The sequence below is a fragment of the Dendrobates tinctorius genome, unplaced genomic scaffold (assembly GCF_039654945.1).
Source record: "Dendrobates tinctorius isolate UK_male_01 unplaced genomic scaffold, ASM3965494v1 ptg000157l, whole genome shotgun sequence".
In the NCBI taxonomy this organism is placed as follows: domain Eukaryota; kingdom Metazoa; phylum Chordata; class Amphibia; order Anura; family Dendrobatidae; genus Dendrobates; species Dendrobates tinctorius.
This window is the reverse complement of record NW_027361824.1, coordinates 15,591,063-15,663,151: the sequence shown is the minus strand read 5'-3', so window position 1 is coordinate 15,663,151 and position 72,089 is coordinate 15,591,063.

Genomic DNA, 72,089 nt, shown 5'->3' with positions numbered 1-72,089 from the left:
TACAGACCTCAGACCTGACCCCATAATACAGACCACAGACCTGACCCCCTAATACAGACCTCAGACCAGACCCCCTAATACAGACCACAGACCAGACCCCCTAATACAGACCTCAGACCAGACCCCCTAATACAGACCACAGACCAGACCCCCTAATACAGACCTCAGACCAGACCCCCTAATACAGACCACAGACCTGACCCCCTAATAAAGACCACAGACCTGACCCCCTAATACAGACCACAGACCAGACCCCCTAATACAGACCTCAGACCAGACCCCCTAATACAGACCACAGACCAGACCCCCTAATACAGACCTCAGACCAGACCCCCTAATACAGACCACAGACCTGACCCCCTAATAAAGACCACAGACCTGACCCCCTAATACAGACCACAGACCAGACCCCCTAATACAGACCACAGGCCTGACCCCCTAATACAGACCTCAGACCAGACCCCCTAATACAGACCACAGACCAGACCCCCTAATACAGACCACAGACCTGACCCCCTAATACAGATCACGGACCAGACCCCCTAATACAGACCCGATATTCTGATGCTCCTCATGCTATTCACTCCTGGAATGCCTCCACTGTCACCACCCTGCTAGTAGCCCACGGGGTGGGAGAGTATTAAGTAATTATTTTATCACTCAGGATGGGTTCATGTAACCACACACAACAACAGAACGCAGGGGAACCCCATGATAATCAATACGTTTCCCCGTTTCCATTTGCACCATGTGCCTGATCTGTGCTGAGATTATTCTGTCAGCAGCCAATCAATCACGTATTAGTTTTCATTTACCAAAAAACAACCAATCAGAGCTCAGCTTTCATTTTACCAGGACAACCAATCCGTTCTCAGCTTTCATTTACTAGAGCAACCAATCAGAGCTCAGCTTTCATTTACTAGAGCAACCAATCAGAGCTCAGCTTTCATTTACTAGAGCAACCAATCAGAGCTCAGCTTTCATCTACCAGAGCAGTTTAAGAAATGAAACCTGCTGTGTGATTGGTTGCTATGCGCAGCTAAGGTTACTAACGCCATCAAGTCCTCACAAGAAACGTACAATATCTGAATATTAATGTCACCAGCAGAGCAGCAGCATTCACACTGTATATACTAGAGATGAGTGAATCGATTCATAGGACCCTGAGATCCCTGCCGGTATTCCTGGGGCCTCTTCTGATTTATTAGGCCCATTGCGTCGTCATGCGTGCTACATGCTGCAACAAAGGCTTCATAATGTGCCTACAAATCAGAGGGAATTGCTGGGAATGGCGGCCGGTAGGAGGAGGTTTGCAGGGCTCCTGTCCAATGGCCGCTGGACCAGGATCCTGCAAATCGATTCGGTCACCTCTACTGTATACGGACACTGTGCATATATATAAACAGAGAAAACTACGAGGCCCCACAACGTCATCACTGAATTCGAGTTTCTCCTTCAGTCTCCTTGGCCCTGGTGTATAATATCCGTCCCCATTTGCCCCCTGGTCTAACCTCAAACCGGACCAGAAAGCCAGGAATGTCCGCCGGCAGTTTGCGCATGCGCAGTAGTAAACTTCGGCGTAAAGAAAAAAAATCACGGACAGTGCTCTTTATTGCTGGACACTACGAACGGCAGAGAAAAGCACCTGGTTTTTATGGACAGTCAGTAAATTTACAGACAGTAGGCAGAGTGGGGTGGTCTAGTGCTGAAGAGCAGAGGGCAGAAAAGACACCACCGCTCTGCTGACCCCATAACTGCAGAGTCCAGACCTCCTCTGGTATCAGCACAAACACTGCGCCCCCGCCGGGAGCTTCAGAGCCGAGCAGCTGCATGCAGCCGTACATCACCAAGCACAATGCTGAGCGTCGGATGGAGTGGTGTAAAGTCGCCACCTCTGGACTCTGGAGGAGACGTGCGCTCTGTGCAGTGACGGACCACACTTCTCTATAAGGGTCAGACCCCGCAAATGTTCTTCTGGATGAAAGTGCAGAACATTTCCACAGATGCCTCCAAAATCTTGTAGGAATTCTTCCCAGAAGAGCAAAAGCTGTTGTCTCCATGGTGACAGACTACATGCTTACCTTTTGTAGTCTGATCCTAATATTTTTACTTAAATAGTCAAAAACATCATGAACACAGCCTAGTAGTACTAAAACAGAAAGGGTTAATGGGGTATCCCTATATCTCACTCCCATGGTGGTCCCCTGGCCTCCACTTGGACATCTGGTGTGGCGGGCAGCCCCCTTTTCTCTGCCGGTGAGCTGATTGACACACATGGGTGGCTCCCTAATACTCTACATGTGGGGTATACAAGGATTGGGTGGGGTGTTGTTTGTAGTTTCTGGGGTGAAGGTTAGCCATATTCCCAGTGAGATGAACGGTCGCCGCTCACTCATTAGTCACATGCCGCGGATGGCAGAATTTTCATTTAGATTTTAGGAAATTAAATAAATTGTGATCATAATTTTCCATCACAATTTCATCTCTTGTTTATTCCAGCGCAGATCAGACAGATTCAATTAGTAACGCTAATAACATCTTACATCCGGACGGCAGATGTAGCAGAGCTGAGGCTGTCGGTTAACTCTTTGGTGCAGCATAATGCTCCAGGAAATTCTGATATAGTGTCGTATTACTTGTAAAAAAGAGGCAAGGAGTATCCTACTGCAGCACAGAGTATTTCAGGAGAGGTGTACGTTGCTCTTGTGGAGGGAACAGTGTCTGCTCATGATGTAGCTGAGGAACGTAGCTTCATGCGACAAGGAAAGTGCCATGATATGACGAGAAGGGTGGAGGCAAGTGGAAGGTTATAGAATAAGAGTCATCTAGCAGCACAGAGTATTTCAGCAGCTGAGTATGTTAATATTCTGGGACTCCACAGAGCCAAAGCCAGTATTTTAGGAGAAGAGGGACAAATAGGAGGACAAAGAAGTTCAGATGTGAACATCGAAAAAGAAAGCTGGCATTCCAGCAGCACAGAGTAAGTAAGCAGAGGAGTGCTTGATATTTGGTCCGGAAACCTTTGTTTGCAATTACAGAGGTCGGACGTTTCCTGTAGTTCTTGACCAGGTTTGCACACACTGCAGCAGGGATTTTGGCCCCCTCCTCCATACCGATCTTCTCCAGATCTTTCAGATTTTGGGGCTGGCGCTGGGCAACAATGAATTTCAGCTCCCTCCAAAAATTTTCTATTGGGTTTATGACTGGCTAGGCCACTCCAGGACCTTGAAATGCTTCTCACGGAGCCACTCCTTAGTTGCCTTGGCTTTGTGTTTTGGGTCATTGTCATGCTGGAAGACCAAGCCACGACCCATCTTCAATGCTCTCAATGAGGGAAGGAGGTTGTTGGCTAAAATTTCACGATACATGACCCCATCCATCCTCCCTTCAGTACGGTGCACTCGTCCTCTCCCCTTTGCGGAAAGGCACCCCCAAAGTATGATGTTTGCTCCACCATGCTTCATGTTTGGGATGGTGTTCTTGGATTTGTACTCATCCTTCTTCTTCCTGCAAACACGGTGAGTGGAGTTGATACCAAAAAGTTATATTTTGATCTCATATGACCACATGACCTTCTCCCCTGTCTCCTCTGGATCATCCAGATGGTCGTTGGTGAACTTTAAACGAGCCTGGACATGTGCTGGCTTGAGCAGGGGGGACCTTGCGTGCCCCGCAGCATTTTAATCCATGACGACGTAGTGTGTTACTGACGGTAATGTTTGAGACTGTGGTCCCAGCTTCCATTAGTTCATTAACCAGATCCTCCCGTGTAGTTCTGAGTTGATTCCTGAACATTCTCAGAATTATCTTTACCCCACGAAGCGAGATCTTGCATGGAGCCCCAGACCAAGGAAGACTGACAGTCATCTTCTGTTTCTTCTATTTTCTAATAATTGTGCCAATAGTTATTGCCTTCTCACCAAGCTGCTTGCCTATTGTCCTGTAGGCCATTCCAGCCTTGTGTAGATCTACAATTTTGTCCCAGGTGTCCTTAGACTGCTCTTTGGTCTTGGCCATGGTGGAGAGGTTGGCGTGTGATTGAGTGTGTGGACAGGTGTCTTTTGTACAGGTAACAAGTTCAAACAGGTGCAGTTAATACAGGTAATGGGTGCAGAGTAGGAGGCTTCTTACAGAAAAACTAACAGGTCTGTGAGAGCCAGAATTCATTCTGGTTGGTCGGTGGTAAAACACATATTTCATGCAATAAAATGCAAATTAATTATGTAAAAATCATACACTGTGATTTTTGGGATTTAAAAAAAAAAGATTTTGTCTCTCACAGTTGAAGTGTACCTACGATAAAAATTGCACACCTCTCCATTCTTTGTAGGTGGGAAAACTTGCAAAATCGGCAGAGTATCAAATACTTATTTTCCCCACTGTAAATAATGGAAGGAGCAGGTTTCCACTGAAGCACAGAGTATTTCAGAAGATCAATGTGCCGATAAAGAAGGTCAGAGAGTGAAACTGATGTACTGGGAAAAGTAGGGACCTTGCAGCACAGAGTATTTCGGAAGAGGACTGTGCTGATTTTGTGGGAGCCCAGAGACAATAAAAAAGGGACCAAATTTCTAAAATAATAAATTCACAGCAGACTGGGCACATTTCAATAAACTTTATTAAAAGAAAGCTGAGCACAAACTTGTACGGGAAACGTTCCGCTCGGCTCCCTTGGTGGTTGCTGGCTAATCCTTAGCGTAAATCTCAGGTTTCTCACACAGAAACTTCAGACCACCAGAAAGGAAACGTGCACCGCACCAGGGCCGATCACGATGTAATTAATGCAGCGCAGTAAAGAGAAAACATACACAATCGGAAATTGGCTGTAAAATCAGATTGTGCTGCAAATCGAAAAACAGCTGGAAAGTTGTAAATGTGAAACACTGGGGGCCAGTATATGGCTCTACACCCGGCACCTCCACCGCTCACATCTACACAGAATATATGCACCTATAACTGCTGAGAGTAATCATAGAGACGGCTGAAATGGCCAGTCTGTAAATAACAGCATCTCCTGAGCATGGAGACATGTTACTGTATTATAGGAGTTATATTCTTGTACATAGGAGCAGTATTATAGTAGTTATATTCCTGTACATAGGGGCAGTATTATAGTAGTTATATTCCTGTATATAGGGGCAGTATTATAGTAGTTATATTCCTGTACATAGGGGCAGTATTATAGTAGATATATTCTTGTACATAGGGGGCAGTATTATAGTAGTTATATTCTTGTATACAGGAGCAGTATTATAGTAGTTATATTCTTGTATATAGGAGCAGTATTACAGTAGTTATATTCTTGTACATAGGGGCAGTATTATAGTAGTTATATTCTTGTACATAGGGGCAGTATTATAGTAGTTATATTCTTGTACATAGGGGCAGTATTATAGTAATTATATTCTTGTATATAGGAGCAGTATTATAGTAGTTATATTCTTGTATATAGGAGCAGTATTACAGTAGTTATATTCTTGTACATAGGGGCAGTATTATAGCAGTTATATTCTTGTACATAGGGGCAGTATTATAGTAGTTATATTCTTGTATATAGGGGCAGTATTATAGTAGTTATATTCTTGTATACAGGAGCAGTATTATAGTAGTTATATTCTTGTATATAGGAGCAGTATTACAGTAGTTATATTCTTGTACATAGGAGCAGTATTATAGTAGTTATATTCTTGTATATAGAAGCAGTATTATAGCAGTTATATTCTTGTACATAGGGGCAGTATTATAGTAATTATATTCTTGTATATAGGAGCAGTATTATAGTAGTTATATTCCTGTACATAGGGGCAGTATTATAGTAGATATATTCTTGTACATAGGGGGCAGTATTATAGTAGTTATATTCTTGTATACAGGAGCAGTATTATAGTAGTTATATTCTTGTATATAGGAGCAGTATTACAGTAGTTATATTCTTGTACATAGGGGCAGTATTATAGCAGTTATATTCTTGTACATAGGGGCAGTATTATAGTAGTTATATTCTTGTATATAGGGGCAGTATTATAGTAGTTATATTCTTGTATACAGGAGCAGTATTATAGTAGTTATATTCTTGTATATAGGAGCAGTATTACAGTAGTTATATTCTTGTACATAGGAGCAGTATTATAGTAGTTATATTCTTGTATATAGGAGCAGTATTATAGCAGTTATATTACTGTACATAGGAGCAGTATTATAGTAGTTATATTCTTGTATACAGGAGCAGTATTATAGTAGTTATATTCTTGTATATAGGAGCAGTATTATAGCAGTTATATTACTGTACATAGGAGCAGTATTATAGTAGTTATATTCTTGTACATAGGGGCAGTATTATAGTATTTATATTCTTGTACATAGGAGCAGTATTATAGTAGTTATATTCTTGTACATAGGGGGCAGTATTATAGAAGTTATATTCTTGTATATAGGAGCAGTATTATAGTAGTTATATTCTTGTACGTAGGAGCAGTATTATAGTAGTTATATTCTTGTTCATAGGAGCAGTATTATAGTAGTTATATTCTTGTACATAGGGGCAGTATTATAGTAGTTATATTCTTGTACATAGGGGCAGTATTATAGTAGTTATATTCTTGTATATAGGGGCAGTATTATAGTAGTTATATTCTTGTATATAGGGGCAGTATTATAGTAGTTATATTCTTGTACATAGGGGCAGTATTATAGTAGTTATATTCTTATATATAGGGGCAGTATTATAGTAGTTATATTCTTGTATATAGGGGCAGTATTATAGTAGTTATATTCTTGTACGTAGGAGCAGTATTATAGTAGTTATATTCTTGTACATAGGAGCAGTATTATAGTAGTTATATTCTTGTATATAGGAGCAGTATTATAGTAGTTATATTCTGGTATATAGGAGCAGTATTAAAGTAGTTATATTCTGGTACATAGGGGCAGTATTATAGTAGTTATATTCTTGTACATGGGGGCAGTATTATAGTAGTTATAGTCTTGTACATAGGGGGCAGTATTATAGTAGTTATATTCTTGTACATAGGGGGCAGTATTATAGTAGTTATATTCTTGTACATAGGGGCAGTATTATAGTAGTTATATTCTTGTACATAGGAGCAGTATTATAGTAGTTATATTCTTGTACATAGGGGCAGTATTATAGTAGTTATATTCTTGTACATAGGAGCAGTATTTTAGTAGTTATATTCTTGTACATAGGGAACAGTATTATAGTAGTTATATTCTTGTACATAGGGGGCAGTATTATAGTAGTTATATTCTTGTACATAGGGGCAGTATTATAGTAGTTATATTCTTGTACATAGGAGCAGTATTATAGTAGTTATATTCTTGTACATAGGGGCAGTATTATAGTAGTTATATTCTTGTATATAGGAGCAGTATTATAGTAGTTATATTCTTGTACATAGGGGCAGTATTATAGTAGTTATTTTCTTGTACATAGGGGCAGTATTATAGTAGTTATATTCTTGTACATAGGAGCAGTATTTTAGTAGTTATATTCTTGTACATAGGGGACAGTATTATAGTAGTTATATTCTTGTACATAGGAGCAGTATTATAGTAGTTATATTCTTGTATATAGGGGCAGTATTATAGTAGTTATATTCTTGTACATAGGGGCAGTATTATAGTAGTTATATTCTTGTACATAGGGACAGTATTATAGTAGTTATATTCTTGTACATAGGAGCAGTATTATAGTAGTTATATTCTTGTACATAGGGGCAGTATTATAGTAGTTATATTCTTGTACATAGGGGCAGTATTATAGTAGTTATATTCTTGTACATAGGGGCAGTATTATAGTAGTTATATTCTTGTACATAGGGGGCAGTATTATAGTAGTTATATTCTTGTACATAGGAGCAGTATTATAGTAGTTATATTCTTGTACATAGGGGCAGTATTATAGTAGTTATATTCTTGTGTTTTCAATAGTAGCGTAAGGGTCTATGGTGTTGATGGCCTCTGCACTTAAGTCCTTGTATTATTCAACCTTAAAATATTCACTGTGATGATTTTTGTCCGTAGATTGAAATCAGATGATTTCTTCTAAACTGTCTCATTGTCGTCTGTCTGTATCTCGATGCAGTAATCAGGGCGCTTCTTAAAATTTTTTGCTATTTAAAATAAATTGCCTTTTTTCCTCAGAGCACATTATGTTGATTTGAGGTTTATCCATAACTGCAGCCAGTGAACCTCACAAACTTTCCCAGGAGTATGATGACCTCATAGCACTTATACTTTTTTTTAGTGTTGTGTTGTTTCTTTTATTTTGCTATTGGAGCAATCATACTCTGAGGTTAAAATACTGAATAAAAGTCACAATAAAAGTAAGAACTAGGAATAACAACTTCCGCCTGTTTATCACATCCTATAAAAATCACCGGTCCGCGTCCAGAAGCCGTCCTTACACTCGACCTTCAGCTTTTTTTTCTTCTGGCCTTCTAAAAAATGATTTTTTTTTGCAATTTTGACTTTATAATTGGGGATTTTCTTTGCAATTATCCTAATTACAATGTGTTATTGAACAGCAATTTTCTGAACGGCGCATGTGATTGCTGTAATTTCCTATATTGCTCATATCATTCAGTAATTTCCTGATTTAATATGCGGCCGTTTCCTCGATGTCGATCTCTTCCTTTCTCTTTCTTTTACTACAATAAATAAAGTGTCATTAAACTTCATCAAATGGCAAAAATTGGCGAGATTAAACCTATTTGTGGAAAAAACGGAAAAACTTTTATAATGAATATTTCGAAATTTAAAAAAAAACACTTAGAAAAAATCCAAATTTAATAATTAAAATAAAAAAAGAAGAATAATTAAAGAAAAATTAATTAAATTTGCCCAAAATTTAAATTCCTTATATATACAGTTGTGGCCAAAAGTATTAACACCCCTGCAATTTTGTTAGATAATACTCAGTTTCTTCCTGAAAATGTTTGCAAACACAAATTCTTTGGTATTATTATCTTCATTTAATTTGTCTTAAATGAAAAAACACAAAAAGAATTGTCCTAAAGCCAAATTGGATATAATTCCACACCAAACGTAAAAAAGAGGGTGGACAAAAGTATTGGCACTGTTCGAAAAATCATGTGATGCTTCTCTAATTTGTGTAATTAACAGCACCTGTAACTTACCTGTGGCACCTAACAGGTGTTGGCAATAACTAAATCACACTTGCAGCCAGCTGACATGGATTAAAGTTGACTCAACCTCTGTCCTGTGTCCTTGTGTGCACCACATTGAGCATGGAGAAAAGAAAGAAGACCAAAGAACTGTCTGAGGACTTGAGAAACCAAATTGTGAGGAAGCATGAGCAATCTCAAGGCTACAAGTCCATCTCCAAAGACCTGAATGTCCCTGTGTCTACCGTGCGCAGTGTCATCAAGAAGTGTAAAGCCCATGGCACTGTGGCTAACCTCCCTAGATGTGGCCGGAAATGAAAAATTGACAAGAGATTTCAATGCAAGATTGTGCGGATGTTGGATAAAGAACCTCGACTAACATCCAAACAAGTTCAAGCTGCCCTGCAGTCCGAGGGTACAACAGTGTCAACCCGTACTATCCGTCGGCGACTGAATGAAAAGGGACTGTATGGTAGGTGGCCCAGGAAGACCCCACTTCTTACCCCGAGACATAAAAAAGCCAGGCTGGAGTTTGCCAAAACATACCTGAAAAGCCTAAAACGTTTTGGAAGAATGTTCTCTGGTCAGATGAGCGAAAAGTAGAGCTTTTTGGGCTAAGGCATCAACATAGAGTTTACAGGAGAAAAAAGAGACATTCAAAGAAAAGAACACGGTCCCTACAGTCAAGCATGGCGGAGGTTCCCTGATGTTTTGGGGTTGCTTTGCTGCCTTTGGCACTGGACTGCTTGACCGTGTGCATGGCATATGAAGTCTGAAGACAACCAACAAATTTTGCAGCATAATGTAGGGCCCAGTGTGAGAAAGCTGGGTCTCCCTCAGAGGTCATGGGTCTTCCAGCAGGACAATGACCCAAAACACACTTCAAAATGCACTAGAAAATGGTTTGAGAGAAAGCACTGGAGACTTCTATGGTGGCCAGCAATGAGTTCAGACCTGAATCCCATAGAACACCTGTGGAGAGATCTAAAAATGGCAGTTTGGAGAAGGCACCCTTCAAATATCAGGGACCTGGAGCAGTTTGCCAAAGAAGAATGGTCTAAAATTCCAGCAGAGCATTGTAAGAAACTCATTGATGGTTACCGGAAGCGGTTGGTGGCAGTTATTTTGGCTAAAGGTTGTGCAACCAAGTGTTAGGCTGAGGGTGCCAATACTTTTGTCTTGCCCATTTTTGGAGTTTTGTGTGAAATGATCAATGTTTTGCTTTTTGCTTCATTCTATTTTGTGTTTTTACATGTAATACAAGTTAAATGAAGATAATAATACCAAAGAATTTGTGACTGCAATCATTTTCAGGAAGAAACTGAGTATTATCTGACAAAATTGCAGGGGTGTCAATACTTTTGGCCACAACTGTATATATATATATATATATATATATATATATATATATATATATATATATATATATATATATAAATAAAAAAAAGTGAGATTTAAGGAATTGGTAATGTCTTTGACTTTGGCTCGACTTTGATAAATGACTGCCTGTTCACCTCCTACCCTAAAGCTGTAAAAACATCATAACGTCTTTTTATTCCTTTATAGATGCAGCCAAAATCATTTTGACCATTTGTAAATTGGAAAATAATTGTTTTTAGAAAGGTTTTTTTTTTTCGCCTGGGGGAAATACAAGAAAATCTGCGTTAAATAAACACAAAAATTCTCAGTGGTGAAATATGATTATTATTATTATTATTATTATTATCATCATTTTTTAAGTGGTTCTTTATATATTTATTAGCCACATGTTCCATTGGTTAAAAAATTAATTTAATGTATTCATTGTAAATGTAATGTCATTATTTCATGTATTTATGCTTTCTATTTTTAATCGTTTTGCTTTTTTTTAAATTTATTTTGAAGGTAAAAAAAAAATATATTTTTTGTTATTGAACTTTTAAAATTAATTACGGTAGAATTTAGAGCAATTATTTTTACATTCTCATCACGCATAGGATTTCTACATACCAGATATATTTGAAATTGTCTGCAGTTCTGCACAAGATGTGCCCGCAAAATCTCTGTGCTAGGAGACCCTGGTTTTTTAACCCTCTAAATGCCGCAGCATTTGGAGGGTTATGAGAGAGAGGGCGCTCCCTTTATCGCCCCATTGGCATCCCAGCAGCGTGACCGCGGGGAGCTGATTGTTGTCATGTTAGCCGGAGGCCAAAGAATGACCTACGAGACGGCCAGTTATGGTGGCCTGTTAGACCCAAACGTAAGCAGGGTCTAAATGACGTCCTGCCAGTGTCACACTGACAGCTCTGTTGCATTGCAGTGCATGTGTTTTGCGGTGATTTAGAGTAGTTATTTAAGAAATGAAAGTTGAAGTCACATAGAGCGAAAAAAAAAGTTTCAAAAGGGTTATGCAAATATATACGCATATTTATGTAAAAACAAAAATTAGCAAGAAAATATATATATTTGTTATTGCCACATCTGGAATGACCCGAGTTATAAAACCGTCACTCTACCTAACTTCTACAGTGATCAAAGAATAAATAAAAACCAGCAAAAACTATGTTTTTTTCATTACAGTGCTGAACTAAAAAATGGTAAAAAAAGCACGATCAAAAAGTCATATGTAAATAGTAGTGACATCCTTGAAAACATCTAGTCCCACTAAAAAAAAAAAGTTCCCACTCATCTCCGTCAGTGGAAAAATAAAAAAAAGTTATAGCTGTCAGGATGACAATTTATTTCTATAATATTGTTTTTGTTGTGTAAAAGCTGCAAAACATTAAAACAATATGTCTATAACTGTGGTATCGCTGTAATCGTACTGACCCCGAAGGATAAAGCTGTCATCACTTTTACCACACGATGAATGGAATAAAAGAAAAAAAAAATCTTAAATTGCTGTTTTTTTTTTTTTTTTGTTAATTCTGGCTCTCAAACACAGGAATAAAAAGTGAGAAAAAAATGTTATGTGTCCAAAAATGGAACCAATAAAAACTTCAACTTATCCCACATTAAACAAGACCTCATATGTCTCTGTTGGCAGAAAAATAAAAAAATATTTAGCTCATAAAATGTGATGATGCAAAAAAGCATATTTTAGTGTGCGTCAGCAGCCAAACATAAAAAAAACTATATCAATCTGGTATCGCTGTAATCACACGGACCCAAAGAAAAATCAACAAAAACAATTATTCACCTGCTGTTGATTTGTTCCTTCTGCCTCCCAAAGATCGCGGTAGGTCTCAGCTCACGTGTATCCTGATCTCTTTGCTGAGCTATTACATCAGGATTTTTGTGTTAGGCCGGGGTCACACTAACCGACGCAAAATACAGTCCATAGTTTACAGGCGTAATACGGATGAATGACCCCTAAATAGTGATCCGTATGTCATCCGTAAGCAAGGTGTGGTCGCATATTTTGCGCATGTAACCATCCGTATGTAATCCGCATGCCATCCGTATGCTGAGATTTTCTCGCCGGCTTGCAAAATGGACATATAATGGAGCCCTATGACAGGTTTTATAACACAAAAGAAAGAATAGATATAGACACATAGAATGTATATATATATATACACACACATACATGTCATTGAGACACATATATATATATATATATTTATATTTCACAGAGTTCTTCATAGCAGAATAGCCGCTAATTCAATTGTCGGCTTTTGTCAAATGATTCCCCAACCCGACATGAAATGACACATGGTTACATACAGTAAACCATTTCATTTCATGTTTTTTTTGTATGTCTTTCATTAGTAGTTAGATGAGGGTTGATGTGTGAAATTTGGGAGGTGTAGATGTTAATTTAAGGGGTTAATTCGTTGTAAAAAAATGTGTGGGCTCCCGCATTGACAAATTACCGCGGGAGGCCACACTTTTTTTACAACGAATTAACACCTACACCTCCCAAATTTCACACATCAACCCTCATCTAATTACTAATGAAAGACATACAAAAAAAAACATGAAATGAAATGCTTTACTGTATGTAACCATGTGTCATTTCATGTCGGTTTGGGGAATGATTTGACAAAAGCCGGCAATTGAATTAGCGGCTATTCTGCTATGAAGAACTCTGTGCAATATAAATATATATATATATATATATGTATTCTATGTGTCTATATCTATTCTTTCGTTTGTGTTATTAAACCTGTCAGTGTGATTTTACTGTATCGCGCACTGAATTGCCGGCTTTTCTAAAGGACACCGGATGCGTATTTCTTGCAAGTCACATCTGGTCCGTGTGTAATCCGTATTTTTAGTGCACCCATAGACTTGCATTGGCATACTACGGGCGTAGTACGCTGACAATCGCAGCATGCTGCGATTGGCATGGACCATAGAATACAGACGAGAAATATACGGCTGATGGGAGCTGCCCCATAGAGAATCATTGGTCCGTGTGTAATGCGTGCTTTTAACGCCTCTCACTCGTTCGTATTCCTCTCTAGTGTGACCCTGGCCTTAATCTCTGAAAAACGTGATTCACACAAAATTCCAATGGAACATTCACTATAACGAGACAGATGGAGTCACTTTGGACGTTATGTGACCTATGATCCGGCGGTGTCAGTCTTGTTAGCCGCCTCTTTAGGAGTGCACAAAAGCGAGGTCAACTATAGTTTTGTGCACTTCTGACAAGATGGACACTGCCTAACAGAGGCCAGAAGGAATCCAGAGTTAGTCTGCTGCCTCATTTTAAAGAATGGATCCCTTAGGGGTTTCACCTGAATCACACATTTCAGAGTTCTTGATAGAAACCTTGATGAAGTGCTCAATGCAGAGCACAAGATAAATGTGAACAGAATCAATGTGTTTGGTACCCCAAAATGCCACCAATAAAAGCTTAAACTCAACCCACAAAAAACAAGCCCCCACTCTGGTTTGTCATTTGTTAACAGAAATATAGAGGGTGTCCATGTTACTGGTAGCACAAAGGCTCTGGAAAAGCCACATGGCTCCCACCAAAAGAAATTCTGTGATATCCGTGCTTCCAAATGCCCCCCCTCCCTTTTGAGCCACTCACTGTTCCTAAAAGACATTTATCATCCACATATTTGGAATTGCTGTAGCGAGAAGACCCACTTAATTTACTGGTTGCAAGTCTCCAGAAGCACGAGCTGGTACAATATCCAGGCATATATACTGGGCAATACAATGTATTGGGCACTACAATGTACTTGGCACTACAATGTATGGGCACTACAATGTATAGGCACCACAATGGCATAATTGCAATTATCACTCTGCAACTTCCACTGTTGCTTGTTTCTGGAAAACACCCATGGAGTCAAAATCGTAAGTACACCAGTACATGAATTCCCAGAGGGGTGTAATTTCCAAGAAGGGATCACTTGAGGAGGTTTCTATTGTTCTGGCACTTGGTGGCTTTGCAAACAGAGTCTGCAAACTATTCTAGGAAACTTTACGCTTAAAAAGTCAAATAGCGTTCCTTGCTACCTAGCCCTGCTGTGTGTCTGAGCAGTATTGTACAGCCACATATGGGTATTGCCACCTTCAGGAGAAATTGAGTGACAAGCTATGGTTACGTCTTACTTATCCCCCCTTGTGAAAATGTAATAACTGGAGCAAAAAAAAAATTTTAGTGATAAAAATGTGATTAGTTTTTCTTCATGGCCCAATGGTATGAAATTTAATTTCCCAAAGGAGCATTGCAAGGCTTAAAAGCCTCCTCACATTGGCATGCCAGGTTAGGACTGTCACATTCTAGAAGGAGAAACATTGCTCCTTGGATCCCAGTCTTAAGGTTCTCACCTAGCCAAGCCAAATTTCATACTTTGCACCTAAGAGGGGCAACACCCCGAAACACTGTCTGCAAAGTGAGATTCTGCTTTTATCCTAAGTCATATTGCAAGGCTTATTAAAGGATCGACTTTTAGGATTGATACTTCCAATAGGTGTCACTAGAGTCCTCTTCCTCTCTGAAGAAGCAATTTGCACATAACATAACACTGTGTACATTATCCACACTTTTTATGCTTTTTTTAATGTGCTTTTTTTTTACAGAAAAACAATTCAGCAAAAACAAAATCGACATACTGTGGTTTTGGGAAAAAAAAGGCACCACATCTCAAATAAATGCAAGGAAAGACAATGCACTATGTAAATGAGATTTTGTTAGGGATGAGGAAATGAGCTGGGTGATACACGGATATCACTTAAGTATCACGGTGCTCAGCTGCGCGCGTTATTCAGTGAGCATTTGCTGGTGCTTGATGTAAAACTTGAATCCCCACCCCGCATGTTTGGTGCCTGTTACACAGCCAATAAGTATGCAGGGATTACCTGCAAGTCACTGTAATGTGGCGTTACTGTGATTGGCTGGCCATAGGACATCATCAGGGGTTATAGAAGGACAGGCTCTGCCACTCTCAGCTCACTGATGCCATTGCATGGCTCAGGGACAGTTGTTATTGGAGGGAAAGAGCAGTTATCCAAGCCTGTGTGAGCACAGTTGAACGAGTAAGAGTCCTGTAGAATGATACTGGTTCTGATTCTGAACCATTATATTAACAGCCCTTCTAAGGGTTAATCTTGTGCTTTGCTGTTTGTATGAGATACTTTCTGCTTTTAGCCTAGGGAAAGACAGTTGCAGGAGCTGGGAGAGTGGCAGAATACAGCCTCTAGGCAGGACTTAGGGCTTTGCAGTCAGTTGCTAAATATATATCTGTTGCACGTGACCATATTAATTTTTTTTGGGGGGTGACAAAATGGACTCACACAACAAGATATGGCCTTACCAGAACCTTGTCTGATGACAAATGCCCATATAGCAGGATGCAGCTGGCCTCCACTAATAGAGGCAAGGGGCAGCTCAGGTGCAAACTACTGATAAAAACAACCACCCCACACCTTATAAACCATGGTGGGGTTGGCTGCCTAGTAGGAAAAATGCACATAGATAAGGCTTGCATAGGACGTCAGTCACACATATATAAGTGTGATGCAATGTGTCTGGCTTGCAACCTATAAGGCTGAGTTCACACGTGGCGTTTTTTTCGCGTTTCTGCGGCGGTTTTAACCGCGCGATTTTGCCGCGAAAACGCGAAAAATAAGCATCCCATGCATTCCTATGGGATTCCGCAATGCTGTGCTAATGCGGAATCGCTTCGCGGTAAAAAACGCAGCATGCTCATTAATTTGTGGAATCGCGGCGATCCCGCACCCATAGGAATGCATTGTTCCGCTTACTTCCCGCATGTGGCTGTGCACACCATGCGGAAAGTAAGCAGAACAATTGCGGATGGTACCCACGGTCCGGAGGAGAGGAGACTGTCCTCCGGGCTTTGGGTACCATATCCCTGTAAAAAATAGAATTTAAAATAAAAAATATTGTTATTCTTACCTTCCGGCGTCCCGCGCAGCCTTCCTGCCTCTCTCCACGCTTCCGTTCCCAGTAATCCTTTGCGAAAATGCCCGCGATGGCATCCGTTCTCGCGGGATCGCGAAGTCTCACGGTCATTCGTGCGACGTCATCGCGAATCACCGCGAGACATCGCGATCCCGCGAGAACGGACGTCATCGCGGGCATTTTCGCAAAGGATTACTGGGAACTAGAGTTGAGCGACTTTTGTTTTTTTATGGAGTTTTCCAAAAGTCGGGTCGAGCAAGATCGGCCGATTATAGGGAAAAGTCGGGGTCGTCCCGAAACACGAAACCCAATGTAAGTCAATGGGGAATAAAAGTCGGCAGTGAGAGGAGGACAGGAAACACACCTACAGTGCTCATTTGAATGCCAAAAGCATCAATTCTTCTTACTTAAGCTGGTCAACCTTAATTAACTTCATAATACAAGTTACGCACTGAAAAATGGGGGTTATGTGGCTAAAGTTGTGGGGGGGGGGGTAGGGCTGGCTCCAGGTTTTCATGTGCCCTGGGCGAAAGAGCACCCCTTTAACACATACCACAACTCATGATGCTCCGATACGGCAGAGAAATAGCGGTATAGTACAATGAAAAATACTTCACTTTTTACATCTCATGACGAGGCCCATCTATTTCTCCATACAGAATCATTGGTCCCATATAATGTTTGAAACAGTATATGATGCGCTCCACATAATGCTACAGTATATGTTGGTCCCCATGGATGAAGCTCCACTGTCTTATGGGCCCAAATAATGCTCCAAACATAATGGGCCCCATTTCTAATGCTCTAGTGTATAATGGGCCCTGTAAATGCTGCTCCAGTGTCTGATGTCCACCTTTGGAATGTTCCAGTGTATGGTGGGCCCCATCTATCATTCTCCAGAGTATAGTGCTCCCCAAAAATTGCTGTCCCAACATTGAAAACAATGAAATAAGTCTCCTCGCTAGGGAATCCCTGTACTAGTCTGGACTCCTCGTCGTCCCCATCTTCCATCTCACTGCACAGTATTTCAACCTTGCAAGTGCTGTGATCCTGAGCAAGCAGGGGGGGCCCACTCGTTGGCGACGGCACTGGCACAGGGCCCCTGATAGTACGGTGGTGTGTCTGATGGCGGGTGGGCCGAACCTGCACTTTCATCTGCAGCTTCCTCTTTGTCACCGTGTAAGATGGAACTGTATATGGGAAGGGTAACCTGTGTTTCATCAGGGTCAGATTCAGGCTGTGTAGCGTGCGAGGGGAATGTAGTGGTCTGGGTCAATGTACCAGCAGATTCATCGAGCAGTGGCTGGGCATCAGTGCACTTGTGTCGCCCCCAGGAGTACGGTCGCCACAGTGGCATTACCTTCCTCCTAGGGAGTGTGATGTCATGCTTGGGAGCAACGAAGGATCTCTTTAGCAGGTTAACTGATTGGGCGGCGTTATTCCCACGAGTCACGACCCTCCAAACAGCGTTCATGAAGGCAAAGTGTTTGTTTTACGTGGGCAGTATGGTTGCAAAGCTGAACCTTAAAGGAATGTCCAGAAGGGCACCACCAGGAGTGGAGCCTACGGCGTAATTTGACTCAACACGGGCAACCTCAACCATGCCAGCTACAGAACAGATGCACACATTGCAAGCTTAATTCCATTAACGAACGAGACTCCGTCATGCCCCGCGGTCCGAGTCTGGCTTACTAGAGGGACATGTGAGGCTCTGGCACATGAGATTGGCCAATAACTGGTGTGTCATGCCCTTACATGTCCGTGGCTGCATGTGCGCTACACTGAAAAGGCCAGCGTTTGTCGCTTACAGGTGCAGATAACCCGCTGAACAACGTTAGTGATGGGGATCACTGATTAGTATTACAATTATTACTCGCGAACGATGATTTCCCAGTAAGTGCAGGTCAACCGCAGTTCCGGAATTAGGCCTAACCGACATTCCTGAAAAAATGAAAAACTTACGTGTGCAAACCACAGGTGCTGTAGCTTGCTTAACAGCTTGCCAGCCGTTCTCAGGCCCAGTATGGATTACACGTGATTGCACAAAGGTGAGAAAGGGTACCGTATCCCCGGATAACATGTATGGATAGCGTACACATTCAAAAGATATGTCCATACATCAGGAGGCAGGCTCAGACGGTGTTAGGCCCAGTATGGCTTGCACGTGATTGCACAAAGGTGAGAAAGGGTACCGTATCCCCGGATAACATGTATGGATAGCGTACACATTCAAAAGATATGTCTATACATCAGGAGGCAGGCTCAGACGGTGTTAGGCCCAGTATGGCTTGCACGTGATTGCACAAAGGTGAGAAAGGGTACCGTATCCCCGGATAACATGTATGGATAGCGTACACATTCAAAAGATATGTCTATACATCAGGAGGCAGGCTCAGACGGTGTTAGGCCCAGTATGGCTTGCACGTGATTGCACAAAGGTGAGAAAGGGTACCGTATCCCCGGATAACATGTATGAATAGCGTACACATTCAAAAGATATGTCTATACATCAGGAGGCAGGCTCAGACGGTGTCAGGCACAGTATGGATTTGACGGCCCAGACTACACAGCGGAGGAGCAGGGAGAGGTAAAGATTGCAAATGCTGGGGCCCTGCCCAAGCAAGGGGGGCCCACTCATGGGCGTCGGTACTGGCACTGGGCCCCTCATAGTACGGCGGTGTGTCTGACGGCGGGTGTGCACCACCACCGTCAGAGACAATTGATTGCACTATGAGGGACCCTGTGCCAGTGCCCGCGCCCAAGAGTCGGCCTACCCACCTGTCCAGGGCAACGGCACACGCACGGTGTCGTGCGCTAGGTGGTGACCCCGGCCATGGGGGGGAGGCTGCACAGTTAGGGAGTTTTAGAAAGTGGCATATGTTGATGTTGGACATTCAGCTGATGCAAAAGGCGAAATAGGTCAAGTCCCAGGAAGAGGTGGACCAAAGCAAGCCATTTTTCTGTCACCCTATGTGTCATCAGGGGAAGGTGGGACAAAATCCTTGGAAACCCATGCATGGTTCATTTTAATGAAGGTTAGATCATCCACATTTTGGGTTGACAGACGGGTCCTTTTTTCTGTCAGGATTGATCCAGCTGCACTGAAGACTCTTTCCGATAGCACACTTGCAGCTGGGCAAGCGAGCTCCTGTAAGGCATATTGTGCCTATTCAGGCCAGGTGTCCAGTTTAGCGGCCCAATAGTCAAAGGGGAATGACCTGTGTGGGAGAACATCGATATGGGAGGAAAAGTAGTTTGTAACCATAGTTGACAACTGCTGTCTCCTGTCACTTTCCATCGATGCTGTATTACCACTTGTGTGAGCGGTACTTGAAAAATCAGTCCACAACATTGTCATGAAACCCCTGTCTCCAACGCCACTTCTGCTGTGTGCACCATGAACACCTCTGCCAAGCTGCCCCCGACCCGTACGGCTCGTGTGAGAACCATCACCGCTGCTGTGTGCTGGGAATGCCTCAAGCAACCGATTTACCAGAGTTGCTTGTTTATTAGCCAATATTAGGTCAAGGTTCTCCTGTGGCATGATGTTTTGTAATTTGCCTTTATAGCGTGGATCCAGGATGCTGGCGAACCAGTAGTCGTCATCGTTCATCATTTTGGCAATGCGGGGGTCCTTTTTTAGGATCCGCAAAGCATAATCTGACATGTGGGCCAATGTTCCCGGTGTCATTGATGCACTGCGAGTGCTGGTTGGAGGAGCACTTTCTGGCAAATCCACATCCCTCCAGTCACGCACAAACCCTGTACCAGACCTTGCCACGCCAACATTTTCACTTGCCCCACGAGATGCATCCTCCTCCCCTAAGTAATCATCCCCATCATCATCCTCCTCCTCCTCTTCTTCCTCCAACTCGTCCAGGAGAGGTCCCTGAGCAGACAATGGCTGAATGTCATCAAGGATTCCCTCCACCTCTTCCTCCTCATCAACATTGGCTGCAGAAGCCTGCTCCTTAAGGTGCGTCAAAGTTTGCATGAGCAGACGCATAAGTGGGATGCTCATGCTTAGGATGGCGTCGTCTGCGCTTACCAGCCGTGTGCATTCCTCAAAACACTGAAGGACTTTACAGAGGTCTTTCAGCTTCGACCACTGCACACCTGTCAACTCCATGTGTGCTCTCAAAGTGCCTGGCCGTGTATCCTCCCACAAATGCATTATGGCCTGCCTCTGCTCGCACAACCGCTCCACCATGTGCAGGGTGGAGTTCCACCTTGTTGCAATGTCGATAATGAGGCGGTGGTTGGGAAGGTGGAGCAATCGCTGCAACTTCTGCATACGAACGGAGTGTACAGGCGACCGACGGATGTGCGCGCACAGTCTTCGCACCTTCTGGAGCAGGGCTGTTAACTCCGGATAATTTTTGAGGAAGCACTGCACCACCAGGTTCAAGGTGTGAGCCAAGCAAGGTATGTGGCTGAGTTTTGAAAGGGCTATGGCTGCCACAAAATTACGGCCGTTATCACTAACTACCTTGCCTGCCTCAAGATGTACACTGCCCAGCCATGACTCAGTTTGTCGCTTCAAGTACTCGGCCAGCACCTCGGCGGTGTGTCTGTCGCCCAAACACATCATCTGCAACACAGCCTGCTGACGCTTTCCACTAGCTGCTCGATAGGGGGACACCTCGTGTGCAACAGTGGCAGCTGCAGATGGAGTGCTCGTACGACTGCGCTCTGTGGACGAGCTTTCGCTTGAGAAAGGAGGAGGAGGAGGAGGGTGGAACGCCTACAGCCAACTGTTTCCTATACCGTGGGCTAGGCAGCACTGTCCCACCACCGCTGTCCCCTGTGGACCCTGCATCCACCACATTAACCCAGTGCGCAGTGATGGACACGTCACGGCCCTGGCCATGCCGACTGGACCATGCATCAGTTGTGAGGTGCACCTTTCCACTCACTGACTGCTTGAGTGCATGGACAATGCGGTCTTTCACATGATGGTGGAGGGCTGGGATGGCTTTGCGAGAGAAGAAGTGGCGACTGGGTAGGTCATAGCATGGTACTGCATAGGCCATGAGTTCGCGGAAAGCTGCGCTTTCCACCAACCGATAGGGCATCATCTCAAACGAGATTAGTTTGGCAATGTGGGCGTTCAAACCCAGTGTACGCGGATGAGAGACTGAGTACTTTCTTGACCTACTCATAGTGTCTGGGAGGGTGAGCTGGACTTGAGAGCTGCATATGGTGGAAGTAGCGGTGGACAGGGTGGACTGAGAGAGGGTTGATGATGGTGATGGAGTTGGTGTTCTTTCTGATGGCCTAGATTCAGTATTTCGTTGATATAACAGTGGGATTCCCTGACTGCTGTGGCCTTGCAACGACACCTCAACATTTGCTGCTGTGCTAACCGGTGGGCTTACAGTGGGGGAAACAATGTAGCGTTGCTGACTACCTTCTTTGTGATCAGTTGCACATGTGGCACTTGAGGTTTGGTGTTGTGTCCACGCTTGCAAGTGCATGCTGGTTAAATGTCTAAGCATGCAACTGGTATTCAAATTTTTCCGATTTTTCCCTCGGCTAAAGGTCTTTGCGCACTTCTTACAGATAACCTTGGCCTGATCATGAGGATTTTGTTCAAAAAAGTGCCACACTGCACTCTTCCTACTTTGGCAGACATTTTGCGGCCTAGCACGCTGTGATGTTTTGACCCTCTGGACAAGCTGTCCAGCAACTCTTTTGATTTTTGGAACCTGTCTTTGGAGTGCTCCGGGCCTGCCAGATAACAGCTGTTGCGATGTCGATGTCTGCTGTGGATGCTCCTCATCTGAGCTATTGGAAGCAGCACCCTCTTCCCCCAATGGATGCCAATCTGAGTCAACAACTGGGTCATCCATCACCTCCTCTTCAATGTCATGTGCACCTTCCTCTGTGTCACCGTGTATGGTGGTATAGTGTGCGGGAAGGGGCACCTGAGTCTCATCAGGGTCAGAATCTGGCTCTGTACACTGCGAGGACAATGTAGTGCTCTGAGTGAATGTACCAGCAGAATCATCTATCAGCGGCTGTGCATCAGTGCACTCCATGTCAGATTCATCTTGGCCTGGGTAATTCACCATTTCACTTGATAATCCAGGCATGGTATGTGAAAACAGCTCCATGGAGTAATCAGTAGTATGGCCTGCGTCATCCTTCAATCTTGGTTGGGGTGAAGGACACAAGGAAAGGTGTGGTTCATGAACATGAGCCTCCAATGACGACTCAGTGCTTTTACTTTTTACAACTTCAGAAGAGGAGGCGATAGAGCTGGAGGCTGAGTCAGCAATGTAAGACAAAACTTTTTCCTGATGCTCTGGCGTTAAAAGCGGTTTGCCAACTCCTAGAAAACTAAGCCTTCGAAGCCTTATGGAGCCAGACGATGACGCAGGCTCAACATCTTCTGCATTCGGTCCTATTTTGCTTTTGCCACTACCATCAGATCCACCACCAACACCATCATTACCAGCTGCCAACCCCCGCCCAATTCCATGGCCTCTTCCACCAGCCTTCCTCATTTTTGGTAGAAATGTAGACAAAATCCAACAAACTATATAGTAATGTAAAACAAGGTACAAGGTGTCTATAGGACAGGGGAGATTTAGATTTTCTGCAGACACTTGTGGACACTGGACACTTGGATTGTGTGAGGCCCACTGAATATCACAGCGCTATGTCACAGGCTCGATGGCACAGGTGTGAAAAAAGTGACTACAGGATAAGGGAGATTTTGAATTTCTGCAGACACTTGTGGACACTGGACACTTTTGGATTGTGTGAGGCCCACTGAATATCACAGCGCTATGTCACAGGCTCGATGGCACAGGTGTGAAAAAAGTGACTACAGGATAAGGGAGATTTTGAATTTCTGCAGACACTTGTGGACACTGGACACTTGGATTGTGTGAGGCCCACTGAATATCAGAGCGCTATGTCACAGGCTCGATGGCACAGGTGTGAAAAAAGTGACTACAGGATAAGGGAGATTTTGAATTTCTGCAGACACTTGTGGACACTGGACACTTGGATTGTGTGAGGCCCACTGAATATCACAGCGCTATGTCACAGGCTCGATGGCACAGGTGTGAAAAAAGTGACTACAGGATAAGGGAGATTTTGAATTTCTGCAGACACTTGTGGACACTGGACACTTTTGGATTGTGTGAGGCCCACTGAATATCACAGCGCTATGTCACAGGCTCGATGGCACAGGTGTGAAAAAAGTGACTACAGGATAAGGGAGATTTTGAATTTCTGCAGACACTTGTGGACACTGGACACTTGGATTGTGTGAGGCCCACTGAATATCACAGCGCTATGTCACAGGCTCGATGGCACAGGTGTGAAAAAAGTGACTACAGGATAAGGGAGATTTTGAATTTCTGCAGACACTTGTGGACACTGGACACTTTTGGATTGTGTGAGGCCCACTGAATATCAGAGCGCTATGTCACAGGCTCGATGGCACAGGTGTGAAAAAAGTGAATTGTAGAATTGGGCAGAATAGGAATCTCCCTAGAGTGTAGGTCTCTAAGAACGGAACAAGTCCTCCCCTTATCCTTCCACAGTGACACACAGATAGCTTCACTGTGGCTGTGATAACAGCCGTTACACGGTACTGTGTGAGGAGCGTACACCGCTGTATGGTGTGAATAAATGCACGCTCAGTACCTTAGCAGGACAAAAAAAAAATTGGGATTGCTTTTAAAAAAGCAGTTTGCAGAGCAGTGGGGAAACAGCAATGCAGCTGTCAGGAAGCCTTAGAAGGCAGCCTAACAACCAACACCGCTGATCCACCACAATATAGCCTCCCCTTGCACTGCACACACAGTGACTGGTGTGTTGTACAGGCAAAATCGCTAGCAGCAGAAGCAGTTTTTTTGTCTTCTTCCCTGCCTAACGCTCTCCCTACAGAATCAGCAACCTCTCCCTATGCTAAGATCGGCAGAAGTAAGATGGCGGCCGGCGTGCACGCCCTTTTATAACCCCTGTGACGCCCACCAAAGCAAGCCAATCACTTGCATGCCCTTCTGAAAGATGGTGGTGACCCCTGCCTATGTCATCACGTTGCCCACAGTGTCCGTGGATCCTGATTGGCTGAAAAAGAGCGCTAAAGAAACTTTTGAAACGCGACTTTGGCGCGTAAGTCGCCGACCTCGTGGCCGACCTCATCCTAGGGTCGGGTTTCGTTTCATGAAACCCGACTTTTGAAATTTTTCGACCCGTTTCGCTCAACTCTACTGGGAACGGATGCGCGGGACGTCGGAAGGTAAGAATAACACTATTTTTTATTTTTTTTACATTCTATCTTTTACTACTGATGCTGCATAGGCGGCCTCAGTAGTAAAAAGTTGGTCACACTCGTCAAACACTATGTTTGACGAGTGTGACCAACCTGTCAATCAGTTCTCCAAGCGATGCTACAGATCGCTTGGAAAACGCTAGCATTTTGCAAGCTAAATACGCTTGCAAAATGCTAGTTTTTCCGCGGGAAAATCGCGGGAATTTAAAATGCGATTTTCCCGCGGAATAGAATTCTGGAATTCTCATGGTAATTTCCGCAAGAGTTCCGGTACGTGTGCACTTAGCCTTAATGACGCCCATAGTATTAGCAGGCGGGCTGCTACAGCACTAAAATGTGCAACACACAGTGACAGACGCCCCAATAGACCAAGCCAACAAAAAGAGGCCAGACTGCATCCTGCAAAAAATGATGTAAGTGCAAAAAAATTAATGCATACAATGAGTACATTAAATGAGGTATTGGTTAATATTTTGGCCAAAATAGATATAGCCTGCAAGCCAACGTCAAGGCTCCTCATGATATTGCAGGTCTCTAACACTAATATCAAAACAGGGGTGACAAAATGGACCATATAGTCATCAATAGAGTATTATGTGCTTTGTGGTACCTTTCTGTGGTATATAACACTCTAAAAAAGCGTTGAAAAATGTATTTGGATTAAATTAGTCATCCATACAGTATTAAGTGCTTTCTGTTAAATTTCTGGTACAAGTATACAGTATAACACTCCAAAAAAGTTGACCTTTTTTGTTCTGTATTCAGTTACTAATCCATAGAGTATTATATGCTTTGTGCTACAATTCGGTGGTAAATAATGGCGGATGGCACCCCTGTCCGCTAGCCGAAACCGCTTGAACTAGGGGTTGTCTCACCGTACGCCCGCTCTCCTTTTAACATGGACGTAATGCTACTTAGACAACACAGGATGAGGGTAAAACAGTGTGGCAATACTTAATTGAACCGCAAAAGCAGATCTTAGATTTTATTAGCTATTCTGACGACTCAGACCTCGATAGGCATGCTTCAGCGTCGCCAACGAGGTCTCTCGTCGTTGTTATGGCGTCAAACACAGCGATGCATGCTGACCAGCGGGACATCAACAATCAAAAAATGGCCTAGGACATTCGAGCATGATCAGTGATATCGCAGCGGGGGGGCCTGTCGCCGCTATGTTTCACACGTAGCGAGATCGCTGGCGAGGTCGCTGTTGTGTCACAAAACCTGTGGCGTTTCAGTTATCTCACTAACGATCTCGCAATGTGTGAAGTACCCCTTACAGGCTTACACAAGCAAAAGTCTGTTTTCTTGCCCAACCAGAAAGAAACACATAAATTGGGTGGCACGGTGGCTCAGTGGTTAGCACTGCAGCCTTGCAGCGCTGGGGTCCTGGGTTCAAATCCCACCAAGGACAACATCTGTAAGGAGTTTTTATGTTCTCCCCGTTTTTGCGTGGGTTTCCTCCCACATTCCAAAGGCATACTGATAGGGAATTTAGATTGTGAGCCCCACCGGGGACAGTGATGATAATGTGTGCAAACTGTAAAGCGCTGTGGAATATGCGCTATATAAAGATTATTCAAAAGTCAACATATAGATAAGTGGCTTGCTAAAAATAGATGTCTGATTAATTAAGATACAATGTTGTACACATAAGTGTTGAAAAATTAGTCTGGATTCAATTACACATACAGTATTACATGCTTTATGTTAAATTTTGGTTTTATATAACGCTCCAAAAAAGAGTTGACTGTTTTCTGGATTCAATTACTCATCCATGGCAGTGGCAGTAAAAAAAAAATGCTTTGACTGCTACAGGTGACCATTTATTAAAATTAAAAATAAACTTGGTTTCAAGAGTTCCTTTTAACATGGATGTAATGCTACTCAGACAACACAGGATGAGGGTAAAACAGTGTGGCAATATTTTATTGTTCCACAAAAGCAGATAAAATATGTAAGGCGTGCAATAAGGGATGGGAAACTGCTGCTGATGGTGCACGCAGACACCGAGATTGTGGGGTAGGTGCGGCTACACCTCTTGCTGGAACACAAGAACACGACCATCCATGACTAGTGTTGAGCATTCCGATACCGCAAGTATCGGGTATTGGCCGATATTAGCTGTATCGGAATTCCGATACTTAGTTCCGATACTTTTTTCATATCGAATACCGGAATCGGAAGTTCCCATAATGCTAGGAGCCCGCTCGATTTGATTCAGCCAATGGGGATCCTCAGAAGTGTGGGCATATCCTGTTAGGCATGTAGGCATGTTAACTACTGGCATGGCTGTGATTGGCTGCTGAAATGATGTCATGATGCACTATAAAAAGCGCTGCAGCCGCCATTTCTGGTCACTCTGCTGTGAATTCAGTTAGGGACAGGCTGCTGTTGAAGACTGTGAGGGACAGTTAGAAATAGCGATTCTAAAAACAATATTGTGCTTTATCCAGGCTACATAAACCACCACTGTAGCTTGCTTTTCCCTAGCAGCGCTGTTTTCACAGCTGTCTGCAAGGGCTGTGTGAGTGCAGACCCACGCTGTGTAGTGTGTCCTGCAGGCATGTCTGCTTGTAGGCCGGCCAGCGTGTGTCTCTGCCTCATACACATTTTTCTTTTATTGCTGCTTATTTTTTCTCCTGTATAGTGTGCTTCCATACGTATCCATATACGTTGGTTGCAAACACTAAAGGAGTGGACAGCGGAGCCTTTCAGCAGCCTTTCAGTGCTATAGCCCATTTCTCTGCACTGTTTTTGGCTGTCTGATAGGTCTCTCTGTGTGTGAGTGCAGCTCACGTTGCAGTGTGTTCTACAGCCACCGCTAGCTGTAGTCCGCTCAGCGTGCGTCACTGCCTCATACATAGTCCTTTTTTTGCAGCAAATTTAGCCAGATTTTTGCTCCTATATTAGTGTGCTTCCAACCGCATCCATTGTCATTGGTTGGTTGCAAACACTATATAGGATTAGATAGAGGAGCCTTTTTGCTGGCTTGTGCCCTTCAGGGCCAGCCAGGCTAGTATCACCCTATTTTTTGGAGCCTCATCAATTGCATTGTAGGTTAGCTTCCTGCATTGTAATCGCTCCAAAAAGTTTGTGATACTATAGCTTTCAAACTTTGGTCACATCCTTTCCTTTCCCCCCACCCAAAAAAAAAAAGGAAATAAAGTTCACCAAACACTCCACTTTACAGTTGTCTAGGCCACATTAGATCATATTAAAGTGTAGTACACACACTCTTAGCCAAATTAGTGTTTCTTATACTGGTTAGCAGGTGTTCAGGAATAAGAACACTAAGCCACCCCTTTTTTACTTTTCTGCCTATCTTTATCAGTCTACCAAGATGAAGACGGCAGGGAGTAAGGCACGTGGTCGTGGCCGTGGAGTTTCAGCAGGGAGAGGACGGGGAGATTCAGCAGGGAGAGGACGTGGGGATTCGGTATCTGCTGCGGCCACCAGTGACCCGGCATCCCCCACTTTTACCAGGCAACAGTCCTTCATGCGCAGCTTTGTAGGACCTCGCCGTACCCCACTGCTGCGTGACGAACAAATTGAAGCCGTTGTCGGATGGATGGCAGCTAACGCATCCACTTCAATGACTTCCGCATCCTCCCAAGGCCAGAGCACTGAAGAGCAACCATCTGTCTCTTCACCACCTGCCAAATTGCCCAGGCAGTCTGAGAGCCCTGGACAGGAGCCATCTCAATCTTTACTTCTGTTCTCAGAATCTGTTGGCTTGGAAAGAGGTGGCCAGCCAAGCAGCATTCTAGAGCGTGAAGAAGAGGGAGTATGCAGTGATGCGCAACTGCTTTGTCCCTCTGAATCTGAAGAGGCGGGTGGGCCAGTGCCTATGGTCAGCACACCTCAGTATGCATCAGATGATGATGAGACTCAGTTGCCAATTTCTGGTGCGTACGGTGCTGGCGAGACAACCAAGGACCAGCCGGTGCTTGAAGAGGGGAGTGGAGATGATGAGGTCCTTGACCCATCATGGCGTCAGCCACAGGAAGGTGGTGGGAGCAGCTCTGAGGAAGAGATTCCCCGAACGGCCAAAAGAGGAGGGAGAGGGCGGGGGCAGACTTGGTTGCCTGTAGCCTCCACTTTGGCACCCGTGAGGAGCAATCCTCTTCCAAAACACAAAACGGGCGCTCCCAGGACTTGCAGTGCGTGGTCTTTTTTTGACACAGCTGCAGATGACATTTGCTTTGTCAAATGCAAGCTGTGTCATCAGAAAGTGAAACGAGGCAAAAATGTGACCAACCTCAATACCACAAATATGTGGAAACATGTGCGTACCAAGCACGAGGTGGAGTTACACAGACACACTGAAGATGTAGGCCAACCTTCAGCAGCACCTACCACCTCTTCAGCTCGTGTTGGGGCCTCTTCCTCCAGCTCACACACAGCTGGTTCGGCTTCCTCACTGGAACGCCATGGAAGAACCACTGCCACTGTTGTCCAGAGACCCAGTGAAATTCCACCCACTGAACCACGCTCGCAGTCATCAGCACCCTCCCAGGCCACTCACCAGCAATCGGTAGCACAGGCATGGGAGAAAAAGCGGCCATACTCGGCAAACCATCCCCGAGCACTGGCTCTGAATGCCGGCATTGCCAAACTACTGGCCCTTGAGATTCTGTCATTCAGGCTGGTGGAGACTGACACATTCCGGAACTTTATGTCATTGGCAGTTCCACAATACAATGTGCCCAGCCGCTTTTATTTCAGCAGGCAAGCTGTCCCTGCCCTGCAAAAGCATGTGGAGGGAAAAATTAAAAATGCGCTACTAAATGCCGTCAGTAGCAAGGTCCACCTGACCACCGATGCGTGGACCAGTAGCCATGGACAGGGACGATACCTTTCCCTCACTGCCCATTGGGTCAATGTTGTGGAGCCGGGTACAGATCTGGAGAGTGGCTCTGTACGTATTCTGCCAACTCCAAGGATTGCAGGAATGCAGTCTGTACATATTGAGTCCTCCTCCTACTCTAGTTCCTCGGAATCAGCACTGCGTGAGCCTGTTAGGCCAGATATGAGCACAGGTGTAGCCAAACGTCAACAGGCCGTCCTTAAATTAATTTCTTTGGGGAATCGGAGCCACACAGCACAGGAGCTCTGGAATGCCATCAAGCAGGAGAGCGATGTGTGGTTTGTGCCAGCGAATCTCCAGCCAGGTTTGGTAGTGAGTGACAATGGCCGAAATCTAGTGGCAGCTCTGGGCCTAGGCAACCTCACTCACATACCATGTCTGGCACACGTGCTCAATTTGGTCGTGCCGAGCTTTCTGAGGGACTATCTGGATCTTGATGCACTGCTGCACAAGGTTCGCCTAGAGTGTGCTCACTTGCGGCGTTCCAGCATGGCAAGATCGCGCATTGCATCTCTGCAACGCCGATTCCGCCTGCCAGAACATCGCATCATATGTGACCTCCCCACCAGGTGGAATTCAACGTTACATATGTTGGAGCGGTTGTGTGAGCAGCAGGCAGCAGTAATGGAGTACCAGCTGCATCAAGCGCAAACAAGTCGCACTGTGCGCCGGACACACTTCACCACCACTGAGTGGGCCACTATGAGGGACATCTGCCAAGTTTTGCGTGCCTTCGATGACTCCACGCGGATGGCCAGTGCAGATGATGCACTAATCAGCATGACTGTCCCCCTCATCTGTCTGCTTCAAAAAACCTTACAAGCACTAAGTGAGGAGGTTTTTGAAGAGGTCGAGGATGAGCAGTCAGAAATGCCATCTGCTTCTGGCAAGTCTGCGCAACGTGCTTCCACACAAAGGCCCAGGCAGGGGACACTTAGTGAGGAGGATGACAAGCAGTCAGTGGAGGAGGAGGAACACATCTCTCCAGAGGAGGGATGTACACAAGGCTCTAGTAGTCAGTGTGTACAGCGAGGGTGGGGTGATGCTGAGCAGGCAGAGATGCTGCCTCAAGCTGGGGACAGCGTTTCCGGTCCAGCTGGCAGTCTGCAGCACATGGTTGATTTCATGCTGCAGTGCTTGTTAAATGACCGCCGCATCGCCAACATTCTCCACACGGCTGATTATTGGGTGTACACCCTCCTAGATCCTCGCTACCGGGACAACTTACAAAGCCTCATACCACAGTTGAACCAGGAGCGAAAAATGCGGGAGTACCAAGAAACACTTGTGCAGGCCATCATGTTCTCCATTCCCCCCACAAGTGTTGCTGGTAGTGCTTTTCAAAGCAGCCATGTGGGTAGAGGCAGTGGAGGAAGCTCTGCACAAAGAGGTAGCAGAGGCAGTGCCGCAGGACAAGGCAAGGCCAGTATGGCCCAAATGTGGAAACGTTTTGTGGGACCGCCACAAACGGCTACACCATCACAGATGGCTCCAGTCAGCAGGAGGCAACGTTTCCATCAGATGGTGACAGACTACTTGTCGTGCCCTGTTAGTGTTCTCCCAGACGGCTCTTCCCCGTTCAAGTATTGGGTCTCTAAGCTGGATACATGGCCAGAGCTTAGCCAGTATGCATTGGAGGTGCTGGCTTGCCCTGCTGCCAGTGTATTATCGGAACGTGTCTTTAGTGCTGCAGGTGGTGTGGTAACAGACCGTCGCACGCGACTATCCGCCGATAATGTTGACCGGCTTACTTTTGTGAAAATGAACAAGGCCTGTATCTCACCTGAATTTGCCAGTCCTCTTCCAGAATAAATAATTGGCTGGCAACAGGATCCAGGTCTCCTGTTGTGTTCATGTTTCTATGACCTGAACTTTATTTCCTGGGCTACAGCAACGCCCGTTGTTGCTCAGAAGTGCTGTCCGCACAGACAAAACACTCGCTCATGTGTAAGTGGGGTTCGGTAATGTCAGCTGATCCCCTGCTGTGTGTACGGCAAACTCTCCTGCTGCCTACAACTTCTGACTACCTCTGATTTAATATGTTCTCTGATTTGCCCTCTGTCTCCACTCTGTTTTGAGTATTTCCTCCGGCCTACAACACCGCCTGTTTCTGCTCTCAAGTGCCGTCTGCACAATCCACACTTGTTCCTGTGGTACCTGGGTCCTGTAACATCTGCTCATCTCCAGAGTTGAGCACGGCAATGTCTCCTGCTTTGTCTACATTCCCACTACTTGTAGTGGAAATGTGGACAGAGCAGGAGACATTGCCTGACTCACCTCTAGGGAGAAGCTGCTGTTACAGAACCCCAGTAACACAGGAACAAGTGTGGGTTGTGCAGACGGCATTTCAGAGCAGCAACTGGCGTGGTTGGAAGCCAGCGGAAATACTCGAAACAGAGTGAAGACAGAGGCCTAATTGGAGTACGTTGACAGTTAGTAGTAGTCTAGAAACAATCGCAAACTGCCACCAAGTAGGCCTCGGCCTACTACCTGATTTTCCCTGGGCTCCGACACCGCCAGTTGGTGCTCAGAAGTGCTGTCCGCACAGACAAAACACTCGCTCATGTGTAAGTGGGGTTCGGTAACGTCAGCTGATCCCCTGCTGTGTGTATGGCAAATGGGCTTCTCCCTCCACAGTCAAACAACCTCAGATTTACACCTGGCTCCAAGTAGGCCTCGGCCTACTACCTCATTTTCCCTGGGCTCCGACAACGCCAGTTGGTGCTCGGAAGTGCTGTCCGCACAGACAAAACACTCGCTCATGTGTAAGTGGGGTTCGGTAACGTCAGCTGATCCCCTGCTGTGTGTACGGCAAACTCTCCTGCTGCCTACAACTTCTGACTACCTCTGATTTAATATGTTCTCTGATTTGCCCTCTGTCTCCACTCTGTTTTGAGTATTTCCTCCGGCCTACAACACCTCCTGTTTCTGCTCTCAAGTGCCGTCTGCACAATCCACACTTGATCCTGTGGTACCTGGGTCCTGTAACATCTGCTCATCTCCAGAGTTGAGCACGGCAATGTCTCCTGCTTTGTCTACATTCCCACTACTTGTAGTGGAAATGTGGACAGAGCAGGATACATTGCCTGACTCACCTCTAGGGAGAAGCTGCTGTTACAGAACCCCAGTAATACAGGAACAAGTGTGGGTTGTGCAGACGGCATTTCAGAGCAGCAACTGGCATGGTTGGAAGCCAGCGGAAATACTCGAAACAGAGTGAAGACAGAGGCCTAATTGGAGTACGTTGACAGTTAGTAGTAGTCTAGAAACAATCGCAAACTGCCACCAAGTAGGCCTCGGCCTACTACCTGATTTTCCCTGGGCTCCGACACCGCCAGTTTGTGCTCAGAAGTGCTGTCCGCACAGACAAAACACTCGCTCATGTGTAAGTGGGGTTCGGTAACGTCAGCTGATCCCCTGCTGTGTGTATGGCAAAGTGTCCTGCTCCCTCCACAGTCAAACAACCTCAGATTTACACCTGGCTCCAAGTAGGCCTCGGCCTACTACCTGATTTTCCCTGGGCTCCGACACCGCCAGTTGGTGCTCGGAAGTGCTGTCCACACAGAAAAACACACTCGTTCATGTGAAAGTGGGGTTCAGTAACGTCAGCTGATCCCCTGCTGTGTGGAGGGCAAACTGCTGCTGTCTCCAAATTGTAACTACTTCAGATTTAAACATTCTCTGATTTGGCCTCTGTCTCCACTCTGTCTCTAGTATTTCCCCTGACCTCCAACACCGCCAGTTCCTGCTCACAGTTGCCGTCCATGCATTCCACACGTGTTCCTGTGTTACTTGGGTTCTGTAACGTCAGCAGATCCCTCAATATGTGTCCGCCACTGTCTCCTGCGCTGTCCACCTTCCCACTGCAAGCGGTGGGAATGTGGACAGAGCAGGAGACAGTGGCAGACACACATCAGGGGATCTGCTGACATTACAGAATCCCAGTAACACAGCAACACGTGTGGATTGGGCAGACGGCTGCTGTACGCATAAACTGGCGGTGTTGTTGGTCACGTGAAATCCTGGAACAGAGTGGAGACAGATGCCTAATTGGAGCACGTTGACAGTCTGTTGTAGCCTACAAACAATCTAAAACTACCACCAAGTAGGCCTCGGCCTACACCATGATTGCCCCTGGGCTCCAACAACGCCAGTTGGTGCTCGGCAGTGTCTTTGGCACGGGGACTCCCTGTTGCCCAGCCTGGTTCCAGCACGCCTGCTGTTTCCGGGTAGTGTCAAGGTCACTATGCCACCAATCCGTTGTCCTGTCGTCTTGCGGCCGGGTTAGCTGACTCTACGGTGCCTGCAGTTTAGGTGACTCCTATGTGGGCTGCGGGAACTGGCACTGAAGGCTGTATCCGTAGTGCCAATGGGACATGGACCCCCTGTAGGACTGTGGGTTTCGGTAACTGCGGCCAGCTTGCGGCCTGGCTACTTTGCTTTCAATGGGTACCTTCTGCTACCCACCCGGGTTCCAGCACTGTCTGCTGGTTCTCGCCAGAGCCTTTGGCCTAGGTGCCTCCATCTCGGTATCCGAAGTCCAGCACCGTCAGCTGGTCCTTGGTAGTGCTTTTTAGCACAGGTACCTTCTGCTTAGTAACCGTGGTCCAGCACCGTCAGTTGGTCCTTGGTAGTGCTTTCTAGCACAGGTACCTCCTGCCTAGTAACCGTAGTCCAGCACCGTCAGCTGTTCCTCGGTAGTGCCATTGGCTCTTGTAGCTTTTGCTACCCATCTGGGTTCCAGCACCGTCAGCTGGTTCTCGGCAGTGTCTTTGGCACGGGGACTCCCTGTTGCCCAGCCTGGTTCCAGCACACCTGCTGTTTCCGGGTAGTGTCAAGGTCACTATGCCACCAATCCGTTGTCCTGTCGTTTTGCGGCCGGGTTAGCCGACTCTACGGTGCCTGCAGTTTAGGTGACTCCTATGTGGGCTGCGGGAACTGGCACTGAAGGCTGGATCCGTAGTGCCAATGGGACATGGACCCCCTGTAGGACTGTGGGTTTTGGTAACTGCGGCTGGCTTGCGGCCTGGCTACTTTGCTTTGAATGAGTACCTTCTGCTACCCACCCGGGTTCCAGCACTGTCTGCTGGTTCTCGCCAGAGCCTTTGGCCTAGGTGCCTCCATCTCGGTATCTGAGGTCCAGCACCGTCAGCTGGTCCTTGGTAGTGCTTTCTAGCACAGGTACCTCCTGCCTAGTAACCGTGGTCCAGCACCGTCAGCTGTTCCTCGGTAGTGCCATTGGCTCTTGTAGCTTTTGCTACCCATCTGGGTTCCAGCACCGTCAGCTGGTTCTCGGCAGTGTCTTTGGCACGGGGACTCCCTGTTGCCCAGCCTGGTTCCAGCACACCTGCTGTTTCCGGGTAGTGTCAAGGTCACTATGCCACCAATCCGTTGTCCTGTCGTCTTGTGGCCGGGTTAGCCGACTCTACGGTGCCTGCAGTTTAGGTGACTCCTATGTGGGCTGCGGGAACTGGCACTGAAGGCTGGATCCGTAGTGCCAATGGGACATGGACCCCCTGTAGGACTGTGGGTTTCGGTAACTGCGGCCGGCTTGCGGCCTGGCTACTTTGCTTTGAATGGGTACCTTCTGCTACCCACCCGGGTTCCAGCACTGTCTGCTGGTTCTCGCCAGAGCCTTTGGCCTAGGTGCCTCCATCTCGGTATCCGAGGTCCAGCACCGTCAGCTGGTCCTTGGTAGTGCTTTCTAGCACAGGTACCTCCTGCCTAGTAACCGTGGTCCAGCACCGTCAGCTGTTCCTCGGTAGTGCCATTGGCTCTTGTAGCTTTTGCTACCCATCTGGGTTCCAGCACCGTCAGCTGGTTCTCGGCAGTGTCTTTGGCACGGGGACTCCCTGTTGTCCAGCCTGGTTCCAGCACGCCTGCTGTTTCTGGGTAGTGTCAAGGTCACTATGCCACCAATCCGTTGTCCTGTCGTCTTGCGGCCGGGTTAGCCGACTCTACAGTGCCTGCAGTTTAGGTGACTCCTATGTGGGCTGCGGGAACTGGCACTGAAGGCTGGATCCGTAGTGCCAATGGGACATGGACCCCCTGTAGGACTGTGGGTTTCGGTAACTGCGGCCGGCTTGCGGCCTGGCTACTTTGCTTTGAATGGGTACCTTCTGCTACCCACCCGGGTTCCAGCACTGTCTGCTGGTTCTCGCCAGAGCCTTTGGTCTAGGTGCCTCCATCTCGGTATCCGAGGTCCAGCACCGTCAGCTGGTCCTTGGTAGTGCTTTTTAGCACAGGTACCTTCTGCTTAGTAACCGTGGTCCAGCACCGTCAGTTTGTCCTCGGTAGTGCCATTGGCTCTTGTTCCTTCTGCTACCCATCCGGGTGCCAGCACTGTCTGCTGGTTCTCGCCACAGCCTTTGGCCTAGGTGCCTCCATCTCGGTATCCGAGGTCCAGCACCGTCAGCTGGTCCTTGGTAGTGCTTTTTATCACAGGTACCTTCTGCTTAGTAACCGTGGTCCAGCACCGTCAGTTGGTCCTCGGTAGTGCCATTGGCTCTTGTTCCTTCTGCTACCCATCCGGGTGCCAGCACTGTCTGCTGGTTCTCGCCAGTTTCTCAGCCTTCTTGTACCTTCTGCTATATTTCCAAGATCAAGCTTTTTGAAATTGTCTTTGGTAATCCTTATTGATCTCCATGACGATGACCTTGATGATGACGACCCTGAAGACCACACCAAAGAAGACCAGAAATATGACCCTAAATAATAAGACCAAGAGGACAAAGAACATGAAGACAACCACCAAGATACAGAACAAAAGACAGAAGAGCAAGAAGCAGAAGAAGCAAAAGCAGAAGAACAGAAAGCAGAAGAACATTAAGCATAAGACAAAAAATCAGCATAGAAGAAATCAAAATTATAAGCAGAAGAAGACTAAGCAGTAAATGGGGCTGAGTCCGTTCCTCCTCGTGGTGCCCCTGGAAAATGCCTGCTGCTGCAGGCCAAACTGAACGCGGACAAATCCTGTTGTAAATCTTTTGTGACAGGCAGAACGTAAGGTGTAATCTTATAACTTTTATAGATAAGTACTACAGGAATGCCTGTCACCATAAGAAAATGAAGAAAAAGAAGAATAGGAGGAAGATGAAGAAATAGCATATGAAAATTAATAATAGCTGAATAAGAAGAATATGAAGAATGGAAAAAAAAAATTAATGGGAAGAAGGTGAAGAAGAAGATGAATAAGGTGAAGAAAAAGTTGATGAAAAAAATGCTACTGCTGCGGATCATGAAGGAGAAAGTGTGGGAGAAGTACAAAAGAAGGTGAAGAGCATGGAAGTTGCGAAACATACATATCTGACTAAATATAAAAAAGTTAACATAGTCAATATCTTTTTAACTCCGAACGTCTTGAAAAAAAAAATTGGAATTAATGCTATGCCATGTGATTTGAATAAACCACTATGCTTTTAATGTCTCCTCCACCTCCCACAATACATTCTACATGATTCTTATTTGTTTTCAATTATGTAGAATTAGCCAACAAGGAAATAAAGGCCTTTTTTTAATTCCGATACCGGAAGTCCCATTGACTTGAATGGGACTTCCGGTATCGGAATCGGCGATACCCGATATTTTTTTCGTATCGGGCGATACCATCCGATACGATATTTTTGGGTATCGAACGGTATCGCTCAACACTATCCATGACACATACTGTATGTTCCTGTCCCACTTTGCAGGAAGGCATGGTACATCACTTTTGAAGCCAGAGCATTACAAACAGGTGGTCAGTTGGGTTGCGGATAATGTTTCCAGCAGTCTTGGAAGCACTACCCAGTCTTCCACATGGTTCAGTCTCATCAACCAACAGTCTCGATCACTTGATCCTCACCACGATCTTCCTTTCTGCCACCATGTTGAGTCCCAGGAGACTAGTGATCCCACACTAGCACACGCTGAGGAGCTCTTTACAACATTACCTCTTGATTGTGGCCTTTCATCCTGCATGTTCCAAGAGTGACTGGAGGAGATGCTGTTTAGTAATGCACAAAACTTAGAATAGCCACAGCCACAAGAAGATGACAGTGGGGAAAGGCAAATTTTGTCTAAGGAGGAAGATGATGATAAGACACAGTTGCCGACAAGTCAGATTGTTGTTAAGTCACCAAGTCAGGAGGACCAGGGTACGGCGGTGGGAGATGAGGTGGTGGATGATGAAGTCACTGACCCAACCTGGGAAACTGGCATGTAAAGCGAGGCCAACAGATCTGAGGGGGAGGGATTGGCAGCACCAAAATAGGCAGGAAAAGAAGCATTAGGGTGACCAGAGGGAGAAGACGGGCAACTGTTTCACAAAGCACCGACACTCGTGAATTTCTCCATCAAAGAGTTAGGTTTTCGCCAGTCTGGAACTTTTTTAAAGAGAGTTCTGAGACCAAAAAATGGTCATTTGCAACCTGTGCCATGCCAAGATTATCAGGGGCCTGACCACTAAAAACTCAACCACCACAGGCATGATCAGACACGTGTCATCTAAGCATCTGACTCAGTGGGCCGAACGCCTGGGTCCATGATTGGTGCCATTGGGTGACATCACTGCCTCTTCCCCTGTGCTAGGTGCTTCTCAATCCCCTGTCCATGACACTGGGGCAGATGCCTCCCACCCTGCAACTATCCTTGCACAATCTGATGCACTATCATCAAGCACTTTCAAATCATTGTCCAGCACAGCGTTCAGCTGTCCCTACCACAGACCTTTGAATGACAGAGAAAGTTTCCAGCCACCCACCCACAGGCCGAATCGGGTATTTTTGACAAGGAAAAAGTTTTTAAAGATGATAAAGTAATACCTGGTGGCTGACAAGACCAGTGTATTCCCTAATTCTTTCCTTTCAGCTATTGGGTCTCAAAGCTGGACAGTGTGGACACCTAACACAAGCTGTCCCTTTATGCCTTGGAGGTGTTGTACTGCACTGCTGCTAGCGTCTTGTCTCAGCGGGTTTTTAGGGTAAGTGCACACGTAGTTTTTAGGTTGTGCGGATTTTGTTGAAAAATCCGCAGGTAAATCCGCAGGACAAAAGATCTGCCGTTTATCTGCGGATTAGCCTGCGGTTTTACACCTCAGAATGGATAATGTGTGAAACTGCAGCGGAATCCGCACAAAGAATTGACATGCTGCGGATTGTAACCCGCAGCAAATCCACGCGGAAAAATCCGCAGCATGTGCACAGCGTTTTTCAGTTTACCATTGAAAACAATGGTACTGTACAACGCACCTAAATCTGCTGCGGACCCGCAGGGCCAAAACCGCTGTGGATCCGCAGCAGAATCCGCACCGTGTGCACATAGCCTTAGTGCCACTGGGGTGGGGGTCAAAGCAGACAAACACTTTCGCCTGCCAAGAGAGAGTGTTGACAGGCTCACTCTGATAAAAATGAGCAAAGTTTGGATTAGCCACAACTTTTCCACACCACCAGATGACAGCAGCACATAAAGCGTTCTTAATCTTCAATATTTGAATGAGGTCCACCAGTTGTTGCCTTCAAGGGTCTATGGATGACTGAATGAACTTAATTATAATTTTTTCCTTTATTTGCACTTTGAATGTAGGAGTACATCAACTACACTTTCAAAATATTTTAATGAGGCCCTCCAGTTGAAGCTTTCAATGGTCTATGGATGACTGTATTACCCTTCTTATAATTTTTTTTGTGGCTTTGCACTTTGTTCAGAGTCTTTATGAGTGTAGAATCACATCAAGTACACTTACTTAACTACACTTGCCTTCAAGGGTGTATGGATGAGCCCACTTATTATTTTTTATTGGCTTTGCACTGTGTGCCGAGCATTTATGAGTGTAGAAGTACCACAACTGCATTATGTCCAGAATATTTGAACGAGGTTCTGCAGCTGGTGCATTCAAAGGTGTATGGATGACCCTGCTTGTAATTTTTGGCAGGCTTTGCACTGCGCTGAACTTTTAGTAGTGTAGGAATACAACAACAAGTCCCTCTTCCATCATATTTTTGTCAGTTCTTGCTTCCTTCATAGATTACACTGAAATTTCCAATTCTTTAATAAAAAATTCAATTTTGTTTTATTTAAATTCTTTTTTTTAAATCATTTTAAAATTTTGCCTTACACACAAGTCATTATACAGAAAATAATGTTTATTAACATTTTTTTCCTGTAAACTCCAATTTCTCATAGATTTTGAATGTTTTATTGTCAGTCCTTTAAGTGAAATAAAAGTGTGACACCATTATTCTCAGCCACAACCTGGGAGTCAGAGATACTTACAGGGATCTTCCTTATGCTGTTATCCTTCCATTCAGCACTTTTGCCATTCATTTCAACATTTTTATTGCCTCCCAGACCTCTGTAGGCTCTGCCGAAAAAAAGCTTGGATTTTCCATTGACTCCCATTATACTCGTTACTTGAAACGAGCATCCAAGGATTAGGAATTCCTCAATTCAAGTAACGAGCATCTGAGCATTTTAGCGCTCGCTCATCTCTAGATTTGATAAATCTCATTTATTTTGCTGCCACTGTAAAATGTAGCATCTTTTTCCCAGCATGAAAAATTGCATGAAAAAAGAAGGTAACTGCATTCTTAACTTCACCTATATTGTTTCTTAAATAATCTATACATATAAAACTGAATGTATGTATGTGTGTATCACCAACCAATCACGAAGCATCTTTCATTTCACCAGAGCTGTTCAAAAGAAGCTGAGCTGTGATTGGTTGCTATGAGCAACAGTTTTCCTTGCAACCAATCACTAAGCATCTCTCATTTCACCAGAGCTGGATAAAAGAAGCTGAGCTGTGATTGGTTGCAATGAGCAAGTTTTCCCACTTGACAACACCTCAGCAGACACTGAGTGGGTGGGAGAAATCTGGCACCCCTGGGAACATAAGCTCCCAGCCATTGACTGCCCCACAGAAAGGAGCACAGAGCACTTTGGTTTTGACCCCAGGCCTCTCTTAAAGGGATCCCCGGTAAGGAAGTTAAAACCATTCCACTCAGCTCTGTGGTTCTGACCCCAGGGTCTCTTAAAGGGATCATTGGTATGGAAGTTAGGGCAAATCCACTCTGCGCTTTGGTGCTGACCCCAGGCCTTTCTTTAAGGGATCTCCAGTTTGGAAGTGTTAGGGGCTGGCGGAACGTGCCAAATAATAAAGATGGTATTTATGTGCGTTCGCAGCACGGGGTCCACCATGCAGAGGTGTTAACTGCTGCTCGGTAATGGCGGACGTGATATGTCGGTATTGGGTTGCCCTCCCAGGGCTATGGGGTACTTGGTACCGGGCCGGTCTCTCAGAGGGGATTGTCACAGCAGCGGTGACCCGGTCCGTGGCCCTGGGCGCCCATGTAAAAGGGGTTGAGTTGGGAATAAAGTTTATAAGTGATTCGTGACGCCACCTGTGGTGTTCGGCGAGGGAGGTGTTAAGCCGACGCTGCAAGTAGATCCTCTGGGACAGATGGTGTAGTGCAGCAATGATGTTGTAGCCCTCCACAGGCAGGGCTGTTGGTCCCAGGACAGTGTAGTGGAATGTTTAGGAAGAGGGTGCAGTGTTTGGCACAGAGATGAAGCAGTGCTGAGGATGTTGCAAGAAGGAGGCAAGGACACAACAGGATGCAGTTTCTTTACCTTTACTTGGCAAACGCAGTCCAGGGTCCTGATTACAGATGGCACAGGAGCAGGCTAGCCTGGAAGCAACTCAGGGATCTCTCTATCAGATGAGTTGTGTAGTCTCCTTCCTAGCGCTGGCTGGAGGTACATCCAGTACTGTGTTACACTGAAGTTCCTCCTTCTTATCTTCTCTTAGAACTACCTCGTATGGGAGACAGCTGTAGCCCTCTATCTCTCTTGGCTCACCCGTTGCTGTTGTGCCTCCGAGTCTTAGTTGGGAACCGAGCAATTACAGCTTTCTATTCCTCTGGTTTCTGTTGCAGGACCTTCAGTATCCATACAACCATGGAGAACAGGCTCCAGATCATGCGCTATCACTGGGAGGTAGCTCTCTATCCTCAGCTCAACCTCCAGCTTCTTTCCACACATCTACACTCTTTGCCCTCCTCACACTAACTAACTAATTTCCCTTCCTGGCCCGCAGAGAGCACTACTCCCCCAATTCTGGTTCAGAGCTCCCTCTGCTGGCCTGGAGTGGGAACTGTGTTGCATGACATGGGTAACTGTTAGAGAGACCCTTCATTGCTTCCAAGCATGCCATCACCCTCCCTGGAGGAAGGCAATGCCACTGTGGTGACCATACTCCTGGGGGTGCCACATTCCCCCTAGTGCAAGTCAGTACTCCTGAACTGATAAAAGAAAAACATGAAAAACATATAAACATGTAAACAATATGAAGGTTACAAGATTTAAGAAAAATGAAAAATTTACAAAAACCATATAGTCCTGTGATGATGAGTCCATGCATCAAAGTCCATGGTCCATTCCTGGGCAAATGGTGAACTATTTACAAGGGTAGTGACCACACACAGTCCTGTGGCCAGAATGTCCATAAAACAAATTCTTACAGATTATCTGTAGGCACAAAACTTGAAAACAGTTACATATATACACAATTTCAACATTCACATAAACTTATCTATACACGATATCTGATGGGCGGTATACCTTGTATGGTACTGGTAGACCTGCGTAACTCTGGTGTGGGTAAACTGGGTAGTATTCTCCAATGGACTCTTAGTCCCACCATGGGTATGGCAGATTCACCACTGGCAGGGCGAGGGTTCTCTGGCTCCACTGCTGGTATGGCATCTGCTACCTGGACTTCCTGATTTTCAGAGTTCTCATGAATCACTGCTTCTTGTACTACCAGTTGGGGAAATGTCAACACTGGCACCACTGTGGCATCATTTGCTTTAGTCTAATTGGCAGGGAATTCTCCAAGTATAGTACTGAAGTTTTCTTCTTCTATGGGTTGGATGTTATTTTGTTCTTCCAATCTTTCTGTCACGCTCGCGCCTTGGCTGAATGGCGCGAGCCGGGGGTTGTGGCCCCACTGTGCCACAGACCAGACTACCCTGGAAGGGGCGTGACTGCGACAGCTACCTTGGTCTTCACTGGAGCCTCTGATGGTGAGGTCAGGCTTGTGCGGCAGATAGCTGTCGGGTGCCACTCCAGGGTGGTGTCTGGCTGTGGCTGCTGATCCCACTTGGAGACAAGTTACTTGGACAGATGTGACTGACAGGCAGACTGAGACACAGGGCAAGAAGGTACGACAGATACAGGGCAAGCAGGCGTGGCTTGGAGACACAGGACAGGCGGGCACGGCTTGAGACACAGGACAGGCGGGCACGGCTTGAGACACAGGACAGGCGGGCACGGCTTGAGACACAGGACAGGCGGGCACGGCTTGAGACACAGGACAGGCGGGCACGGCTTGAGACACAGGACAGGCGGGCACGGCTTGAGACACAGGACAGGCGGGCACGGCTTGAGACACAGGACAGGCGGGCACGGCTTGAGACACAGGACAGGCGGGCACGGCTTGAGACACAGGACAGGCGGGCACGGCTTGAGACACAGGACAGGCGGGCACGGCTTGAGACACTGGACAGGCGGGCACGGCTTGAGACACTGGACAGGCGGGCACGGCTTGAGACACAGGACAGGTAGGGACCTGTTCACACAGCAGGTATGGATGCAGGCAGGAGTGGAATATGAAGGAACGGGTTTGGACCTGTTCACACAGGAGGTGCAGGTATGGATACAGGCAGGCGTGGAATATGAAGGAACAGGTTTGGACCTGTTCACACAGGAGGTGCAGGTATGAATGCAGGCAGGCAAGAGTGAAATAAGAAGGAACAGGTTTGGACCTGTTCATACAGGAGGTGCAGGTGAAGGCAGGAGTGGAGAGAGAAGCTGCACAAATAGGTTCTGCAGCGGCAGCAGGAGTAGAGCAAAGCTGAACCACAAGGTCTGTGGAGAGAAGCTGCATCAAGAGGTTCCGCAGCAGGAATGGAGCAAAGCAGAACCACAAGGTCTGTGGAGAGAAGCTGCAGCAAGAGGTTCTGCAGCGGCAGCAGGACTGGAGCAAAGCAGAACCACAAGGTCTGTGGAGAGAAGCTGCAGCAAGGGGTTCTGCAGCAGCAGGAATGGAGCAAAGCTGAACCACAAGGTCTGTGGAGAGACGCTGCATCAAGAGGTTCCGCAGCTGCAGCAGGAATGGAGCAAAGCAGAACCACAAGGTCTGTGGAGAGAAGCTGCAGCAAGAGGTTCTGCAGCGGCCACAGGACTGGAACAAAGCAGAACCACAAGGTCTGTGGAGAGAAGCTGCAGCAAGAGGTTCTGCAGTGGCAGCAAGAGCAGTGCAGACAGAGCTGCGAGAGTGCAGATGCACAGACAGGGAGGACACAAGGAAAGACACAGCAAGGAAGGGAGCCACAGACAAGGAGAAAGGGAGACTGATAGACAAAGGTAAGACTGAGTTCGGACAGAGACACAAAGACACAAGGACCAAGACTCAAGGGCCAGGATATTCTGCCTCCTGGCAGGCGGACAGAGAAATGCTAGGCAAGGTACCAAGACACAAGAGTACGCAGTAAGAGCCTTCAGAGAAGGCAAGACAGGGCCTGGCTGGCTCAGCAGCGAGGAGCTAACTGAGTTTAGACATTGCACAGGCAATGTTTCAGTGGGAGTGGTGAAACTAAATAGTCAAGGGCTCCAGGTGATTGGTCAGGGACAGATTACACAGGTGCACCCTGACTGCATAAGAACCAGAGAGTTCAGGCGCCGCCCCCCTATACACACAGTCAGTAAACATGGAGAGCAAGCAGGAGAACACGAGGCATAGCACATGGAGCTCAGGGCTGGCAACAGACAGTATTCACAGCATGGCTTGAAGCAGAAAGTAAGTTGGTGTGCGGGGAATGGAAGGCCATGTAGTGATGCCAGCAGGGTTGTTACACTTTCTTTTAACTGGTCAGGGCACAATTTCAAATGATCTCTTGATACTGCTGCTGAGGTTTCTCCTCCATTTTTACTAATAAGGCACACCTTGGTATTGTCAAAACTTGAGGGTAGAATGGTGTAGGGTTCAGCTTCCCATTGGTCATCCAATTTATGCAGTCTTCTTTTCATCTTGAGGACTTGTTCTCCTGGTGACAAGGGAACTGCAGGTGCATGCTGATTGTAGTTCCTCTCTTGTTTTTGTCTTGCCTGAGCTAGACTCTTTTCCACACACTCTTGTACTCTTCTGTAGTGTTGAGCATTCCGATACCGCAAGTATCGGGTATCGGCCGATACTTGCGGTATCGGAATTCCGATACCGACTTCCGATATTTTTTCAATATCGGAATTCGGCATCGGAATCGGAAGTTCAGTTGATTGACGGCCTGACGTCATCATGATGCGCGGTGTGTGCGCATCATGATGCGCCGTCATTTCGGGCCTTCCGGGGGTCTCTGCCGGCCTGCCGGGGGGCTGTGCCGGCCTGCCGGGGGGCTGTGTGGACTGCCCGGGGTCTGTACCGGCCTGCCGGGGGGCTGTGCCGGCCTGCCGGTGGTCTGTGCACCCTGTGGGGGTCTGTACCGGCCTGCCGGGGGGCTGTGCCGGCCTGCCGGGGGGCTGTGCTGATGTCCGGGGGTCTGTGCAAGCATCGTCCGATGGGACTACAAGTCCCATCGGGCGATGCCTGCTACCATGACAGTGATTGACACATTAGCCAATGATGGGACAGTAGTAGTCCCATCATCCGGCTAATGTGTTAAATGTTAAAAAAAAAAAAAAAAAAAAAAATACTACATACATACTACATGCATGCTACATACATACTACATGCTACATACATGCTACATACATGCTACATACATACTACATGCTACATACATACCACATATATACTACATACATACAATACATTCATACAATACATACATAGACATACAGTACATATAACATAGAGTAACATACTTACCAATACTTGTCACATTGTTCCCCGAAGCCATTGTCTTTTCCGGAATAAATATTAACATAACAAACCACAAAAATACTCACCCACGATCCGAAGCAGTCCACGAGTGTGTCCCACGACGATCTTGGGTAGAGAACTGCAGCATCAGATGATGCTGCCGTTCTCTACGGGCTGCAGGAATCCAATGACGGAAGGTAGGTATCCTTCCGCACTGTATTCCTCCGCCACTTAAAAAAAAAAAAGTCCCTAGTCTCACTTTATGCCATTGCTGCGTGGGAATTTCCCACACAGCAATGGCATAAAGTGAGACTAGGGACTTTTTTTTTTTTTAAGTGGCGGAGGAATACAGTGCGGAAGGATACCTACCTTCCGTCATTGGATTCCTGCAGCCCGTAGAGAACGGCAGCAACAGCTGATGCTGCAGTTCTCTACCCAAGATCGTCGTGGGACACACTCGTGGACTGCTTCGGATCGTGGGTGAGTATTTTTGTGGTTTGTTATGTTAATATTTATTCCGGAAAAGACAATGGCTTCGGGGAACAATGTGACAAGTATTGGTAAGTATGTTACTCTATGTTATATGTACTGTATGTCTATGTATGTATTGTATGAATGTATTGTATGTATGTAGTATATATGTGGTATGTATGTAGCATGTAGTATGTATGTAGTATGTATGTAGCATGCATGTAGCATGCAGTATGTATGTAGCATGCATGTAGTATATATGTAGTATGTATGTGGTATGTATGTAGCATGTAGTATGTATGTAGCATGCATGTAGTATGTATGTAGCATGCATGTAGTATATATGTAGTATGTATGTAGCATGTAGTATGTAGCATGCATGTAGTATATATGTAGTATGTATGTAGCATGTAGTATGTATGTAGCATGCATGTAGTATATATGTAGTATGTATGTAGCATGTAGTATGTATGTAGCATGCATGTAGTATGTATGTAGCATGCATGTAGTATGTATATGGTATGTATGTAGCATGTAGTATGTAGCATGCATGTAGTATATATGTAGTATGTATGTAGCATGTAGTATGTATGTAGCATGCATGTAGTATATATGTAGTATGTATGTAGCATGTAGTATGTATGTAGTATGAATGTAGCATGTATGTAGTATGCATGTTGTATGTATGTAGCATGTAATTTTTTTTTTTTTTTTTTTTTTACATTTAACACATTAGCCGGATGATGGGACTACTACTGTCCCATCATTGGCTAATGTGTCAATCACTATCATGGTAGCAGGCATCGCCCGATGGGACTTGTAGTCCCATCGGACGATGCCTGCACAGACCCCCGGAGCCTGCACAGCCCCCCGGCAGGCCGGCACAGCCCCCCGGCAGGCCGGCACAGCCCCCCGGCAGGCCGGCACAGCCCCCCGGAGCCTGCACAGCCCCCCGGCAGGCCGGCACAGCCCCCCGGCAGGCCGGCACAGCCCCCCGGAGCCTGCACAGACCACCGGCAGGCCGGCACAGACCACCGGAGCCTGCACAGACCCCCTGGCAGGCCGGCACAGCCCCCCGAAAGGCCCGTACAGACCCCAGAGAGGCTGTACAAGGGCAGGAAAGGGTTTTTCTTATTCCGATACCGGAAGTCCCATAGACTTGAATGGGACTTCCGGTATCGGAATCGGCGATACCGATACTTTTTTTAAAGATCGGCCGATACCATCCGATACGATACTTTGAAGTATCGGACGGTATCGCTCAACTCTACTCTTCTGTACTGTTGCTGCCTCTCTGTATCCCAGTCAGCATCTGGTGATGTCACTTCAGGTGTCAGGACTCCCATATCCAAATCAATAGGCAGCTTACCAGGTCTTGCTCTAATTAGGTAGGCTTGAGTGCAGTTGGTGGAATTCACAGGAATGTGGTTGTAGAGGTCTACAAGATCTGGCAACTTTTCTGGCCACAGATTCCTCTCGTCCAAAGGCAAGGTCTTCAGTAGGTCAAACACTACCTGGTTCATCTTTTCACACATGCCATTGGTCTGTGGATGGCACGGTGTAGTCCTGATCTTCTTGCAACCGCACAAGTTACAGAATTCCTGGAACACTTCCGCCTCAAAGGCTGGACCTTGATCTGTAAGCACTCGCTCTGGGTATCCATGTGGCCTACAGAAGTGCTGTTGGAACGCTCTGGCTGCTGTCCTGGCCGTTTGGTCCTTGACAGGCACAACTACCAAGAATCTTAAGTAGTGGTCCACAATGGTAAGGGCATAGATGTAGCCTGAATGGCTTGGGACCAGCTTCACATGGTCTAGGGCGACCAACTCAAGTGGCTGCTTGGTTATTATTGGCTGTAGAGGAGCTCTCTGGCTGTTTCGATCCTTTCTGTGCAGGTTACATTGTCCACACTCCCGGCACCACTTTTCAATGGCTTTCCTCATACCAGCCCAGTAGAACCTCTCCCGGATCAATGCTTCCAACTTCTTCCATCCGAAGTGGCCAGCTCCATTGTGGTATGCTTCCAAGACCATTGATGCCTCTCTCTTTGGGACTACCACCTGCCAGACCAAATCATGAGTGCGGGCATTGATACTCCTCCGACACAGCTTTCCTTCATAGATGAACAGCCGGCCTCTCTCCTTCCATAACTGCTGAATTTCTTCAGGAGCACCCAGCTCTGGGCATGAGTCAGCTTGTGACAGTAGCTCCTTCACCATGCGGAATGCGGGGTCACTATCCTGCGTTTCTGTCCAATCGTGAAGGGGCAATGGATTTAGGGTGACCTCTTTCAAGTCAGACCACCTGTTTCTCACTCCATGAGCACGTTGGGCCGCAATTGGCCGGTGGAAGGGAGGTAACTCTATTTCTTCAAAAGCCTCAGGGTCTTCTCCTGCATCTGGCAGATTAGGCATTCTGGACAGCGTATCAGCATTGACATTCTTATGCCCTGCCCGGTACTTGATGGTAAACTCATAGTTAGAAAGCCGAGCCATCCATCGCTGTTCCAGTGCACCTAGTTTTGCAGTTTCTAAGTGAGTCAACGGGTTGTTGTCCGTGAAGATGGTAAACTTGGCTGAAGCTACAGTTGTGGCCAAAAGTATTGACACCCCTGCAATTCTGTCAGATAATACTCAGTTTCTTCCTGAAAATGATTGCAAACACAAATTCTTTGGTATTATCTTCATTTAATTTGTCTTAAATGAAAAAAACACAAAAGAGAATGAAGCAAAAAGCAAAACATTGATCATTTCACACAAAACTCCAAAAATGGGCCAGACAAAAGTATTGGCACCCTCAGCCTAATACTTGGTTGCACAACCTTTAGCCAAAATAACTGCGACCAACCGCTTCCGGTAACCATCAATGCGTTTCTTACAATGCTCTGCTGGAATTTTAGACCATTCTTCTTTGGCAAACTGCTCCAGGTCCCTGATATTTGAAGGGTGCCTTCTCCAAACTGCCATTTTTAGATCTCTCCACAGGTGTTCTATGGGATTCAGGTCTGGACTCATTGCTGGCCACCTTAGAAGTCTCCAGTGCTTTCTCTCAAACCATTTTCTAGTGCTTTTTGAAGTGTGTTTTGGGTCATTGTCCTGCTGGAAGACCCATGACCTCTGAGGGAGACCCAGCTTTCTCACACTGGGTCCTACATTATGCTGCAAAATTTGTTGGTAGTCTTCAGACTTCATAATGCCATGCACACGTTCAAGCAGTCCAGTGCCAGAGGCAGTAAAGCAACCCCAAAACATCAGGGAACCTCCGCCATGTTTGACTGTAGGGACCGTGTTCTTTTCTTTCAATGCTTCTTTTTTTCTCCTGTAAACTCTATGTTGATGCCTTTGCCCAAAAAGCTCTACTTTTGTCTCATCTGACCAGAGAACATTCTTCCAAAAAGTTTTAGGCTTTTTCAGGTAAGTTTTGGCAAACTCCAGCCTGGCTTCTTTATGTCTTGGGGTAAGAAGTGGGGTCTTCCTGGGTCTCCTACCATATAGTCCCTTTTCATTCAGACGCTGATGGATAGTACGGGTTGACACTGTTGTACCCTCGGACTGCAGGGCAGCTTGAACTTGTTTGTATGTTAGTCGAGGTTCTTTATCCAACATCCGCACAATCTTGCGTTGAAATCTCTTGTCAATTTTTCTTTTCTGTCCACATCTAGGGAGGTTAGCCACAGTGCCATGGGCTTTAAACTTCTTGATGACACTGCGCACGGTAGACACAGAAACATTCAGGTCTTTGGAGATGGACTTGTAGCCTTGAGATTGCTCATGCTTCCTCACAATTTGGTTTCTCAAGTCCTCAGACAGTTCTTTGGTCTTCTTTCTTTTCTCCATGCTCAATGTGGTACACACAAGGACAGGACAGAGGTTGAGTCAACTTTGATCCATGTCAACTGGCTGCAAGTGTGATTTAGTTATTGCCAACACCTGTTAGGTGCCACAGGTAAGTTACAGGTGCTGTTAATTACACAAATTAGAGAAGCATCACATGATTTTTCGAACAGTGCCAATACTTTTGTCCACCCTCTTTTTTATGTTTGGTGTGGAATTATATCCAATTTGGCTTTAGGACAATTCTTTTTGTGTTTTTTCATTTAAGACAAATTAAATGAAGATAATAATACCAAAGAATTTGTGTTTGCAATCATTTTCAGGAAGAAACTGAGTATTATCTGACAGAATTGCAGGGGTGTCAATACTTTTGGCCACAACTGTAGGTAATGTTTGAACCTTTCAGTTACAGCCCAGACTATGGCGAGGAACTCCAGCTTGAAGGAACTGTAGTTGTCAGGGTTCCTTTCAGTGGGACGAAGCTTCCTGCTGGCGTAGGAGATCACCCTTTCTTTGCCATTCTGTACCTGTGACAGTACTGCTCCAAGTCCTACGTTGCTGGCATCAGTATACAACACAATGGGTTGGTCATAATCTGGGTAGGCCAGAACTTCTTCTCCTGTGAGAGCCATCTTCAGTCGGGAGAAGGACCTCTCTAACTCCTCAGTCCATTCAAATGTGGAACTTTTCTGTTTGGCTTTCTTGGACTGCCCCACCAGAAGATTTAGCATAGGAGTGGCTATTTCAATGAAGCCCTTGATGAACCTTCGGTAGTAGCCTACCAACCCAAGAAATTGGCGTATTTCATGGAGGTTGCTGGGCTTCGGCCAGTCCCGGATGACTGTGGCTTTGTCAGGATCTGGTGCCACACCTTCTGCACTCACTACATGACCGAGGTACTGTACATTGGGCTTCAGCAGGTGGCACTTGGAAGGCTTCACCTTCAGGCCAAAGTTGGACAAGGCTTCAAACACCTCAGCCAGGTGCTTCAGATGGTCTTCGTAAGTCTTGGAGAAAACAATGACATCATAAGGGTACAACAGGACCGTCTCGAAGTTCTTGTGTCCCAGGCAGCACTCCATCAGCCGTTGAAATGTTTCTGGGGCGGTGAAGAGCCCGAATGGCATATAGTTGAACTAACAGAGACCCATTGGGGTGGTAAACGCTGTTTTCTCCTTGTCTGCCTCTGCCACAGGAACCTGCCAATACCCACTAGTGATATCTAAGGTGGAAAAATAGTTAGCAGTTTTAAGTGCAGCTAATGACTCCTCAATTCTGGGTAATGGGTAGGCATCTTTATGTGTAATGCTTTTAATTTTTCTGTAATCAACACACATTCTCATGGTACCATTCTTTTTCTTTACAAAAACTATTGGAGCTGCCAAGGGGCTACAACTGTCTCTGATAACCCCTGCTTTCTTCATCTCCCTCAACATACCTTTGGCACATTGGTATTGTGTTGGGGGCATAGGCCGGTACCTTTCTTTTATGGGTGGATGATCTCCAGTGGGGATATGATGTTGAACCCTTTTGCCTTCCCAAAATCTAGAGGGTGTTTGCTGAATACCCGCTCATACTCCAGGGTCACTCTGTAAACCCCTTTCTTTTGGTATTTTTGAACCCCTCTCCATAATCCTTGAAAATTCTTGGAGAACAGGAGAAGTCTCAGAAGACTGGAGAAGAACAAATGTTGTTCCTATCTTCAAAAAGGGGAATAAGGTGGACCCAGGCAACTATAGGCCGGTGAGTCTGACTTCTATACCAGGAAAGATCCTTGAACAAATTATTAAACAACATGTATGTCAGTACCTGGATAAGAATGATGTGATTAAACAGAGTCAGCATGGGTTTGTAACTAATAAGTCATGTAAGACTAACTTAATTTCCTTCTATGACGGAATCACTGATTGGGTGGATCAAGGACATGCTGTAGATATAGCATATCTTGACTTCAGCAAAGCATTTGACAAAGTATCTTATACAATCCTTATTGAAAAAATGACTAAGTATGGAATGGACAAGGCAACTGTTAGGTGGATTCATAACTGGCTTAGTGATTGGACCCAAAGAGTGGTCGTAAATGGCTGCACATCCAGTTGGAAGAATGTCTCAAGTGGGGTACCTGTTATGAATGAGCCACCGGAGGAGGAGAAAACCAAAAAAAAGCTAAGTCCAGAAAACCGGAGAGGTTGGTAGCTATCGGATTGCAGACCCCTGATCCTATACACCACAACTTACAGTAGCCGTGGGGGGTTCCTACGGTGCCCTAGACCCCTCGTCACAGCCGGAGAACTACATAAGCCTAAAGAAGGAAAGGGGAAATCTAAACTGCCCCAGAGCAGACCCCAAAGCAAAACAGCCCCCAACATGTATTGTCGGTGAAAAACAGATGAAAACACAAACACAGACAGAAAGACAGGGTGAGCAAACGATGGGGCCCAACTAACTAGATAGGACAGGACAGAAAAGATGCTGGCTGCAATCCGCAAAAAACCCTACCAAAAATGTCCCAACCGTCTGATAGGGAAAAAGGCCCTGAAGTCGCTAGACTTCAAAATCACTATATCAGCACTCAGGTATATTCTGAAAACAGAGCAAAGAGATCAACTGATCAGAGACAAAAATGGAATTCAGCCAGTCCCAACCAGGACTGGCTGAATACAAACACTAAGGAAACCAGACAAAATCTCATGGAATAATAGCAGGGCAAAACTTAGCTTTTAGTAGACAGGAACTAAGCTGGATGCAAGAGCTCAGAGCAGAAAGGATCACCAGCAGCCCCGCAGGGCGTCGGCTGCCTTATATCCACTCAGAAATTCCAGATGTCCAATCACACTCCGCCTGTTCAGATGACAGGTTCTTCCCATCCCAATCAATTTCACTACCTCTCTTCACCAGCAGAGGGAGTTCATCAGACATCAAAGGTGAAGGGGAGAATGAACTCACAAAAGTACCTCCCCCTTGAGGAGGGGTCATCGAACCCTCATCCACGCCACCAGGGCGATCAGGATGGGCCCGATGAAAAGCACGAACCAATCTTTCGGCATGAATATCGGATGCAAGGACCCAAGAATTATCCTCCTGGCCATAACCCTTCCATTTAACCAAATACTGGAGTCTCCGTCTAGCCAGACGAGAATCCAGTATCTTCTCAACCTCATATTCCACATTACCTTCAACCAATACAGGGTCAGGAGGTGCCACCACAGGAACTACTGGCTCAACAAACCTCTTTAACAGAGACTTATGAAACACGTTATGGATCTTCAATGTAACAGGAAGAGCCAATCGAAAAGAGACCGGATTAAGAATCTCCAAAATCTTGTAAGGTCCAATAAATCTAGGTTTAAACTTAGGAGAAGCCACCTTCATAGAGATATTCTTTGATGACAACCAAACCATATCACCCACCTTAAACCGGGGACCAATGGTCCTATGCCGGTTGGAAAACCGCTGGGCCTTTTCCTGGGAGAGAGACAACTTATCCACCACTTGGTCCCAAATCAGGTGCATTCTCTCCACCACAGTGTCAACACCTGGGCAGGCAGAAGACCCCACCTGCCCTGAAGAGAATCGAGGATGAAACCCAAAGTTAAAAAAAAAGGTGACATCAAAAAACGGGAGTGAGACATCAGGTTGCCGCAAAACCGGAGCAGAAGTGAACCTTCGCTTCAGCTCCTGAAAAGAAGAAACAGCCTCCGGAGACCAATTCAGCACATCAGCACCCTTCCTAGTCAAATCAGTCAATGGTTTGGCAGTACCAGAAAAATTAGCTATAAATTTGCGATAAAATTAGCAAAACCCAAAAACTTCTGGAGGGCCTTCAAAGAAGTGGGCTGAATCCAATCATAAATGGCCTGTACCTTGGCCGGGTCCATTTCAATAGTTGACGGAGACAAAATAAATCCCAAAAATGAAATCCTCTGTACACCAAAAAGGCATTTCGATCCCTTGACATACAGGGAATTCTCCCTCAAAATCCGGAACACAGTCCGAACATGGTCCACATGAGAGTCCCAATCCTTGGAAAAGATCAAAATATCATCCAGATAGATGATCAAAAATTTATCCACAAAGTCTCGGAAAATATAATTCATGAAGCACTGGAAGACAGAAGGGGCATTAGTGAGCCCAAAAGGCATCACCAGGTACTCAAAATGTCCCTCCGGAGTATTAAACGCCATCTTCCATTCATCCCCCTGCTTAATGCGAATAAGATTATACGCCCCCTGAGGTCAAGCTTGGTAAACCAGCAGGCACTCTTAACTCTGGAGAATAGATCAGAAATCAGGGGTAACGGATACTGATATTTAACAGTAATTTTGTTGAGGGAACGATAGTCAATACAAGGCCTTAATGAACCATCTTTCTTGGCCACAAAAAACCCCCCAGCACCTAAGGGTGAAGAGGATGGTCTAATATGACCCTTCTCCAACGACTCCTTAATATAGGATCGCATAGCCTCGTGCTCGGGTACAGATAAATTGAAAAGTCGACCCTTGGGAAATTTACACCCCGGGCTCAGGTCAATTGCACAGTCATAACTCCTATGAGGAGGCAAAAACGCAGACTCATTCTCACTAAATACATCATAAAAATCAGCCAAATAGTCAGGAACATCATGCGACTGGGGAGAGGTGGAGAAAATAGGAGCGTCACTAAGGGCACACCGACAACCCCAACTCACCACAGACACAGATTTCCAATCCAAAACTGGATTATGGATTTGCAACCAGGGAAACCCCAGAACAATGGTATCATGCAAATTATGCAACACCAAAAATCTGCAATTTTCTTGATGGTCTGGGGCGACCCGCATTACCACCTGGGTCCAAAACTGAGGTTTATTCTTCGCCAAAGGAGTAGCATCAATACCCCTCAAAGGGATAGGCGTCCGCGGAGGTGTCATAGGAAACCCACAACGTTTAGCAAAATCCAAGTCCATCAGGTTCAGAGCTGCTCCCGAATCCACAAAAGCCTTAGGCTGAGTGCAGACGGAGTTTTGAGCCCTGCGGATTTTTCCGTGCAGAATGGAAGAAAACCGCAGGTCAAATGACCTGCATTTTTCCTGCGGATTTCTTCCATTTTTCACGCAGTTTTCATGCGGTTTTTGTGCGGTTTTCCATTGCGGTTTTCCCCCTGCGGATTTGGTGACAGGGGAGATAGAAAACCGCACAAAAGAAGTAACATGCTGCGGATTTTGTACCGCAGGAAAACCGCGTGGAAAAATCTGCAGCGTCTGCACAGCGTTTTTTTATTTCCATTCATTTTAAAGGTACTGTACATCACAATGCGGATATGCAACGTTTCTGCGCGGTAAAATCCGCTGCGGATCCGCTGCAAATCTGCATCGTGTGCACACGGCCTTAGCGGAAAATGTGGACAGGGAGCAGATCAGAGTAATTGCCAGTAGAAACTTAGGTTGAACACCACCCACAGCAAATGTGTGTGCAAAACGTTTCTCTCGTTTAGGGCAGACAGAAATAATATGAGAGGCATCTCCACAGAAAAAACACAGCTTATTACGCCTTCTGAACTCCTGACGTTGCGCCCTAGACAAAACTCTATCACATTGCATAGGTTCAGATATTTGTTCAACAGGTGGTAACATCCCTCGTGATCACGCAAATGCCGATCAACCTGAATGGCTAATGACATAGAATTGTCAAGACCAGAGGGAACAGGAAATCCCACCATAGTATCTTTTACGGTTTCTGACAAACCCTTCCGAAAGAGAGCTGCCAATTCACCATCATTCCAGGTAGTAAGGACCGCCCACTTTCGGAATTTTTGACAGTACAACTCTGCAGAATCCTGACCCTGGCTCATTGCCAACAGGGTCTTTTCAGCCTGATCAATAGCATTAGCTTCATCATACAACCCCAAGGCCTGAAAAAATGCGTTCACATCAGTCAGAATATGATCATCAGGTTTCAAAGAAAACGCCCAATCCTGGGGATCGCCGCGCAGCAAATAGATGACAATTTTAACCTGCTGCGCAGAGCTCCCCGATGAGTTAGGCTTCAAGGCAAAAAATAATTTACAATTATTCTTAAAACACATCAGGAGTAGGGATCTTTGGTTCAGCAGCATGTGAATGAGCAAGATAGGCGGAAATTCCCCGCACTTCAGCAGTAAGCTGCTCCACACGATCAGACAATTGCTTAATCTCCATTGAGAAAAAATTTCCCCTACGGCCTCAGAGAAATAGAGAAAAAAATATACACCTATTACAATTCTCTCCTGCTATTGAGCACCCTAGAATCTGCGGTATGGCTGGTGATTCTGTAATGAATGAGTCACCGGAGGAGGAGAAAACAAAAATACAAGCTAAGTCCAGTAAAACCGGAGAGGTTGGTAGCTATCGGATTGCAGACCCCTGATCCTATACACCACAACTAACAGTAGCCGTGGGGGGTTCCTACGGTGCCCTAGACCCCTCGTCACAGCCGGAGAACTACATAAGCCTAAAGAAGGAAAGGGGAAATCTAAACTGCCCCAGAGCAGACCCCAAAGCAATAGACAGCCCCCAACATGTATTGTCGGTGAAAAACAGATGAAAACACAAACACAGACAGAAAGACAGGGTGAGCAAACGATGGGGCCCAACTAACTAGATAGGACAGGACAGAAAAGATGCTGGCTGCAATCCGCAAAAAACCCTACCAAAAATGTCCCAACCGTCTGATAGGGAAAAAGGCCCTGAAGTCGCTAGACTTCAAAATCACTATATCAGCACTCAGGTATATTCTGAAAACAGAGCAAAGAGATCAACTGATCAGAGACAAAAATGGAATTCAGTCAGTCCCAACCAGGACTGGCTGAATACAAACACTAAGGAAACCAGAGAAAATATCATGGAATAATAGCAGGACAAAACTTACCTTTTAGTAGACAGGAACTAAGCTGGATGCAAGAGCTCAGAGCAGAAAGGATCACCAGCAGCCCGGCAGGTCGTCGGCTGCCTTATATCCACTCAGAAATTCCAGATGCCAATCACACTCCGCCTGTTCAGATGACAGGTTCTTCCCATCCCAATCAATTTCACTACCTCTCTTCACCAGCAGAGGGAGTTCATCAGACATCAAAGGTGAAGGGGAGAATGAACTCACAACAGGTACCACAGGGCTCTGTCCTGGACCCTGTATTGTTCAACATCTTTATCAACGATATAGATGAAGGAATTGAGGGTAAACTGATTAAATTTCCTGATGACACAAAGCTAGGAGGGATAGCTAATACTAGAGAAGAGAGAGAGAGGATTCAAAAAGATATAAATAAACTGGAGCAGTGGGCAGCAACTAACAGAATGGTTTTTAACAGGGAAAAATGCAAAGTACTACAACTGGGCAATAAAAATGAAAAAAGCATATACAGAATGGGAGGAATAGGGCTAAGCAACAGCACATGTGAAAAAGACTTGGATATACTAATAGATCACAGACAGAATATGAGTCAACAGTGTGATGCAGCAGCAAAAAAAGCAAATGCAATTCTAGGATGTATTAACAGAAGCATACAGTCTAGATCATGTGAAGTCATTATTTCCCTCTACTCCTCTTTGGTCAGACCTCATCTGGAATATTGTGTCCGGTTTTGGGCACCACATTTTAAAAAAGACATCAACAAACTGGAGCAAGTTCAGAAAAGAGCGAATGGTGACCGATCTGCAAACCCTGTCTTATGAGGAAAGGTTGCAGGATTTGGGAATGTTTAGTTTGCAGAAGAGAAGACTGAGAGGAGACTTAATAGCTGTCTACAAATCTCTAAAGGGCTGTCACATTGTAGAAGGATCATCTTTATTCTCATTTGCACAAGGAAAGACTAGAAGCAATGGGATGAAACTGAATGGGAGGAGACACAGATTAGATATTAGAAAAAACATTTTGACAGTTAGAGTGATCAATCTGTGGAATAGGCTGCCACGAGAAGTGGTGAGTTCTCCTTCAATGGAAGTCTTCAAACAGAGGCTGGACAGACATCTGACTGGGATGATTTAGCGAATCCTGCTTTGAGCAGGGGGTTGGACCAGATGGCCCAGGAGGTCCCTTCCAACTCTGCGATTCTATGATTCTGGTATGAAGGGGTGGAGTCAGTTCCCACCTGTAGTTGCTGACACCACTCCTCCCGCTGCTTTACAGAGCCATTGTCCTCCACCGGGGCGGATGAGACCAAGGGCTCTGCTGCCTGTATTGCATTATTACTGACAGTGAGCAGCTTAGCAACTGTGGCGTACCGAGGTATTGTGGCCTCCTCCTCCCCACAATTCAGAAGGCGTACAGGTACTCTCCCTTTACGGACATCAACTACCCCTCTGGCTGTCAGGACAGTGGGCCTGCTATCAGAGTACACTGGTTCTACCATTGCCTGGTAATCTTTTCCTGTCCGACACCAAATCAACATTTCACATCTGGGGGGTATTGCAATGGGGAAAGCATCACTCACTCTGACGCTGCCGATTTCTCCGCCAGAGTTCTACCTGCTGTCTTTGCATCAGGGCCTTGATCTCCTTCTGCAGGACTCGTTGTTCTCCAGAACCAGCAGTCACGGCTACCTGTTGCAACAAGACAATAACCTTGGAAAGACAATTTTCAATTACATTTGTACCAAGAGTCATCATGGGATTACATTCTCGTTAATCAATATTCACAACTATCAGACCTTGATATTTTAACTCTACCCACTTTAACAGTAATTTCTTTACATCCCACTTGTGGTAAAGACTGACCATTACTGGCAACTACTGTTAGTTCATCACTTGGACCACGGGTGAGTTCAGAGTCAGCCCAATACCGCTGTCAGGAATCGAACCTGGAACCTCTTGTCTGCTGGCCAGCAGCTCAGCCATCTGAGCTATGCGGCTGCTTGGAAGATTCCATGCGAAACCAGATACCAGTGATTCTTGTTCTTGATCAGCTCAACCCTGTACTCTCCTAATTGGCCCATTGATTGCTAATTGCCCACCCTATATAACCTCAGCCAGTACACTTCCTCATTGCGTGATTATTGTGCTCCCAGCCTGTAGTCAAGCTCCTTCTCCTGCTGCTGCTGCTGCTGCTGCTCCATCTGCTAAGTATCGCTGATTCCGTGTACCGACTTCTGGCTTTTCCTCTGACTTCGTTATCCGCCTGCTCCATCTGCTAAGTATCGCTGATTCCGTGTACCGACTTCTGGCTTTTCCTCTGACTTCGTTATCTGCCTGCTCCATTGCTAAAGTATTGCTTATCCAGTGTACTGACTTTCGGCTTCACCTGACTACGCTTCCTGCCTTGCTCCCTCTAGTGGTTGCAATAACACTGGCTCCAACCTAAACCAGATCGTGACATCCGCTTGTAGAGGATATAGGGCATAGTGGTCACCTGGGAGCCAGTGTCCAGAAAAGCGTTCATGGGGATGCCGCCAATCACCACTGGAAGGATCGGTCTCCCTCCAACATACTTGGCTCGCCAGTTCCTTGGGCCTTGTGGTCCTACTCCAGGGGGGTTGGCCCTCTGCCCCAGGGGTTGCTCGTTTAAATAACAAAATCTTGCAAGGTGACCTGACTTGCGGCAGTGACGACAGATGGGATGTCCGTCCTGGTCATAGCGATCGTTATTCCTCCCTCGGAGTGGCGGGGCTCTCCTCTTCCGGAGCCACGGGACATCCTCTGGACTGGAAGCAAGCTGGATCTTCTCCTTGGAGGACACCTGCGGGGACTGCACGGTTTTAGTAAGTGCAGCAATCCCTTTGGTCAACTCCTGGACCTGAAGACGCAGATCTTCTGTCAGATCTTTATTCAGAGTCTGTGCATCAGCCTCCACAGGGATGGAAGGGAAAGATGTTGCTTCCTGGTGGTAGGTGATCGCTTGGCGCCTAGGGGGCGCTGGACGGCTGACAGTTGGTTCCTGCAGCACCCGGATAGCCCTGTCCTTGAAGTCAGCATCAGGGTTCTGTAGGGCTATGATGCGCAGCTGTGCTCTGTGGGTGCTGGATAAGAGTCCTTCAATAAATTGCTCCATTACCTCCTTTAGCAGTCCATCTCCATCTTTCACACTGTCAGGGTCAATCTGCTTGACGGCTCGCAGCGCCTCCTGCAGGTTAAGAGCATAGTCCCGTATACTGTCCTGCGCTTTCTGTTTACATCCAAAGAATCTCATCTTGATTTCAGCAGCAATTCGGGTGTCAAAGGTGCTCTTTAGCTTAGTCAGGATCTTTTTAACAGTCTCTTTATCAGTGTCCTGCCCTGCTTTTACTTCTCTCTGTGCTGCACCTGTTAGCTGCCCAATCAGGATGTTCACCTTCTGGCTTTCAGATAGCGGATACACCTCAAACAAACTGCACAGTCTCTCTTTAAATTCACTCAGGGTATGTGACTCCCCTGAATACTGCTGTAGCCAGGCGGCTCCAGGTATGTAGGGCATAGACAGAGGCATAATGGGGACTGCTGCGGTGGGCGCTGTTTCTTGCGGTGTCCTGGAAGCAACACTTGCTGCTGGATTCAGCGGCGCTGTGGGGTCGGCGGGGGTGTCCACCGCTGCATTGGCATTGTTCTCAGACATTTTCTTTCCCCCCTAGTTATCGTGGGCCAGGCCGCAGGGTTGCGCTGGCTTATCGGATGCTGCTCCTTGGTGGGATCAGGGGACGCCGGAACTGTAGGCCTCAGCTTTTCACTTCCCGCGCGCTCTTCTCCTTTCGCGCTTCTCGGCTCGCTCCGCCCACGATGTCCTGCCCCCTTTTCTTCCCGCACTCGCCGATCAGCGGGACAATGGCGGCAATGGCGCCAATTTCGCTCACAGTCTTTAGCACCAAACACAGTCTCTGGCACACAGGACCCGGGGACACCGGGCTCCGTAATCCTGTTCGTGATGCCAAGTTGGGTCGCCCTCCCAGGGCTGTGGGGTACTCGGTACCGGGCCGGTCTCTCAGAGGGGATTGTCACAGCAGCGGTGACCCGGTCCGTGGCCCTGGGCGCCCATGTAAAAGGGGTTGAGTTGGGAATAAAGTTTATAAGTGATTCATGACGCCACCTGTGGTGTTCAGAGGGATCTATCAGATGGGTTGTGTAGTCTCCTTCCTAACGCTGGCTGGAGGTACATCCAGTACTGTATTACACTGAAGTTCCTCCTTCTTATCTTCTCTTAGAACTACCTCGTATGGCAGACAGCTGTAGCCCTCTATCTCTCTTGGCTCACCTGTCGCTGTTGTGCCTCTGAGTCTTAGTTGGGAATCGAGCATTTACAGCTTCCTATTCCTCTGTTTTCTGTTGCAGGACCTTCAGTATCCGTACAACCGTGGGGACCAGACTCCAGATCATGAGCTATCACTGGGAGGGAGCTCTCTATCCTCAGCTCAACCTCCAGCTTCTCTCCACACGTCTACACTCTTTGCCCTCCTCACACTAACTACCTAATTTCCCTTCCTGGCCCTCAGAGAGCACTCCTCCCCCAATTCTGGTTCAGAGCTCCCTCTGTTGGCCTGGAGTGGGAGCTGTGTTGCATGACATAGTTAACTGTTAGAGAGACCCTTCATTGCCTCCAAGCCTGCCATCACCCTCCCTGGAGGAAGACAATGCCACTATGGCGACCATACTCCTGGGGGCGCCACAGTATAATAAAAGGACACACGGGGTTAACCTCACCCAGTGTGTACAGAGGCGGACTCTGTTACCTCACAGAGCCACACAACCGCCAAATAATAAATGCCGTAGCCTGTTTGTACTCACAGAGCTCGGCAGTGTGAGCGCTAGCGTATAGTCACAGGACTCTGCCCCTGAGACACTGGGTTAGAGTCCCTCTAGACACGCTAGTGCTCGGCACCATGGCTGCGGTGCCAGCAGGACAATAGCTGGAGGAAACGCGCACTGAGTGTAGACTGCACCGCTCTGGTGGACGCCACTAACCTCCCTGGCTAGGGCACGGAAAGCGCATGACTTGCACAAGGCGCCACACTGGCAGTTGCAGCTACTTACTGCGGTACTGTACTGAGTTGCCTTGTGCTGAAGGGCACAATATGGCGCTAAGAAGAGTGCTGTGACTTGGAGCACAGTGGCGTGAGTACAGCCACCTTTTAGCACTGACTCTACCTCCGAATCCCTAACGACAAGCACAACCAAGGGTTGGGGTTTCCAATGAGTCAGTCACCAGATACATGCATCCATCATCATACACACCATGAGTATTAGAGTCTATACTATCGCATGGCCATGCGGCTCTTTTATAGCAGCGTCCTTCCTGACCTTCCTGATGGTCCAATCCAAGCTGGAGATAGACCTGAGCATGTGACCTCCGATCTCCAATGAGAGATCGTCCCAAGAGCATGCTCAGTGGACTGAAAGGAGGACTTAGTCCCTGGAGTAGCTCGCTTCTGACCAGCATGCGTTGCTATAGCTGGACCAGAGGTGGCAGCAGCAGCAACCATCAAACCTACAGAGCTTGTCTGAGCAGAGCGCCTGGATCGATGAGTCTGCTGAGCAGCCTCCTCTGCGGCCGAAGAGGAATGGGAGACTGCCGAATGCAAGGCTTGGGATCTCTGCTGTGCAGCTACAGAAACCCGACGCCTAACAGGAAGTCAGGGCAAATCCATCCAGCGCTTTGGTTTCTGACCCCAGGCCCCTCTTAAAGGGATCTCTGGTATGGAAGTCAGGGCAAATCCACTCTGCGCTCTGATTCTCACCCCAGGTCTCTCTTAAAGGGATCCCCGGTATGGAAGTCAGGGCAAATCCACTCTGCGATTTGGTACTGACCTCAGGTTCTCTTAAAGGGATCTCCGGTATGGAAGTTAGGGTAAATCCCTCAGCACTCTGATTCTCACCCCTGGCTTCTCTTAAAGGGATACTTTGTAAGGAAGTTAGGTCCGTTCCACTCAGGGCTCTGGTTCTGACATGGAAAAAGGTTGTGCAGCTCCACGATGTAGTGAAAGCAAATTTCTTTTATTCACTTCAATGGATACAGGGTAGAGGTTAAAATGTCGGCATAGAAGATATAGATGCTTGCGTTCTCAATGCATTTCTGGTGTCTTAGGGCCCCGTCACACATAGCGATCTCGCTATGTAGATCGCTGCTGAGTCACAAGTTTTGTGACACAACAGCGCAGGGGCGTACATAGAAATCATGGGTTCCCATAGCAAAAGTCTGAATGGGGCCCCCCAAAATGGGCTATCAGCTATTGGCCAACAAGTAGCTGATTGATTGTCAATATATATAACAGACATTTAGCAAGGCAGAATAAATCATTGGTGGCTGTGGTGTGTGTGTATAGATATATATATATATATATATACACACACTCCTGCAGGGCATGCAGGGCCCCCTCCACCCTCCACAGTGTGTGCAGCCAGCCCCCCTCCCTAAGGTGCAAAGTGCAGCCGGAGCTATTGTAAATGTAAAGTGCCAGGCTGCCAGCACAGTGAGGGGACACATTTAACAAAAAAAATCCACCCCCAGCCGGGCTCACCGTCTTGTGTGTGTGTGTGTGTGTCCCTCTCCCTGAGTGAGAGAGGCTCATGAATGTTTTCTGCTTCCTGCTTCCTGCAATGCAAAGTGTGCTGCTCTCTGGCTGCCAGGAGGTGTGGCGTTCTTATGCAAATCCAGCCAGAGACTTCAGCCAACTGCTGACCAGGAAACAAGGAAAGGGGCCAGGGGGTATACAGCGGCCTTCGGCCGTCGCTTACATTTAATTAAAGGAGATAGTACTGTGTCAGCACAGCAAAGCTGCCAAACCGCAGCAGCCGTCGCGGGCCCCCTCACCCATCCGGGCCCCCTCACCTGTCCGGGCCCCATAGCAGCTGCATGGTCTGCTACTATTGACGGTACGCCGCTGCAACAGCAATCTCACCAGCGAGATCGCTGTGTGTGACAGCGATCAGCGACCGGCCCCCCTACCGGTATCGCTGATCGCTGTAGGAAAGCCCTGGACTTTTCTTTGGTCGCTGATCTCCCGCTGGCCAGCACGCATCACTGCGTGTGACTGGTGGGAGACCAGCGATCAGCTAGTAACTAACGTACACATCGGGTATCCAAGGGACGTGTGTCCCTTAGAAACCCGATGTGTACGTTAGTTACCAGCGCGCTGATGCAGGGAGCTGGTAACTAACGAACACAGCGACGCCGCGCGCTCGGCATCGCTGTGCTGATCGCTGGTGAAGCTGTCTGTTTGACAACTCACCAGCGATCCTGACATGTTGATATCGTTGTCGGGATCGCTGGTGAGTCGTTATGTGTGACGGGGCCTTTAGTTACTATGCCCGGGCAGCGCCGGGCTCTTCAGCTAGTTTGTAATAAAAAGGTCCTTGTCATGGAAAGTAAATGGCAGCCTATATTTGTTAACTGTGAGCACAGTTGCCAATCTGAACTAAAACAGCCCCCAACACCGGAGTCTTAACTGACAGAGGAGCAGTATTGTAAGCACTGTTAGAGAAAGGTTGTGACAGAAGGAATAAATCTTCCTTTTGGCTCGCACATGGAGGACTGAGGCTGGAGGAAAAAAATCCTTTACGCTCAGCCAGAGAGAAGATTTATTCTCCTGTCACAGCTCCTTTCCGGCAGCTCTGGTTTGTGTGCTTACGATACAGCTCCTCTGTCACTGAGACAATGGTCTCAGGAGCAGTGTTTCTTCAGACTGCATGCGTGACTAGGATGGGCTGCCATTTGAATTATGTGTCGGGGGGCATTTTATTATGTTCCTGGTGAACTACTTTAGTTGTATTAACGCCTTTCCTACAATGGACGTAATATTCCGTCCATGTGACCTGGGACCTAAGTCCCATGGATGGAATAATACGTCTAATGCAATCAGCTGCGCTCACGGGGGGAGCGCAGCTGATCGCGGCCGGGTGTCAGTTGACCGCCCCTGACACGTTAACCCCTGGCACACCGCGATCAAACATGATCGTGGTGTACCGGGGGTTAAAGGAAGCATAGGCAGGGAGGGGGCTCCCTCCGTGCTTCCCTGTGACCCCCACAGCAGTGTGATGTGCAGTGCCACTGTGGGGGTCGCCTTCCCTGCAGGTCCCTGGATCCAATATGGCGACGGGGACCTTCGGGCGCCTGCAGGGAGCTGGCTTTCTCACTGCCCGCAGAGCGCAGGCATGAGGAAGCCTGCAGCAGTGCCTGTGTGAGATCGCTGATCTGTCACAGCGATCTGTCACAGGACAGTGATGTTCCCCATGGGACATTATAATAAAGTAAAAAAAAGTGTAAAAATAATTAAAAAAAAAAAAAATATTCCCTAATAAATTCATTTTTTGAAAATAAAAAAACAAAAAACAATAAAAGTACACATATTTGGTATCTCCGCGTCCGTAATGACCCACCCTATAAAACTGTCCCATTAGTTAACCCCTTTAGCAAACCCCTTAAAAAATAAAAATAAAAAACGAAGCAAAAAATAATGATTTATTATCATACCACCGAACAAAAAGTGCAATAACGCACGATCAAAAAGACAAATATAAATATCCATGGTACCGCTGAAAACGTCATCTTGTCCCACAAAAAATGAGCTGCCACACAGCGTCATCAGTGAAAAATAAAAAAGTTATAGCTCGCAGAATAAAGCGATGCAAAAATAATTATTTTTTATATAAAATTGTTTTCATTGCATAAAACCGCCAAAACATAAAAAAATGATATAAATGAGGTATCGTTGTAACCGTACTGACCTGAAGAATAAAACCGCTTTATGAATTTTACCGCACGCAGAACAGTGTAAACGCACCCCCCCAAAAGAAATTCATGAAACGCTGGTTTTTGTTCATTCTGCATCCCAAAAATCGGAATAAAAAGCGATCAAAAAATGTTACGTGCCCGAAAATAGTACCAATAAAAACGTCAACTCGTCCCGCAAAAAATAAGACCTCACATGACTTGGTGGGTCAAAATGTGGAAATATTATAGCTCTCAAACTGTGGTGATGCATAAACTATTTTTACAATAAAAAGTGTCTTTTAGCGTATGACAGCTGCCAAAAATAAAAACTGCCATAAATAGTAAATCAAACCCCCCGTTATCGCCCCCTTAGTTAGGAAAAAATAATAAAATTAAAAAAAATTGTTTATTTACTTTTTCCCATTAGGGATAGGGCTAGGATTAGGGCTAGGGTTAGGGTTGGAGTTATAATTGGGGGATTTCCACTGTTTTGGCACATCAGGGGCTTTCCAAACGCGACATGGCTTCCAAGCTCAATTCCAGCCAAAAAAGTTAAATGGCGCTGCTTCCCTTTCGATCTCTACCATGTGGCCAAATAGTGCTTTACCCCCATATATGGGGTATCACTGTACTCAGGACAAATTGCACAATAACTTTTGGGGTCCTGTTACTCTTGGGAAAATAAAAATTGGGGGTGAAAAGATCATTTTTTTTATGGCTGTACGTTATAAACTTCTGTGAAGCCCTTGGGGGTTCAAAGTGCTCACCACATATCTAGATAAGTTCCATGGGGGTCTAGTTTCCAAAATGGGGTCACTTGTGGGGGGTTTCCACTGTTTAGGCACATCAGGAGCTCTCCAAACGTAGCATGGCATCCAATCTGAATTCCAGCCAATTTTGCAGTGAAAATGTCAAACGGCGCTCCTTCCCTTCCGAGCTCTACCATGCGCCCAAACAGTGGTTCCCCCCCCCCACATATCAGGTATCAGCGTACTCAGGACTAGTGTTGAGCATTCCGATACTGCAAATATCAGGCATCGGCCGATATTCGCGGTATCGGAATTCCGATACTGAGTTCCGATACTTTTTGCATATCGAATACCGGAATCGGAAGTTCCCATAATGCTATGAGCCAGTTTGATTTGATTCAGCCAATGAGGAATCCTCAGAAGTGTGGGCACATCCTGTTATGCATGTTAGGCATGTTAACTAATGGCATGGCTGTAATTGGCTGCGAGCAGACCACCCAGCTGCTCCTCCCCCAGACACACGCTGAACAGTGATCTATGGAAAGTGAAACTAGTGAGGGAGGAGGAAACGACCAGTTCTCATTTCAATGCCAGAACACCCCCCGGACGTTTATCTTAGAAGCAAGAGATGATATCTTGGAAACCGTGCAGACTAGCCACAGAAGGTAAATTACTTATTGTCAGCATTCTGCAGCCTAGATATGCACTGAGATTGTGTGAAAAGCCCAGACAACCTGTTCTGTTATGTATTCCCGCCAAGTTGGATCGCCCACCAGGGCAGCGGGGTACTCGGTACCGGGCCCGTTGGTTTCAATAGGAGATGTCACGGTAGCTGTGACCTGGTCCATGGCCCTGGGCGTCCATTGTAAAAGGGAAATGTTGAACGTGTGGATGTTTAAAGTTTATGAGTGAATGATTCTTGACGCCACCTGTAGTATTCGGCAATGAAGATGTTAAGCCGACGCTGCAGACAGATCCTCTGGGACAGATGGTGTGGTGCAGCAATGATGTTGTGGCCCTCCACAGGTAGGGCTGTAGTCCCAGGGCAGTGTAGATGGAGAGGTGGTGAAGAGACGTAGATGGTGCAGTGCCAGGCACGGAGATGTAGCAGTGCTGATTGTGTTGGCGCAGGAATAACTGGAGGACACCAGGGCATGTAGTTCCAAAGCTTTACTCAGTCTGTTGTGCAGTTGGGTTGCCCTTCCAGGGCTGTGGGGTAATCAGTACCGGGCCGGTGTCAGGGGGAATGTGTCACAGCAGCGGTGACCCGGTCCGTGGCCCTGGGCGCCCAAGTAATGGGGGAATGTAGTTAATAGAATGGAATAGTTCATGACACCACCTGTGGTGCTCAGCAAGGGAGGTGTTAAGCCGACGCTGCAGACAGATCCTCTGGGACAGATGGTGTGGTGCAGCAGTGATGGTATAGCCCTCCACAGGCAGGGCTGATGTCCCAGGGCAGTGTAGTGGCAATGGTTGTGGAAAGGCGCAGTGTTATGATTGAGTCACCATAGGAGGCAAAAACAGAAATGCTAGCTAAGTCCAGAAAACCAGAGAAGTTGGCAGCTATCGGATTGCAGACCCCTGAACCTATCAACACAACTAGCAGTAGCCGTGGGGGGTTCCTACGATGCCCTAGACCCCTCGATCACAGCCGGAGAAATAGCTAGGCCTAAAGAAAGAAAGGGGAAAACTAAACTGCCCCAGAGCAGACCCCAAAGCAATAGGCAGCCCCCAACATATAATGATGGTGAAGCAAGATGAAAACACTAACACAGGCAGAAAGATAGACTGAGCAAAGACGGGGCCCAATCTAGCTAGATAGAAAAGGACAGGAAGGCTGCTGTCTGCAATCCGTGAAAAACCCTATGAAAATAAGAGCCAACAGACTGACAGTGAAAAAGGCCCTGAAGACGCTAGGCTTCAAAAAAGCTATGTCAGTACTCAGGAATATTCTGAAGACAGAGCTACAGGCAAAAGGACATTCAGCTCACCCCAGCAGGGAATGGAAGAATCCAGAAAAGCAAGGAAAACAAAACACTAATGCAAACAGGCAAAGCAGAAAAACTTAGCTTAGAGGAGCAGGAATCAGACTGGTGTCCTAGAAGTCTACAGAGAAATCACCCGCAGGGCAGAAGGGCGTCGGCAGCCTTATATCCAGTCCGTGACTCCACTCAGCCAGTCATCCTCATCAGGTTCAGGTGCCTGATAATCAGGCTCATTACCTTCCTTCACCAGAATAGGGAGTTCACCAGACCTCAGTGACGAAGGGGAAAATGAACTCACAACAGTACCTCCCCCTTGAGGAGGGGTCACCGAACCCTCAACCACGCCACCAGGGCGATCAGGGTGAGCCCGATGAAAGGCACGCACCAATCTTTTGGCATGAATATCAGAGGCAGAGACCCAGGAATTATCCTCCTGACCATAACCCTTCCACTTAACCAAATACTGGAGTCTCCGTCTAGCCAGACGGGAATCCAGTATTTTCTCTACCTCATATTCCATGTTACCTTCAACCTATACAGGGTCCGGAGGTGCCACCCCAGGAACAACTGGTTCAACAAACCTCTTCAACAAGGACTTATGGAACACTTTATTGATTTTAAATGTGACAGGAAGAGCCAAACGGAAAGAGACCGGATTAATAATCTCCAAAATCTTGTAAGGTCCAATAAATTTAGGCTAAAACTTAGGAGAAGCCACCTTCATAGCAATATTTTTTGATGATAACCACACCATATCACCAATCTTAAACTGGGAACCAATGGTCCTATGTCGATTGGAAAACCGCTGGGCCTTTTCCTGGGAGAGAGATAACTTATCCACCACTTGGTCCCAGATCTGGTGCATTCTCTCCACCACAGTGTCAACACCTGGGCAGGCAGAAGGCTCCACCTGCCCTGAAGAAAATCGAGGATGAAACCCAAAGTTACAAAAAAAAGGTGACATCAAAGTGGCAGAACTAGCTCTATTATTTAAAGCAAATTCGGCCAAGGGCAAAAATGAAACCCAATCATCCTGATCAGCGGAAATAAAACATCTCAAATACGACTCCAAGGTCTGGTTTGTTCTCTCCGTCTGCCCATTGGTCTGAGGGTGAAAAGCAGAGGAGAAGGACAACTGAATTCCCAGCTTGGAACAGAAAGTCCTCCAAAATCTAGACACAAACTGAACTCCTCTGTCAGATACAATGTTCTCAGGAATCCCGTGTAAGCGAACCACCTGTTGCAAAAACAGGGGCACCAACTCAGAGGAAGATGGCAACTTAGGGAGTGGTACAAGATGAACCATCTTAGAGAACCTATCACAAATCACCCAAATAACAGTCATTCTTTGAGAGACCGGCATATCAGAGATGAAATCCATTGAAATATGGGTCCATGGCCTCCTGGGGACAGGCAAAGGCATCAACAACCCACTAGAACGAGAACAAGATTTAGACCGGGAGCAAGTCCCACAGGACTGCACAAAATTCCTGACATCATGAGACAAGGTGGGCCACCAAAAAGAGCGACTCACCAGATCTCTAGTACCAAAAATACCTGGATGACCAGCCAATGCAGAGCAATGAACTTCAGACATCACTCTCTTCTTCCACTGGTCAGGAACATACAACTTTCCACTGGGACAACGCTCAGGTTTGTCCTCCTGGAACTCCTGCAGAGCAAGTCTCAAATCGGGCGAGATGGCAGAAAGAACTACCCCTTCACCTAAGATGGTAGCAGGCTTGGTCACCACAGGAGAATCAGCAAAGAAACTCCTAGAGAGGGCGTCTGCCTTGACATTCTTAGTTCCAGGAAGAAAAGAGACCACAAAATCAAAACGTGTAAAAAACAAGGCCCACCTAGCTTGTCTAGGGTTCAAGCGTTTAGCCGACTCTAGATAAATCAAATTCTTGTGGTCAGTGAGGACCACAACTTGATGTTTAGCTCCCTCCAACCAATGTCTCCACTCCTCAAATGCCCATTTCATGGCCAACAGTTCCCGATTCCCCACATCATAGTTACGTTCAGATGGAGAGAACTTTCGGGAAAAGAAAGCACAGGGATTCATTTTAGCTGTTACAGGATCCTTTTGGGACAAAACAGCTCCTGCACCAATCTCAGAAGCATCCACCTCTACCTGGAACGGGAGTGAGACATCAGGTTGCCGCAAAACCGGGGCGGAGGTTTTCGCTTCAGCTCCTGAAAGGAAGCAACAGCCTCCGGAGACCAATTCAACACATCAGCACCCTTCTTAGTCAGATCAGTCAATGGCTTGGCAAAACTAGAAAATTTTGCTATAAATTTCCGATAAAAATTAGCAAAACCCAAAAACTTCTGGAGGGCCTTCAAAGAAGTGGGCTGAACCCAATCATAAATGGCCTGTACCTTGGCCGGGTCCATTTCAATAGTTGACGGAGACAAAATAAATCCCAAAAATGAAATCCTCTGTACTCCAAAAAGGCATTTTTATCCTTTGACATACAGGGAATTCTCCCTCAAGATCCGGAACACAGTCCGAATATGTTCCACATGAGAATCCCAATCCTTGGAGAAGATCAAAATATCATCCAGACACATAATCAAAAATTTATCGACAAAGTCTCGGAAAATATCGTTCATGAAGCACTGGAAGACAGAAGGGGCATTAGTGAGCCCAAAAGGCATCACCAGGTACTCAAAATGTCCCTCCGGAGTATTAAACGCCGTCTTCCATTCATCCCCCTGCTTAATGAGGATAAGATTATATGCCCCCCTGAGGTCAAGCTTGGTAAACCAGCAAGCACCTCTAACTCTAGAGAATAGATCCGAAATCAGGGGTAACGGATACTAATATTTAATAGTAATTTTATTGAGGGCACGATAATCAATACAAGGCCTTAAAGAACCATCCTTTTTGGCCACAAAAAAAATCCGGCACGTAAGGGTGAAGAGGATGGTCTAATATGACCTTTCTCCAACGCCTCCTTAATATAGGACCGCATAGCCTCGTGCTCGGGTACAGATAAATTGAAGAGCCGACCCTTGGGAAATTTACACCCCGGGCTTAGTTCAATTGCACAGTCATAACTCCTATGAGGAGGCAAGGACGCAGACTCATTCTCACTAAATACATCATAAAAGTCCGCCAAATAGTCAGGAACATCATGCGACTGAGGAGAGGTGGAAAAAACCGGAGCCTCACTAAAGGCACACCGACAACCCCAACTCACCACAGACACAGATTTCCAATCCAAAACTGGATTATGAATTTGCAACCAGGGAAACCCCAGAACAACGGCATCATGCAGACCATGCAACACCAAAAATCTGCAATTTTCTTGATGGTCTGGGGCGACCCGCATGACCACCTGGGCCCAAAACTGAGGTTTATTTTTAGCCAAAGGAGTAGCATCAATCCCCCTCAAAGGGATAGGCGTCTGCAGAGGTGTCATCGGAAATCCACAACGTTTAGCAAAATCCAAGTCCATTAGGTTTAGCGCTGCTCCCGAATCCACAAAAGCCTTGGCGGAAAATGTGGACAGGGAGCAGATCAGAGAAATTGCCAGAAGAAACTTAGATTGAACACCACCAACAGAAAACGTGTGTGCAAAGCGTTTCTCTCGTTTAGGACAAACAGAAATAATATGCGAGGCATCTCCACAGAAAAAACACAGCTTATTACGCCTTCTGAACTCCTGACGTTGCGCCTTAGGCAAAACTCTATCACATTGCATAGGTTAAGATGTCTGTTCAACCGGTGGCAACACCTCTCGTGCAATCCTGCATTCACGTAAACGCCGATCAACCTGAATGGCTAATGACATAGAATCGTCCAGACCAGAGGGAACAGGAAATCCCACCATAGTATCTTTTACG